This window comes from Arachis ipaensis, chromosome B6 (assembly GCF_059453495.1).
Source record: "Arachis ipaensis isolate K30076 ecotype BB chromosome B6, ASM5945349v1, whole genome shotgun sequence".
Classification (NCBI taxonomy): Eukaryota; Viridiplantae; Streptophyta; class Magnoliopsida; order Fabales; family Fabaceae; genus Arachis; species Arachis ipaensis.
The window spans coordinates 135,910,005-135,970,952 of NC_142441.1; the positions used below are offsets into that span (position 1 = coordinate 135,910,005).

At 35.8% G+C, this 60,948-nt stretch overlaps 2 protein-coding genes and 1 non-coding gene across 3 annotated transcripts; 1 reads left to right on the forward strand and 2 right to left on the reverse strand.

The window, feature by feature from the left end:
• Positions 1-19,455: 19,455 nt before the first annotated feature.
• Positions 19,456-19,563, reverse strand: LOC148562854 (small nucleolar RNA R71). Its single transcript, XR_015886888.1, has one exon. It is a non-coding gene; the product is annotated as a small nucleolar RNA R71 (small nucleolar RNA).
• A 19,283-nt stretch (positions 19,564-38,846) lies between these two features.
• On the reverse strand, positions 38,847-40,008 carry LOC107647433 (uncharacterized). Its single transcript, XM_016351508.1, has 2 exons — positions 39,255-40,008; positions 38,847-39,151 (listed from the first exon to the last, which is right to left on the reverse strand). The coding sequence occupies exons 1-2, from the start codon at positions 40,006-40,008 to the stop codon at positions 38,847-38,849; spliced, it is 1,059 nt and encodes a 352-aa protein (XP_016206994.1).
• A 4,065-nt stretch (positions 40,009-44,073) lies between these two features.
• On the forward strand, positions 44,074-55,928 carry LOC107605029 (DNA replication complex GINS protein PSF2-like). Its single transcript, XM_016306764.3, has 9 exons — positions 44,074-44,510; positions 47,884-47,987; positions 48,079-48,153; positions 48,246-48,360; positions 53,447-53,546; positions 53,654-53,684; positions 53,764-53,856; positions 54,941-55,093; positions 55,290-55,928. Exons 2-9 carry the CDS (start codon positions 47,940-47,942, stop codon positions 55,305-55,307), a joined length of 633 nt encoding a protein of 210 aa, XP_016162250.1. The 5' UTR covers positions 44,074-44,510; positions 47,884-47,939; the 3' UTR covers positions 55,308-55,928.
• The last annotated feature ends 5,020 nt before the right edge of the window (positions 55,929-60,948 follow it).

Consider the following 60,948-nt stretch of genomic DNA (forward strand, 5'->3'; position numbering starts at 1 on the left):
CTTAGGCAAAACCAGCTTCAACCCCCATGACAAATTCTAAAGCGTTTCAACTGTTCAAAATTGTTTGTCTTGCAAAAGTTCAGGATTCAAAGAGTACTTAAAACCTTTCTCAAAACATTTCAAAATGAAACTTGTCAATAGACATTTAGGTTCTTTCAAAGTCATTGAAACTCCTCTAATTGAAACTCTCGAGTCAAATTCAAAGGCATTACCCTTGTCACATTTAAAACAGCTTTAAAACATAAGTTTCATCTAAATAACTTTCTCCTGAAAGAGATACAACCCTTCTTAAGAAGCAAGATTAAATCACAATTTCCTCTTTAATAATTCATTTCAAAAGCATGGATCATCCTTTTCTTGATAATTCAAATAAAATAGTAGAAGTCTTTAACTCATCATTTTTCCAAACAAAATTTCAATAAAGACTCGGATTTTATAGAAATTCCGGCAGCATCTCCCCTAAAACTTGGACTTTGCCACCCGGTTCGGGTTCCAACAAAACCATTCCACAATCCTTTTCCAACAGCCCAAAATCCAAAATCAGTTCAAGGCAAGCCAAATCCAACAGTCATCTCAATTCGATATTTCAAGGAAACCGTTTCAAAAATCAAATCGTTATCAGCCGAATAAACTCATTTCCAAAGCTTTAAATAAACGGTTTAGTAACAATCATTTATCAAAAACCAGATCATTTAAAGCAAGCCAGGCTGAATTCAAGAGTGTATTCTATTTTCCACATCATCAAAATAATTGACTCAATTCAAACCAATTCTCAACGGATTAAACTCAGATTTCAAATCTTTTAAAGAATCAACTTCAAAACATTACATTTCACAAAGCCGCACAACAATTCAACCAAACCAACATCCATAATCACTCGAGTCAATCAAATGACACATAAGGCAGATACAATCACCAAATACACAATATCTCACAACAGTATCCATATGTAATAATTCCAATATATAAGAATATAGTTTTTGGAAAGCGCCCTTACCTCAAAACGCAATTCCATAACCCAAACGCCTCACAGAGTCCTTTTCGCCTCAACCCGAACTGACGGCAACCAAAACCTCAGCTCCCAGCCACTTTTGCAATAACCATAGCAACTCTAGTCGTAACATATAATAATCAGGACTCAACCCCACGTTACCAAAACTCATATTCATTAACCAACACAACCGAATACTAACGCAAGACTTTTCGAAACATAATTACTTACTGAACTAGCGAAACGAAGCAGCTGCGATTTCGAACAGGCCCGGCAACAGCTCCGGCGGCGGCCAGAAGCTCCGGTGGATCAACTATAAAAATCATGCAGCATTAAAACCTTTTCGAAATCCAAAAAGGCAGAAACCTCAATTAAAACCCTTACCGGCAAACTTTTCCGGCGACGGCAGCAGGGTCTCAAGTGGCAGAAGCTCAACCCGGAGCTCCGGCAGCAATCCCGGAAGTCACAGGACCATCCCTGGCGGTCAGAATCACAGAGATGCAGCTCTCTTCTCCGGCAGCGACACCCGCGGCGGCCTAAAACCCTTTTTTGACGGCGGTAGTTCCGATCAAGGCGGCACCGGCAACGCAAGCGCGGCTGGACACGGTGGCTGAACCCCGGCTCAGCCATAGATATCTCTGTCTCACCTGTTCGGTGTGACTGGACGGCCTTCTCCTCAACGGCACGGCGGCAGAGCAAATCAGATTGGCGGCGGCAGAGGTTACGGCGCGCTCGGCGGCGACGCGGGCTGGAGGTGCCGGCGACTGCGGTGGCTTCACCTTCTCCACGCGCGCTCCTCCTTCTCCATCGGTGGCTATGGCTCGCGCTCTCTCCAGGTCACGGTTCTGCCTGTGACGCTGCGCAAGGATGATCGGCGAAGGTGGCAGTAGCAAGGGGTGACGGCAACTGCGACGGCGGTGAGCCCTGGCGGTGGCACCGCCCCTTTCTTTCCTCTGGGCTCCTTGTTTCGCGGCAAAAAGGCAGAGACGGCTGGGCGTTAGTGACGGCAACCCGTGGTGGCAGTGGCACGGCTTGCTCTCTCTCGATCTCCACCTTTGGATGTGCGACGGCGTTCCTCTCTCTCCCCTCCTCCCTCAATTTCATTTTTCTGCCTCTGCTCCTTCCCTTTTCATGGAAAGAGAGGAAGAAAACCGTGTGTGTTGTGGCTGCTGGGGCATGGGGGAGCAACGGGTTACCGGGTAGGGTTTTAGGATTTCATTTCTTTTTCAAAATAATTAGGGTTAGGGGCATTATGGTAATTTCGCATAAAATTGGGAATAATATAGTAATTGAAACTCAATTAAATCCAACCCTAATTATATATAGAAAATACTATTTGTTCCTCACTTTCGCAAATTATTTTCAATAAAATGCCCAAATCTAAAAATTAGAAATAATATAATTAATGTCTTCATTTTTTCCAAAATAGTAATAGTAATATTTAAAATATTACTTATCTAATCCAAATCATATAAAATCTTTATTATTTCATAACTATCAACTTTATAATTCAAATATAGAAAATAATCCAATAATTGTAAAATTGGATAATAACTATAACTTATTTCAAATTCAATAAATCAAAACTTGCTTTAATTATCTTTTATAAGACAATTTCTGAAATTAAAGCTACAGAAATACTGAATTTGAAATTAGCTCATGATAGCTCTCTTTTAAAAGTTTTGGGTCTTACACTATTGGAATCACAAACATTGGTGGAGATTCCTGGATGAGTTCAAGCACAAGCCACCATAACAGGGAGCTCATCAAATGTTCAACTTAAGGACTTTAACTAAAAGTGCTAGGTGGGAGATAACCAACCATGGTATGATTGTTCTTTTTCAGTCTTGGTTTTATTTTATTTTGTTTTATTCTTAGTTTTATTTTATTCTATTTTTCTTAGTGTTCATGCATATAGTCTGCATTTGCATCTGCATTCTGCACAAAAAAAAAGGGGGCACGCGACGCGCCCGCGTCATAGGTACATTAGAAACAAGGAAGAAAAGAAGCAGAGAGTCACGCGAATGCGTGGCTGAAGGCATGCTTTAGGCACAAGCATACCCACGCGACCGCGTCACCCACGCGACCGCGTCATTCTAAAAAAGAGCCCCCCACGCAACCGCGTCACCCACGCGACCGCGTGACCCTGCAAAATCGATGTAAAAAGGTGTATGGCAGAGAGTTATGATGGAGTAGGGCTGGAATGGTGCTGATAGCACAAGCCCTATCACGCGACCGCGTGCCCCACGCAGCCGCATCATTTTTCAAAATATGCCATTCACGCGATCGCGTCATCCACGCGAACGCGTCACCCTAAATTTTGGCAATGAGAGTACGAAATAGAGAGCTGTGCGTACGCGAGGCTGCTCTCGTGCCACTAGCACGAATCAAGTCACACAACCGCGTGACCCACGCATCTGCGTCACTTGAAAAACATCGCACACCACGCGACCGCGTCAACCACACGTCCGCGTCGCATGCAACGCACAGTTTATCCAGATCAGCGCCAGAATTCCTATCTTTTCTTCTCCAATCCTACTTATCTTTCTATTATCATTCTTTCTTCTTTCTTCTATCTTTTCTTATTCTTTCTTCCTCCTTTCTTACTTTCTTTTTCTTCATCACTTTAACTTCTCATCCTTCTTCACTTTCATTCTATTTTATTTAATTTATTTGCATACTTTCATTCATTGTATTTTAATTTTTTGCATATTTTTATTTTCTTTTCTAAATTTATTATTTTTTCGTTGGTGTCAAATTTTCTTATTTAACTGTTGCATCTTCTCTTGAATTATCATGGTGCTTCATGACTTGTTTTATTCTGATTGGATAATATTATTTAAATCAATGCTAATCTTTTATAATACTTGTACTCCTCTTGCATTGACATGAATTTATATTTTCTTTTATTACCCACACTCCTCCCCTTTGTTGCAAATTTTGCACTACTGTTATGCCATGTGCTTCTATTGTTTTCTCACTTGCATGTTGTAGCTACCATGTAATTGAGACCCTTATTATTTGGCATTAACCCAATCATATTTTAAATTGTTTCCTATCTTTATTTTTGGGTTAATTTTCTTCTTTTTCCTCTTCTTTCAGGATGGCCACCGAGGAAGGGAAACAAAAGAACTTCTACATGGGGCGACAGACAAGTCCACCTGCACAATCTTTGGAGAAAAGCGTCAGTTGTAGCAACCAGTCCACTTGCACATCTCAGCATGCACCGAGGACGGTGCAATCTTTAAGTGTGGGGAGGTCGATACCGACTTCCGTGGATTAGTTATATTCTTCTCAACACCAATATTTTATTTTCTTTGTTTGTTCATTGTTGCATTTGCATGTTTGATTCTATATTTGTTTGATTTTGTGCATATTTTACCACTTGGTTAAAGTAATATTTTCTTTTTCAAGAAACTTTTTAGAGTATTTCACTAATTTGAATTAAAATTTTTATTGAACTTGTTTGAAGGAATATTATACTGGAACATGGTTTAGAGCTCAAACACACAAAATTAGTGAGATTTTGAGCCTATTTGATTGGTTGTATTTTATCAACCAATATTCTGTTTTAGTGTGTATTTTTCTCTCTAAATTTGTGATCTTTGTCTTGCTTAATTCTATATTTCCATTGTTTGATGTATGCATGCACTTATGTGATAGAGGCCTTGTTTCACTAAGCTTACATACCCATATGGCCTTAACCTTTCATTATCCTTTGCAAATCAATTTGAGCCTATTTTACCCCTTTTATTCTTTACTTTGGCACATCATTAACTCTAAGCGAAAAACAATAATGTCCTTAATTTGAATCCTTGGTTAGCTTAGACTAGCGACATTGCTCACGAATTAAGTGTGAGGAAATTGGGTTTGGAAATATTTGGTTTGAGAACTGAGTATGTTAGAATTTTCTGAAAATGTGAAAGAATGTTGAGAATATGTTTATGCATTCAATAATTTAATTATATGCATTGAGAAAAAACAGAAAAAAAAAAGAAATAGGCATATTTCAGATTAAAACAAAAGAAAATAAAAAAAATAAAAAAAATAAAAAAATAAAGGAGAAAAAAAAATAAAAAAAAGCAAATAAATAAAAGGGGACAAAATGCCCCAAAGTAAGTGGTGAAAGCAATGCATATGTACTGTACTTGAAATTAGAATGCATGAATATGTGGAAAAAAATGGTTAATAAATAGTTATATGTTGTATTATGATTACATGGATTGTCTAAAGTTAGGTGGAAAGTTTAAGTTAATTAAGGATTCAGATTTTAGTCCACTTGACCAAATACAATCCTACCTTGACCCTAACCCCGTTACAACCCTTAAAAGACCTCTTGATATGTGTATTTATGCATTAAATTTTTGTTGATTGGTAGAAGAAAAGCAAGCCTTAGAAAGCAAGGTTAGTAGAGAATTGAGAGAATCAAACCTTAAACACTTGAGTGATTAGAGTGTATACACTTCCGGTGAGGGTTCGATGCTCGATTCTTTGTTCCCGGCTTTCATGAGCTATTTTCTTCTGCAAGTTCACTTGTACTTTATTTTGTGATTTGAATTAGTGAAATCCAGTTCATATTTGTTCTTAAAATATTTGTTTACTTTTAACCAAGTAGGTAAAAACATTTTTATATGTAGTTGCATTCATATAGATAGGTTGCATTACATACTTTCTACCATTCCTCTTCACTCTTATAGTTTCTCTTGAACTTAGCATGAGGACATGCTAATGTTTAAGTGTGGAGAAATTTGATGTACCACTATTTTGTGGTACATCTTGTGCTTAATTGAGTGGATTATATCCATTATTCTCACACTTATTCATACAATTCGCATGTTTTACGTTTTCCTTCCTGATTTTGTGCTATGATTGAAAACATGCTTCTTTGGCCTTAAATTTCCTAATTTTAAATCCTCTCTTATTACCATTAGATGCCTTGATATGTGTGATAAGTGTTTTCAGAGATTACAGGGCAGGAATGACTTAGAAGATGGAAAGGAAGCATACAAAAGTGGAAGGAATACAAGAAACTGAAGGAACTGCTAAAGCTGTCCAGCCTGACCTCCTGGTACTAACTCGACCATAACTTGAGCTACAGAGGTCCAAATGAGGTAGTTCCAGTTGCGTTGGAAAGCTAACATCCGGGGCTTTACAATGATATATAATTTGTCATAGCTGCCCCGAATCCAAATGATGCGAACACATGGATCATGCGAACGCATGACCTGGCAAAAACGCAATCCACGCTAACGCGTGGACGACGCTTCCGCGTGACTTTGTAGGGACCTGTACATACCAGAAATCGCCGGGGGCAATTTCTGGGCTATTTTTGACCTAGTTTTCGGCCCAGAAAACACAGATTAGAGGCTATAAAGTGGGAGAATCAATCCATTCATTCAGATAACAATAGACAATATTCATACGCAAATTTTAGGATTTAGATGTAGTTTTAGAGAGAGAGAGGCTCTCTCCTCTCTCTTAGGTTTTAGGATTAGGACTCCTTTTATTTTATTTTATGATTACTACTTCAATGACAGGTTCAATGTTCCTTTAATTTATTTTCTACTTTTATTTATTCTATTACTTTAATTGTTATTTATCTTTTCAAATTGGCTTATGAACCTTCCCATGTTAGATTTGAATTTATGTTTAAATGCAATTTGAGGTATTTCATATTTATGATTGCTTTATTCTATTTATGATGCTTTCAATTTAATTTAGATTTATTTTCTCCTTTTTGGCTTTGGTTAAGTAATTGGTAACACTTGAGTTGTCAAACTCAGCAGTAAATTGAGATTTGGGAATTGCTAATTGGTTTGGATCGCTCTAAAGCTAGTCTTTCCACAGGAGTTGACTAGGACTTGAGGATCAAATTAATTAGTCCACTTGACTTTCCTTTATTTAGTAAGGGTTAACTAAGTAGGAGCAAAAATGCAATTCTCATCACACCTGATAAGGATAACTAGGATATGATTTCCAGTTCTCATACCTCGCCAAGAGATTTTCTAATTATTAATTTCTTTTTCTTGTCATTTAAATTACTTGTTCCTTATTTTAAAAAAACAAAAAAAAAACACACATTTTTCCATAATCAATAATAAATCACAACTCCCTGCAATTCCTTGAGAAGACGACCCGATATTTGAATACTTCGGTTATAAATTTTATTGGGTTTGCTTAAGTGACAACCAAAACTTTTGTACGAAAGGATTTTCTGTCAGTTTAGAAACTATACCTACAACGCGATTATTTTTATAAAATTCTTTACCGGCAGGAATCAGTTCGTTCAATGCCCTCCTCCCCACTCTTCAATCAATTTTCTTCCCTCGTTTTTTGTAGGTTGTTGTTCTCCCGCCACTATTATCGCAGGAGATGCCAAAGACATTCATACCTCTCACACACCCATTTTAGCACTCCATATGCACATTTCACTCGTCAATTTTTCATTGTTTGATCAATGTATAGTCACTGGTAGTCACCAAAGACACGACCACTAGAGACATGGCTTTTTAGGCTGTGTTTGGTTTGTGTATGTATTAAGACATAGACATAAAATATTTGTGTTTGTGTAGGGTATTTAGATATAATAGACATAACATTAAGATAGTGTTTAATATTGTGTTTGTTATTAAAGAACAAGACACTACATAATTAATAAAAAACCATTTTCTCCTTATAATTTAAATTAAAAATTAAATAATTAAAAAAAAAACTACTTCAGAAACCCCAAATTGGCTTCGAGGGTTTCTCCTCCCTCACCCCTACCCCCAAAAGTCTCTCTTCTGGCCTCCTCCTTCTTCGTCGTTGGGTGGATCTTCTCTGGGCGCATCTCTCTATGGTTCTCCTCCTCCTCTTCCTCCTCCTCCTCCTTCTTCTTCCTCTTCTTCTTCTTACTCCTCTTAATTGTTGGACGTGTATTTGCAGGTCCATTTAGCCAGCGATACTCACAGAGCATTGCTCATCGATGAAAAGCGCCGTATGTTGATATTTGGTTTTATTCATTTCCATCGAAATGCTCCGGAGGTGCCACTCTCTTTCTCTAAATTCATATCAATATTTTTTTGTTATTTTCTACAGAGCATATGATGAGTTCTTGGTACCATGAAAGTGAATTAGTTACAAAGTTAATAATTTCTCATTGCTTCTCAAAGTGTAATTGATATAAAATTATCCTGACAAGGGTTGAAAACTTAAAATGCTATTGCATCTTGTATGACCTATTTAAGGTGGATACTACAAAATTCAATAAGACTTTTGCTGAAATTCATTACAAATAATATTCAAAATTAATTAACTTTTGTACTCATAGGACTTCTTTAAGCATATAACTCTTATTTTATATATACGTGTGAGTGTGATCCTTGCCACTATCCCATTCTTGAAGATTAATATAGTCCCAGAAGCATTCCAAGGACCATTAACCAAGAATCTGGCAAGGTAACCAATTTAATTTCATAGGAGATTAAAATCTTCGAACTCTACAATTTTATATATATGGCAAAGTGATCCTTACATCAATAGTGAAAATTAAGCTTAAATTCTTACAATCATCTTTGTAACAAGCTAGGTTGATTTTGAATTCAAGGTCCAAGTTCTTGTTTATTGCTGGGAGTATCCACAAAGCTCCACCACTAATGGTGAAGACAATGTTGACATCTGAAGAATCAAAAGGTGACATGAAAAGTGGAAGGGGGAAGAGATTGGATGAAGAGGGAAATTGCAGGCTAGTTGGTGTGGCAAAAGTTGATCTGTTTATAATTTTCTCACGAATTATTTCCTTGCCCTTCCAACTGAGTGCCTTGCTGCCCTCAATGCTGTGGTCTCAATTTCTGCCTCATCTTAAAGAAGAGATCATCGTCACACTTTGGACGTTGTTGAAACCTATTTTAATTCATTTCATAATCCAAGTTGAAAATGTTGAAAATATTGAGTAAAGGCTTCAGTGAATTGATCATACTATTAGTAAAGAAATTGCTTTATCTTTATAAAGTACTAAAGATAATTGAACTTTATCTTTTTCTTTTGTTATTGGATTCTTTAGTTGTGAACTGTTCAATTTGTTGTATTACATTTATCTCATTTCAGATAAACATGACTTCAAGAATGCGTAAGGAGCAAACAAAGGAAAAAAATCTCAAGGAATAAAGTTACAAGAGGAGAAGACAAAGTACTACTATCTTATGATGGCTGTTGGGATATTAATAGACTTTGAAAGTTGTATTTTTCTTTTGTGATATTTGGCTTTGTATCTTTACAATGAATCATGACAAACAATAGCATAAGACTTATATTGGTATAGCTTTAGCAAATACATAATTGATTGTTGGGTCCTTCATTTGTAATGAAATTATATGAATTAAAAATTCAATAGAAAGTTGTTTCTTTGATGTTTATTTTGGTTTGCTCTGTTTCTTTTTTTTAACTGATAGTATTTGGAGTATATCTTGTATGATTTGCATAAATATGTAAGTGTAGAATTTAAGAATTCAGGTTATAAACATCAACATAGAATTAAGAAAACACAAGTTGTAAGCAAGACTTGATTCCAAATCTGCAGAAGTGCATAAATCTTTGAGACAAAATTATACAATACAATTAATATTCACCTGTTAAATAAATTAAGTGCAGAAGATTAATATAGATAATACAGAATTCAATGGAATTTTGTATGTTTGCACAAATATGAGACAAAATTGCACAATACAAAGAATACTCACCTAATAAATAATTTAAGTGCAGAAAATTAATATGCATAATGCAGAATTCAATAGAATTTGGTAGGATTACACAATTTTAAGTGCAAATTGCACAACACAATAAACATTCACATGATGGATAACTTAGTTGCATAATAGCAGAAAATCAACACAGAAAACTGGACAATATGAATAAAATTCTGTTCATGCATAAAAGAGTTGCAAACTAGTTAGTGTACTTCACTTGATTAGCATCTGAAAAAACAACATAACACTAAAAAGTCTAATAAGTTCTAGCAAAATACATATAATAAGTTAACAACTAAGACCACCAACATCACCAACAATAGCTAAAAGTTGTCCATTATATCTCGTGCGAATGCCACCCTTTCCTCGTCCAAACTCCAAAAGGTTGCCTTCAATTCTGGATTTTGCACAAATTTCTTTGCAATTTGTACGATCTCCATTGTGTCGAAACTAAGACTCTTCAACGTTCGGCCAAGATTCACTTGCTCATTAACCCCAGACATTGCATTGGCTAGTACCTGCACATGCTTTCCTTGATTCTCAACCGCAGCCTTAAAAGTTTCAACTAAGTTTGATAGGATTGTAGCATCATTGCTTTTTTTAGTTGCAATTTGACGTACTTAATTTCTCTCACTTGAAGAGGTCGAAAAGGTGTTGGGTAGTTCGCTCTCGGCAGCTGCTCAGTCTTCCATGTCAATATCGTCTCCGCCTAAACCCAAGCCACCAAATGTGGCCACAGCAAATGTAGAGCCCGGTGTGACATCTTCTTCAGCATCTTTTCCACTGTATGCATCAAGATCGGTAGCTCTATCCTTGCCAAAAATGTTCTCAAGACGTTCAAACAACGGAAATGGCTTGCCTGGAGTGTAAAGCGTAACATTGTGACCTTATACAACATAAAACAAAGTATACATTATAAATTAAGATACGTATAATTACATGAAAATTAAAAAGTACTTATAAGAAGAATGATTAAATGTTCAAAAATTCATACCTTTCCCCATGCTTCTAATACTTGTTTACTATCCACTTCAACACACATCTTTTCAGAATTCCACCCAAAACTACTACAACTCAACATCTCAGCCACAAACATATATTTTTCTTTGAGGCATTTGTGTTTATTTCTGATGTGCTTTACAGTGAGACCACATCCAGAAAACTTCTCATTCATTTTGTCCGCCAGCTTTTGAAATGCCTCTGGTTTAAATTGACCAGCATCTGCCTCTTGCCTTCAACAACCAATTCCTCCATGAACACCACAAATTGTTCAATTTCTTCTTCAGTCCATTGGCAGGGTATGAAGGCTATTTGCTGCTAGATAATATTTATGCACAATAACAAATAAAATCATGGCAGCAGAATTACTATCAAAATTAGAGTTCAATGGTAGTAGAATTATCTTGTCTAATTAAAACAAACACTTGTTTAATTATATGTTTAATTAGAATACAAGTTATAAATCCGAATTGGCAAATACATATTGCATAAAGAAAAAAACTCAAATGAATTCAAATACAAATAGTCTAAGATAATTGGATACATAACAAAACTTGCAAAGGTAAAAACTCTACACGCCACGTTCTCCTCTCTATATTTGCCACATCTCGATTGCTTGGTCCTCACGCCATTGAGTCCACTCATGGCTACTTTCTACAACATCAATTGTATTAGGTTCATCAACTATAGTGTCATCTCCTACGGGTATATGTTCTGGTAAAAGAGTTGCATCTTCTTCAAGATCAACATCCATGTTCATACGAATAAAATTTTGTAACAAACAACAAGTAATAATAATGTGGCTTTGAATCCTAATAGGATAGAACGAGGGACTTCGTAGAATTGCCCATCTTTTCTTAAGCAACCCAAAACACCGCTCAATCACATTTCTAGCCGAAGAGTGCTTCTTATTAAATAACTCTAGATGATTTTGTGGTGCCCGATGACCTTGAACCCACTCATTCACATGATAGCGGACATTTCTATAAGGAGATAAAAATCCTCTCCCATTAGTATAGCCAGCATCCACTAAGTAATAACACCCTAAAATGGAAGGATGGAGAAATATAAGAAATAGATTGTAATTCTCATAATAAATAGTTATTATTCTTTTCAAAAGATTGATTTAGACATACCAACAGGTATTTTCAAGCCATTACGTCGAGTAATAGCATCCCTAAGTATTCGTGAATCAGATGCCGATCCTTCCCAACCGCTAAGGACATAGACAAAATTCATGTTCTGATTGCAAACTCCTAAGACATTGGTGGATATTCTAGATTTTCTTGTTCGGTATCTAGATTTGTCACTCTTTAGGACTGTGACATCTATGTAAGTTCCATCTAATGCTCCTAGACAACCCTATCAAATGTAAAAAAAAAAAAGTTATTACACGCAAAGTTAACTTGACCAATAAAAATTGGAGCTACATACACGACCTACCTTGAACCATTTCCATCTGGGATCTACACAATCTTCCGGTACAGAGTCTGCCTTTACAAATAAGATACTTTAGACACGCAAAACTGAATACAATACCTTTTGAAAATACCTACTAATAGTTTCATCAGATCTATAGAACCTAACTTGTAAGCTGCGATTTTTCGTATGGTGAGCTAATATGATTAAGAAAGTAGCTACTTGCTCGCCTATGCCAATATGACCGTCTTCATCTAATCCACCTTGAACTTGTAGCAATTCACATAAAGTTGCAAATGTATTTAAACTCATTCTTAACTCCCATATGTAATTTCTATCTCCACCCTCCCCAATGATATTATCTAATGCATCTCGCCTTAATGGCAGTGTGTTCACTTTTCGACCAATCGAAGAATGACCCTACCTTCTATTCCTAATATACATATATAAAGTAACTAAAAGTAGCAGCATTAAGGTGTCAAATTGCATTTTCATAATCTAGTAATATCCAACACATAGCTTAATTTGTTCAGAACGATCCATCATCACTTCCTAAGAAACAATAACAAGTAAATACATAAATGAAGAACTCCAATAATTTGTACGAATAGGAAAAATGCTCAATTAAACTAAAAATAAAAAAAACACTCATTACATAAGCATATGTAATTTTATTAAGTAGCGATGAACAAAATAGAAAAGACATGATTGAAATCTAATTAAATACATATCAATAAAAATATCAGCTAAAAATAATTAAGAGTTTTAATATGTAATTTTATTAAGTAAAAGAAAGGAAATAATACTTTGAGATAGGTGATTGATAACTTTCTAAGACAAAATTGACTCTGACTACTATCACAATGAAAAAAGATCCAAACTTATAAATTAACATGTCAATTTCTACAAACGATTATCCTTCAACTTATTCAATTTCTACAACATATAATACAAACAATTTGATCAACAACTTAGTAAGCAGACTAATAAGCAATTTTATAGACACAATACAAATAATTTGTCCTCTTTGAATTAGACACATGGCTTTTTCCATTATTTTTTCTCTTCAATTAGGAAAAATAACTTATCAAACTTCAAAATGCTTTGAAACAACCACCGCCGAGATTATCCATTGTCTATTGAAGAATTCAGATGAAAATAAAATGAGTAATTATAAAGAATTCCTGTGTGTACCTACAATTCGATCAGCCATATACCCAAACATTAGAATATCACTCAATCAATAATAACACATGTTATCAATAATCAAAATTAAAAAAATATATATATCACAAGAGAAAAATACCAGAGGCAACAAGGCAAAGCACAGCTAGGAGGAGGCTAATGCAACTGCGGGATAGAGAGGCAAAGGCAGTGGAGTAGCAACACAAGCTCACTGTGACCAGAGCACAGCATGCAATAATCAGAGAGGAGAGTCAGCGGGAAACGGAGACGATGTGCGGCGGTGGTACAGCTTCAATGGTGCAAAACAATTGCAAAAGAAATCATTGGTTAGGATTTGTAACAAAAAAGGGAGATATTTGGAATTTCAGAAAATGAATGAGGATAAAATAGTCTAAAAAAAAGAATACAGATCCGTGTCCATCACCCAAAATCTGTATCTCACCATTTTACTGAGACATGAAATACATGTATTTTGTGTATGTTTGTGTGTAAGCGTGTCCTTCTTATTTTTGTGTCTCACAAACCAAACAATAGACACGGACATCAAACAAACGGGGCCTTAATTTACTTCTAATTTGGTTTTAGATATTTTTTTATAGTAGTTTTAAATATTTTTTGATATGATTTTAGTTGCTTTTTTATTCTTTTGTATGTTTCTTATATATACTTTAATGGCAACTAATAAAATGAAGATGGCAAAAATATCTTCTTATGAAGATGCTTTATTTAAAAGTGTGACTTATTTATTTAGCCACACTTTAAACAAAGACAACACTTTTACAAATATCAAAATGGGTTAATACTCAAAATCGTCCCTGAAAGATCACGCATTCTTCATTTTCGTCCCCTAATGATTTTTTTAATCAAATTAGTCCTTAAAAGATTTAAAATCAATCGCATTTGTCCTTCCGTCAATTAGTTAACCGTTTCCGTTAACGTTTTCTGCATAAATCGTTAAGTGACACAGCACATATCAAAACAACACCGTTTCTCTCATCTCTCCCCATTTGAAGCTTTCCCCAGTCATTATCCAGACGCTCTTTCTTCCTTCTTCACACAAAACACAAAATATCAAACACACAGAGAGAGAGAAAAGACGACAGAGTGATAATCAAAGAGAAGAACACGGTGCTTTAATCAAAAGGTATGATTTTACAATTCTACCTCTCCTTTCTGTTGCGGTTCTACACTTCGAGTTGGAGGAAGCTGCTTTGAGTAGAATTGCCGGAGAAAGTCGCTAAATTGCCGGAATGGCGTCTGTGGCGCGAAGTTGCATTTTAGAAAGAACCCAATTTAAAAGTTATCTTCTTAACCCAGAATGCATTTTGACCTAATCAAAGCCCAATTTGAGTTGAATATATGAAAACCCTAGCAATAAATCCCCAACCTCTCAATCTTTCTCACTTTTACGATTTACAAACCACAACGTTACCTCCATCTCCAAGCTCCATGACTCCATTTTCACTTCTCTTAATCTCACTTTTCTCTACCTCTGAACTCTGAAATTCGACCAAAATTACTGCCGTTTGTTTGTGTGGCATGCTGTTTGTGGGTGTCGCTGATGGATTGGTGATGTGGTTGGGCTGTCGGGTTTCTGTGTCGCATCACTGAGTGAGTCTCTCTGTCTCTCTATCTAATTGGTGTCACTGTTGCTCCATTTTTCCATGTCGTTAATGTCGCTGGTTAGTGGTCACAACTCCAACTATGGCTTAGCATTGGTATCCTAAACTGCGAAGAATGAGCCCAGTCACATTCTGCATAGCATCACCGATTATGGCTTCCTCATCCCTTCCAATGATCCGAGCTCCGTCGCATTCTCTCTAACTATTGTGATGTTTCATGCGTTTCAAGAGAGAGGAAAAGAGAAACGGCGCCGTTTTGACACAATATGCTCTAATACCAAAAGACAACGTCGTTTTATCATTGTTGATTTGTCATTTAACGATACATGTGGAAAACGTTAACGGAAACCGTTAACTAATTGATGGAAGGACAAACGCGATTGATTTTAAATCTTTCAAGGACTAATTTGATTAAAAAAATTATTCGGGGGTGAAAATGAAGAATGCGTGATGTTTCAGGGACAATTTTGAGTATTAACCCATATCAAAATCTAACCATACAATCTATCGTCCAAGGGTAAAAAAAATATGTTTACATGAAGACAATTATAAAATCTTTATTGTAGCATCCACCTACTTTAATTCCATTAAATATGAATAGATTTATTTCCACTTAGTTTTAATTGTTTATTTTTGTTAGATTTTTTATGTTTTTTTTTTGCAAGGGCTAATTCGTCTTAAATTGGAACTCCATTTAAATGTTTATTATTGGTCAATAGGTTGCTGCATGCACAAGGCGAGATTTGAATTCACGATATTTACTTAAACAATTAGTGAGTGATGAACAGATAATTTATACGCTTTTTGGCATTGTTTTTACATAGTTTTTAGTATGATTTAGTTAGTTTTTAGTATATTTTTATTAATTTTTAAATAAAAAACACATTTCTGTAATTTACTATGAGTTTGTGTGTTTTTCTGTGATTTCAGGTAATTTCTGGCTGAAATTGAGGGACTTGAGCAAAAATTAGATTCAGAGGCTGAAGAAAGACTGCAGATGCTGTTGGATTCTGACCTCCCTGCACTCAAAGTGGATTTTCTAGAGCTACAGAAATCCAAATGGCGCGCTCTTAATTGCGTTGGAAAGTAGACATCCAGGGCTTTCCAGCAATATATAATAGTTCATACTTTGTCCGAGTTTAGATGATGCAAACTAGCGTTCAACACCAGCTCTCTGCCCTATTCTGGCGTTAAACGCCAGAAACAAGTTGCAAAGCAGAGTTAAACGCCAAGAACAGGTTACAAACTAGCGTTTAACTCCAAGGAAGACCTCTACATGTGGAAGCTTTAATGCTCAGCCCAAGCACACACCAAGTGGGCCCGGAAGTGGATTTCTGCATCATTTACTTATTTCTGTAAACTCTAGTAACTAGTTTACTATAAATAGGACTTTTTACTATTGTATTCAGAATCTTTGGAACATCTTTGGACCATATTTTGATCATTTTAGATCTCTAGACCTCCATGGGAGGCTGGCCACTCGGCCATGTCTACCCTATTTTCACTTATGTATTTTTAACGGTAGAGTTTCTACACACCATAGATTAAGGTGTGAAGCTCTGCTGTTTCGCATGAATTAATGCAAAGTACTATTATTTTTCTATTCAATTCAAGCTTATTCTTATTCTAAGATATTTATTCGCACTCAAGAACATGATGAATGTGATGATTATGTGACGCTCATCACCATTCTCATTTATGAACGCGTGTCTGACAACCACTTCCGTTCTATATGAAGACAAGCTAGAATGAGTATCTCTTAGATATCTAATACAGGGGACCGAGTCCGAGATATTAGAGTCTTCGTGGTATAAGCTAGAATTATTGGCGGTCATTCTTGAGATCCGAAAAGTCTAAACCTTGTCTGTGGTATTCCGAGTAGGATCTGGGAAGGGATGGCTGTGACGAGCTTCAAACTCGCGAGTGCTGGGCGTAGTGACAGACGCAAAAGGATTACTGAATCCTATTCCAGCAAGATCGAGAACCGACAGATGATTAGCCGTGCAGTGACAGCACATTTTGGACCATTTTCACTGAGAGGACGGCATGTAACCATTGACAACGGTGATGCCCAACATACAGCTTGCCATAGAAAGGAGTATGAAGGATTGGATGAAGACAGTAGGAAAGCAGAGGTTCAGAAGGAATAAAAGCATCTCATTATGCTTATCTGAAATTCTCACTAATGAATTACATAAGTATTTCTATCCCAATTTATATTTTAATTATATTTTAATTATTAAAACTCTATAACCATTTGAATCCGCCTGACTGAGATTTGCAAGATGACCATAGCTTGCTTCAAGCCGACAATCTCCATGGGATCGACCCTTACTCATGTAAGGTTTATTACTTGGACGACCCAGTGCACTTGCTGGTTAGTTGTGCGAAGTTGTGACAAAGAACTAAGATTATGAACGTGCGTATAAAGTTTTCAACGCCGTTACCAAGGAATGAACGATCACGATTTCGTGCACCAAGTTTTTGGCGCCGTTGCCGGGGATTGTTCGAGTTTGGACAACTGACAGTTCATCTTGTTGCTCAGATTAGGTAATTTTATTTTATTTTTAAGCTTTTTATTTCTTATTTTCGAAAATAATACAAAAAAAATTTCTTCTTTTTTGTTTTTCCCAAAATAATTTTCGAAAAAACCAAAAAATTCTTATAAAATCATAAAACCAAAAATAGTTTATGTTTCTTGTTTGAGTATAGTATCAATTCTTAAGTTTGGTGTCAATTGCATACTTTTATAATTTTCTTTAATTTTTGAAAATTCATCATGTGTTCTTCATGATCTTCAAGTTGTTCTTGATGAACTTCTTTGTTTGATCTTGGCATTCTCATGTTTTGTATCTTTTCTTATTTTTCATATGCATTTTCAATATGTTAGTGTCTAAAGTTTGAAAATTTCTAAGTTTGGTGTCTTGCATGTTTTTCTTTTCTTAAAAATTTTCAAAAATAAGTTCTTGGTGTTCATCTTGACATTCATAGTGTTCTTGTATGCATCATTTGTTTTGATCCAAAATTTTCATGCATTGAGTCTTTTTGATATTTTTCTCTCTCATCATTAAAAATTCAAAAATAAAAAAAATATATCTTTCCCATATTCTCTCATAAATTTTCGAAATTTGGTTTGATTTAGTCAAAAAGTTTTTAAATTTAATTGTTTCTTATGCGTCAAGTCAAATTTTCAATTTAAAAATTCTATCTTTTTCAAATCTTTTTCAAAAAAATCAAATCTTTTTCATATTTTTCAAAATTTTTAAAATTTATTTTCAAAATCCTTTTCTTATTTCGATTTCATATTTTCAAAATTAATGCTAACAATTAATGTGATTGATTCAAAAATTTTAAGTTTGTTACTTGCCTATTAAGAAATGTTCAATCTTTAAATTTTAAAATCATATCTTTTAAGTTTCTTGTTAGTCAAGTAATCAACTTTAATTTCAAAAATTAAATCTTTTTAATTTCCTTTTCAAATATTTTTCAAATTAAATTTTCAAAATATCTTTCAATCATATCTTTTTCAATTTTAATTTCAAAATCTTTTTCTAACTTCTTATCTTTTCAAAATTGATTTTCAAATATTTTTCAATTAACTACTTGACTTTTTGTTTGATTTTAAAAGTTTTCTATTTCAATCATATCTTTTTTAAAACCACCTAACTACTTTTCTCTCTCCAATTTTCGAAAATTACTAACCTCTTTTTCAAAATTATTTTTCATTGACTAATTGTTTTAAATTTCATTTTTATTTTATTTTCCTTCTTAATTTTGAATTTTAACTAATATTTAAAATAAAAACAAAAATATTTTCCTTTTATTTTAATTTAAAATTCGAACCTACTCTTCTCCTTTGTGTTCGAATTCTTATCTTTTTCTTCTTCCATTCTTTTCTTCTTAACCTCATATAAGGAATCTCTATACTGTGACATAGAGGATTCCATATTTTCTTTTGTGTTCTCTTCTTTTTCATACGAGCAGGAACAAGGATAAGAACATTCTTGTTGATGCTGATCCTGAACCTGAAAGGACTCTGAAGAGGAAGCTAAGGGAAGCTAAAGCACAACTCTCTGGAGAAAATCTGACAGAAATTTTCGAAAAAGAAGGAGACATGGCCGAAAATAATAATAATAGTGGAGATGCAAGGAAGATGCTTGGTGACTTTACTGCACCAAATTCCAACTTACATGGAAGAAGCATCTCAATCCCTGCCATTGGAGCAAACAATTTTGAGCTAAAGCCTCAATTAGTTTCTCTGATGTAACAGAATTGCAAGTTTCATGGACTTCCATCAGAAGATCCTTTTCAGTTCTTAACTGAATTCTTGCAAGTCTGTGATACCGTTAAGACCAATGGGGTTGATCCCGAGGTCTACAGGCTTATGCTTTTCCCATTTGCTGTAAGAGACAGAGCTAGAATATGGTTGGACTCTCAACCTAAAGATAGCCTAAACTCTTGGGATAAGCTGGTCACGACTTTCTTAGCCAAGTTCTTTCCTCCTCAAAAGCTTAGCAAACTTAGAGTGGATATTCAAACCTTCAAACAGAAAGAAGATGAATCCCTCTATGAAGCTTGGGAGAGGTATAAGCAACTGACCAAAAAGTGTCCTTCTGACATGCTTTCAGAATGGACCATCATGGATATATTCTATGATGGTCTGTCTGAGTTATCTAAGATGTCATTGGACCATTCTGCAGGTGGATCCATTCACCTAAAGAAAACGCCTGCAGAAGCTTAGGAACTCATTGACATGATTGCAAATAACCAGTTCATGTACACTTCTGAAAGGAATCCTGTGAGTAATGGGATGCCTCAGAGGAAGGGAGTTCTTGAAATTGATACTCTGAATGCCATATTGGCTCAGAATAAAATATTGACTCAGCAAGTCAATATGATTTCTCAGAGTCTGAATGGATTGCAAGCTGCATCCAATAGTACTAAAGAGGCATCTTCTGAAGAAGAAGCTTATGATCCTGAGAACCCTGCAATAGCAGAGGTGAATTACATGGGTGAACCCTATGAAAACACCTATAATCCCTCATGGAGAAATCATCCAAATTTCTCATGGAAGGATCAACAAAAGCCTCAACAAGGCTTTAATAATGGTGGAAGAAACAGGTTTAGCAATAGCAAACCTTTCCCATTATCCACTCAGCAACATACAGAGAATTCTGAGCAGAATCCATCTAGCTTAGCAAATATAGTCTCTGATCTATCTAAGGCCACTCTAAGTTTCATGAATGAAACAAGATCCTCCATTAGAAATCTGGAGGCACAAGTGGGCCAGCTGAGTAAAAGGGTCACTGAAACTCCTCCTAGTACTCTCCCAAGCAATACAAAAGAGAATCCAAAAAGAGAGTGCAAGGCCATAACCTTACTTGGTGTGGCCGAACCCAAAGAGGAGGAGGAGGACGTGAATCCTAGTGAGGAAGACCTCCTGGGACGTTCAGTGACCAATAAGGAGTTTTTCTTTGAGGAACCAAAGGAATCTGAGGCTCATCTAGAGACCATAGAGATTCCATTGAACCTCCTTTTACCATTCATGAGCTCTGATGACTATTCATCTTCTGAAGAAGATGAAGACATTGTTCAAGGGCAAGTTGCCCAGTATTTAGGAGCAATCATGAAGCTGAATGCCAAGCTATTTAGTAATGAGACTTGGGAGGATGAGCCTCCATTGCTCATTAATGAACTAAATATCTGGGTTCAGCACACTTTACCTCAAAAGAAACAGGATCCTGGTAAATTCCTAATTCCTTGTAACATAGGCACCATGACCTTTGAGAAGGCTCTGTGTAACCTGGGGTCAGGCATTAACCTTATGCCACTCTCTGTAATGGAGAAACTTGGGATCTTTGAGGTGCAAGTTGCCAGAATCTCATTAGAGATGGCAGACAACTCAAGAAAATAGGCTTATGGACAAGTAGAGGATGTGCTAGTAAAGGTTGAAGGCCTTTACATCCCTGCTGATTTCATAATCCTAGACACTAGGAAGGATGAGGATGAATCCATCATCCTTGGGAGACCCTTCCTAGCCACAGCAAAAGCTGTGATTGATGTGGACAGAGGAGAGTTGTTCCTTTAACTGAATGAGGACTACCTTGTATTTAAAACTCAAGGTTCTCCTTCTGTAACCATGGAGAGGAAGCATGAAAAGCTTCTCTCACTGCAAAGTCAACCAAAACCCCCACAGTCAAACTTTAAGTTTGGTGTTGGGAGGCCACAACCAAACTCTAAGTTTGGTGTTGAACCCCCACATTCAAACTCAAAGTTTGGTGTTGGGAGGTCCCAACAATGCTCTGAACATCTGTGAAGCTCCGTGAGAGCTCATTGTCAAGCTATTGACATTAAAGAAGCGCTTGTTGGGAGGCAACCCAATGTTATTTAACTATATTTAATTATTTTCCATTTCTATTTTATGTTTTCTTTAGGTTGATGATCATGTGGAGTCATAAATACTACTGAAAAATTAAAAACAGAATGAAAAATAGCATTGAAAATAGCACACTCTGGAGGAAGAGCATTCTGGCGTTTAAACGCCAGAAACAAGCATCTGTCTGGCATTTAACGCCAGAAACAAGCACCAAGCTGGCGTTTAACACCAGAAACAAGCATCAACCTGGCGTTAACGCCAAAAACAGGCTACATTTGGGCGTTTAACGCTAAAAACAGGCAGCAAGCTGGCGTTTAACGCCAGACATGCATTCTAAGGGCGTTTTGCACGCCTAAATGGTGCAGGGATGGGAAATCCTTGACACCTCAGGATCTGTGGACCCCACAGGATCCCCACCTATCCCACCTCTTCTTCTCCCCTCTTCACACTTTTTCATAAACCTCTTCCCCAAATACCCTTAACCACTAACATCCATCCACTCTTCCCCATAAACCCCACCTACCTCCAAAATTCAAATTCTTTTCCCTCCCAAACCCAACCCTAATGGCCGAAACCTACCTTTACCCCCACCCCTATATAAACCCCTCAACACTACTCCATTTTCACACATTACAACCACCACTTCTCCCCCTTGGACGAATACACCTTCTCCCTCCATCTCCTCCATTTTCTTCTTCCTCTACCACTTTCTTTCTTCTTTTGCTCGAGGACGAGCAAACCTTTTAAGTTTGGTGTGGTAAAAGTATTGCTTTTTATTTTTCCATAATCATCAATGGCACCTAAGGCCAGAGAAACCTTAAGAAAGAGGAAAGGGAATGCAATTGCTTTCACCTCTGAGTCATGGGAGATGGAGAGATTCATCTCAAAGGTCCATCAAGACCACTTCTATGAAGTTGTGGCCAAGAAAAAGGTGATCCCTGAGGTCCCTTTTAAGCTCAAAAAGAGCGAATATCCAGAGATCCGACAAGAGATTAGAAGAAGAGGATGGAAAGTTCTCTCTAATCCTATTCAACAAGTCAGGATCTTAATGGTTTAAGAGTTCTATGCAAACACATGGATCACTAGGAACCATGATCAAAGTGTGAACCCAAACCCAAAGAACTGGCTTACCATGGTTCGGGGGAAATACTTAGATTTCAGTCCAGAAAATGTAAGGTTGGCGTTCAACTTGCCAATGATGCAAGAAAACGCACGCCCCTACACTAGAAGGGTCAACTTTGATCAAAGGTTGGACCAAGTCCTAATGGACATATGTGTGGAAGGAGCTCAATAGAAAGTTGACTCAAGAGGCAAGCCGGTTCAATTGAGAAGACCGGACCTTAAGCCTGTAGCTAAAGGATGGTTGGAGTTCATTCAACGCTCAATTATTCCTACTAGCAACCGGTCTGAAGTTACTATAGACCGGGCCATCATGATCCATAGTATCATGATTGGGGAGGAAGTGGAAGTTCATGAGATTATACCTCAAGAACTCTACAAGGTGGCTGACAAGTCCTCCACTTTGGCAAGGTTAGCCTTTCCTCACCTCATTTGCCACCTCTGCAATTCGGCTGGAATTGACATAGAGGGAGACATCCTCATTGATGAGGACAAGCCCATCACTAAGAAAAGGATGGAGCAAACAAGAGATCATGGACCTCAACTAGAGCATGAGAAAAATTCTTCACCATGAAATCCTTGAGATACCTCAAGGGATGCACTTCCCTCCACAAAACTATTGGGAACAAATCAACACCTCCCTAGGAGAATTAAGTTCCAACATGGGACAACTAAGGATGGAACACCAAGAGCACTCCATCATTCTCCATGAGATTAGAGAAGATCAAAGAGCTATGAGGGAGGAGCAACATAGACAAGGAAGAGACATAGAGGAGCTCAAGAACACCATTGGTTCTTCCAGAGGAAGAAGACGCCACCCTCACTAAGGTGGACCCGTTCCTTAATCTCCTTGTTTATTTATTTTCTCTGTTTTTTGTCTACTATGCTTTATGTCTATTTATGTTTGTGTCTTATTACATGATCACTAGTGTCTAAGTGTCTATGTCTTAAAGCTATGAATGTCCTATGAATCCATCACCTCTCTTAAATGAAAAATGTTTTAATTACAAAAGAACAAGAAGTACATAATTTCGAATTCATCCTTGAAATTAGTTTAATTATTTTGATGTGGTGACAATGCTTTTTATTTTCTGAATGAATGCTTGAATGGTGCATATATCTTTTGAATTTGTTGTTTATGAATGTTAAAATTGTTGGCTCTTGAAGAATGATGAAAAAGGAGAAATGTTATTTGATAATCTGAAAAATCATAAAATTGATTCTTGAAGCAAGAAAAAGCAGTGAATACAAAAGCTTGTGAAAAAAAAGAGAAAATAAAATTGGCGGAAAAAAAAAGAAAGAAAAAGAAAAAGCAAGCAGAAAAAGCCAAGAGCTCTTTAAACCAAAAGGCAAGAGCAAAAAGCCAGTAACCTTTTAAACCAAAAGGCAAGGGTAATAAAAAAAAGGATCCAAGGCTTTGAGCATCAGTGGATAGGAGGGCCTAAAGGAATAAAATCCTGGCCTAAGCGGCTAAACCAAGCTGTCCCTAACCATGTGCTTGTGGCGTGAAGGTGTCAAGCCAAAAGCTTGAGACTGAGCGGTTAAAGTCAAGGTCCAAAGCAAAAACAGAGTGTGCTTAAGAACCCTGGACACCTCTAATTGGGGACTTTAGCAAAGCTGAGTCACAATCTGAAAAGGTTCACCCAATTATGTGTCTGTGGCATTTATGTATCCGGTGGTAATACTGGAAAACAAAGTGCTTAGGGCCACGGCCAAGACTCATAAAGTAGCTGTGTTCAAGAATCAACATAATGAACTAGGAGAATCAATAACACTATCTAAATTCTAAGTTCCTATAGATGCCAATAATTCTGAACTTCAAAAGATAAAGTGAGATGCCAAAACTGTTCAGAGGCAAAAAGCTACTAGTCCCACTCATCTAATTGGAGCTAAGTTTCATTGATATTTGGAATTTATAGTATATTCTCTTCTTTTTATCCTATTTGATTTTCAGTTGCTTGGGGACAAGCAACAATTTAAGTTTGGTGTTGTGATGAGCGGATAATTTATACGCTTTTTGGCATTGTTTTTACATAGTTTTTAGTATAATTTAGTTAGTTTTTAGTATATTTTTATTAGTTTTTAAATAAAAATCACATTTCTGGACTTTACTATGAGTTTGTATGTTTTTCTGTGATTTCAAGTAATTTCTGGCTGAAATTGAGGGACTTGAGCAAAAATCAGATTCAGAGGCTGAAGAAGGATTGCAGATGCTGTTGGATTCTGACCTCCCTGCACTCAAAGTGTATTTTTTGGAGCTAGAGAAATTCAAATGGCGCACTCTCAATTGCGTTGGAAAGTAGACATCCAGGGCTTTCCAGCAATATATAATAGTCCATACTTTGTCCGAGTTTAGATGACGCAAAATGGTGTTCAACGCCAGCTCTCTGCCCTATTCTGGCGTTAAACGCCAGAAACAAGTTGCAAAGCAGAGTTAAACGGCAAGAACAGGTTACAAACTAGCGTTTAACACCAATGAAGACCTCTACATATGGAAGCTTCAATGCTCAGCCCAAGCACACACCAAGTGGGCCCGGAAGTAGATTTCTGCATTATTTACTTATTTCTGTAAACTCTAGTAACTAGTTTAGTATAAATAGGACTTTTTACTATTGTATTCAGAATCTTTGGAACATCTTTGAACCATCTTTTGATCATTTTAGATCTCTAGACCTCCATGGGAGGCTAGCCACTTGGCCATGTCTACCCTATTTTCACTTATGTATTTTTAACGGTAGAGTTTCTACACACCATAGATTAAGGTGTGGAGCTCTGCTGTTCCTCATGAATTAATGCAAAGTACTATTGTTTTTCTATTCAATTCAAGCTTATTCTTATTCTAAGATATTCATTCGCACCCAAGAACATGATGAATGTGATGATTATGTGACGTTCATCACCATTCTCATTTATGAACGCGTGCCTGACAACCACTTCTGTTCTATATGAAGACATGCTAGAATGAGTATCTCTTAGATATCTAATACAGGGGACCGAGTCTGAGATATTAGAGTCTTCGTGGTATAAGCTAGAATTATTGTCGGCCATTCTTGAGATCCGGAAAGTCTAAACCTTGTTTGTGGTATTCCGAGTAGGATCTGGGAAGGGATGGCTGTGACGAGCTTCAAACTCGCGAGTGCTGGGCGTAGTGACAGACGCAAAAGGATTACTGAATCTTATTCCAGCAGGATCGATAACCGACAGATGATTAGCCGTGCAGTGACAGCGCATTTTGGACCATTTTCACTGAGAGGACGGGATGTAACCATTGACAACGGTGATGCCCAACATACAGCTTGTCATGGAAAGGAGTATGAAGGATTGGATGAAGACAGTAGGAAAGCAAAGGTTTAGAAGGAATAAAAGCATCTCATTATGCTTATCTGAAATTCTCACTAATGAATTACATAAGTATTTCTATCCCAATTTATATTTTAATTATATTTTAATTATTAAAACTCTATAACCATTTGAATCCACGTGACTGAGATTTGCAAGATGACCATAGCTTGCTTCAAGCCAACAATCTCCGTGGGATCAACCCTTACTCACGTAAGGTTTATTACTTGGACGACCCAGTGCACTTGCTGGTTAGTTGTGCGAAGTTGTGACAAAGAACTAAGATTATGAACGTACGTATAAAGTTTTCAGCGCCGTTACCAAGGAATGAACGATCACGATTTCGTGCACCAGTGAGCTAACTACTAGACCAACCCAACTTGATTTTTTACAAGGATTTTAATTGTTTTTTGTAGGGTTAATAGTCAATTTCGTACCTGAAAGATCACCCATTCTTCAAACTAGTCTTCAAATAATTTTTTTAGTCATATTAGTTCTTGAAAGATAAAACGTAAGTCAAATTGGTCATTCCGTTAGTTAGATGATGACGTGGTAGGTTAATGCCACATATCACGAGATGATTGGTTGACGTGTCAGGTCAGTGACTCCTAACACGCCACGTGTTACTTGACTTATAAAAAAGTTATTTACAATCAAAATAATCCCTGAAAGTCCAGATGTAAGTCATTTTCTTCCCTAAAATTTTAAAAATTAATCAAATTAATCCTTATATAATTTTTTATTTTTCTTCATAATATTAAATTTGAAATATTTTTATGGTACTGATTTTCAAATTATTTTTAGAACTTAATAAACAAAATTTTTTTATATAAAATAATAAAAATAATTAAATTATTATAAATTATTTTGTCATTTGAATTTTAAAATTTTATATTTTCAATTGTAATTTTTTATAGTAAAATTTTTTTATTTAAATGAGTTTATCAAATTATTGTTGATTATATATTTAAAAATTTAATATTTTAAATCTCACTAAATAATATAGTTATGTTAAAATTTAAATTTTTTAAATTTTTTAAAATTATATTTTTTATTATTGCTTAATTTATCAGCCCAACTACATATCCAAGTATTTTGTATCCAAGTCTAATCAAGCAGGCCCAAACTCAACAAAAACTGCTTTCATTACGCTAGTGTGTACACACGTGCGTTTCAATAACCCTTCTTCTTCTTCTTCTTCTTCTTCTTCTTCTTCTTCTTCTTCTTCTTCTTCTTCTTCTTCTTCTTCTTCTTCGTGTGCTTTCTCTCAATTGTCATTCTTTTATTGTTGCTGTTGTTGCTGCATTTTTTCTTTTTCTCCTTTTAATTTGATGTGTTTTTATTGATGATTGAGTCTTTTTGACTGCTTGTTCAAAGCTGACCTAATTGAATGGAAGGAGTGGAATCTAATGCCATTGAATAAATTAATAATGAATAATTTCATTTTTATTTGCTAACAAATTTGGTCAATACTTATCAACAGCAGCAAGTGAACCTCAATTAGCATATAAATGAACAAAAATTAGTTCAGATTTGAACAAATAGTAAAAAAGACTCAATCATTAATAAAAACATATTGAATTCATTTTTAGATCCAAATGAACCTCAATTAAACTTAGAAATGAACCAAAATTACTTAAGGAATAAAAAATTTGGTCAATACTTATCAGCAGCTTCAAGTGAATCTTAATTAACACATAAATGGATTGAAATAAACTAAGAAATGAATCGAAATTATTTAATGATGGCATCAAAGAAAATCAGAACCAATAAAAATGTAAGCAAAAAATATTGGTGGTATTAGTGATGACGATAACGAAAAAGAAGAAGAAGAAGAAATGTTGATGTTATTGGTGATAATGATAACGAAAAAGGAAAAGAAAAATAAGAACACGCAACATTGGGGAAGAAGAATCTGCGTGCGTGAATTTGGAAGAAGAATAAGAAGAAGACAGAGGAGGAGGAGGAGAAGGAGAAGGAGAAGAAAACAGAGAAGGAGAAGGAGAAGAAAACGGAGAAGGATAAGGAGAAGGAGAAAGAGACGCGTAATTTGAAAAGTTGTTATAACAACTTGGTTAGTTTTGGTTAAGTATTTTGCTTGGATGTAGAGTTTTATTGTTAATTTATATGGTAGAACTCAATAATTAAAAAAATGATTTGTGGGATTACTTGTTGAATCTTAATATCTTAATATAGTTTTTTAAAATAAATACTATATTTATTTAGTGAGATATAAAAGATTAAAACATTTAAAATAATTACTATATTTATTTAGTGAAATCTAAAATATTAAAACTTTTAGTATATAACTAGTTTTAATATTTTGGATTTTACTAAATGAATATAGTAGTTATTTTAAATGTTTTAATCTTTTAAATCTTAATATCTTAATATAGTTTTTTTTTTTAAATAAATACTATATTTATTTAGTGAGATATAAAAGATTAAAATATTTAAAATAACTACTATATTTATTTAGTGAAATCTAAAATATTAAAACTTTTAGTATATAACTAGTTTTAATATTTTAGATTTTACTAAATGAATATAGTAGTTATTTTAAATGTTTTAATCTTTTAAATCTCACTAAATAAATATATTAATTATTTTAAAAAATTATATTAAAATATTAAGATTCAACAAGTAATCCCACACATTGGTTTTTTAATTATTGAGTTCTACTATATAAATTAAACAATAATAAAAATTATAATTTTAAAAATTTTAAAAGATTTAAATTTTAAAATAACTACTATATTATTTAGTGATATTTAAAATATTAAATTTTTAAATATATAATCAACAATAATATGATAAACTCGTTTAAATAAAAAATTTTCACTATAAAAAATTATAATTTAAAAATGTAAAATTTTAAAATATAAATGACAAAATAATTTTATAATAATTTAATTATTTTTATTATTTTATGTAAAGAGAATTTTGTTTATTAAAGTTTAAAAATAATATGAAAATTAGTACTATAAAAAATATTTTAAATTTAATATTATGAAAAAAATAAAAAAATTTATATAAGGACAAATTTGATTAATTTTTAAAATTTTAGAGATGAAAATGACTTACGGGACTATTTTAATTATAAATAACTTTTTTACATGTCAAGTGACAAGTGGCATGTTAGGAGATATGAGAATAAATCCTATCACTTCTGGTCCTGAGATTTCTGTGAGATTTCTGTGCTTGAAAAAAAAATCTGGGACTTATCGACCAAATAATAGGTCTGGTATTGGATGTAGCTTTCCCTCCAGGAAAGATGCCAAATATTTACAACGCTCCAGTAGTAAAGGGTCGGGACATTGTTGATCAACAAATTAACGTGACTTGTGAAATACAGTAAGTATTAGAAAATAATCGAGTTAGAGCTGTAGCTATGAGCGCTATAGATGGTCTAATGAGAGAAATGGAAGTGATTGATATGGGAGCTCCCCTAAATGTTCCAGTGGGCGGAGCAACTCTAGCACTAACTTGACATGTCAATCAATTATCTTTTGATACGTGGCATTAACCTACTATGTCATCATGCCACGTGGTATTTAACGTGACACGTCATTATCTAACTAACGAAATGACCAATTTGACTTACGTTTTATCTTTTAAGGATTAATATGACTAAAAAAATTATTTGAGAACTAATTTAAAAAATAAGTGATCTTTCAAAAATGAATTTGACTATTAACCTTTTCTTTTCATTTGGTTTTAAATATTTTTTTTTAGATTTTGAATGTTTCTTTTTATTTAGTTTTGGGCTTTTTTTTTTATTTGTTTATAGCTCAATTAATAATTAACTATTGTTGATTGTGATGGTAATCAGTGGCTAAGAGAATGGGGTTGAATCTTAACCCCTTTTTGTTGAATATTAATTTCTGATTTTTCAAAAGAACTTCAGGAGATTTTTCTGCTTTTGTCTTGTGCTGTGTTGAGAGACACTTTTGTTTTGTCTCGTGCCAAGTTGAGAGACATTTTTGTTTTTGTCTCCTGATTAACAGAAACAGAGAAAGGAGTAGAAAAGAAGAATTGACACCAGATATATCTTGGTTCAGCCACTAGGTACAATGTGGCCTACATCTAGTCTCCATCACAACAACGATGGAATTTCATTATCTCTTTTTTAATATTACAAACACCTTTTCCCTAGGATCTACCCAATCCTATCTGGGACAAGTCAAGATTCTAACCCAACCTGAACTTGACTAGGACTCAAACCTAGCTTTCAACTGCAAAGTGCTAACCCAACTTATAAGGGAATCTCCTCAAGATCATGACAACAAAACAGAAATACATACAAAGAATTTCTGAGATAACTATGGCTTTTTCTTTAACTCTCTGCCTTTTTTCACTCATTGGTTTTTTCTTACAAAACCTCACATTTTGTCTTTTACCAATGAAATACAGACAAACTAAATTGAGAAAAAAAAATATTCAATGAAAGTCATGAAGGAGAAGAATAAACAACTCAAAGAGTTATGGGAACCCAAATGTGTGCTCTAACTCCTTGATCTCAACCCTTTAGCCATTCACCCTTATTAAAGAAGGGGAAGCTTTCAAGGTTGAAATCGGTTCAACCAACCTAGCAACTTCTTCTCCAACATAGACTAAGTCACGGTTTGAACAAAAGGAAGAGAGCGAAAAAACTGAAACTACATGCATGTACCTCTTTCAACCTCTTTCATCCATTTTCTTCAATCTTGGCCATTGATCTTGACTTTAGTCCCAAGAATTAATTCTAACCATTGATGAGCGTCTGACCCAGGTTGACTTCAAGCTTCCTATTTTTGCTTCTTCCCTACTTGAGACTTAGAAGCTATCTTCTTCACAAAAATAGAAATGAATCTTTGATGTGCCTTTAAGATAGATTTGCTTCATGACCCGAGGCCTTTCTTTCCTTCCATGGTAACAAAATCTTAAAACCTTTTTTCAAATCTTTTCTTCTGTAGCAACAATCTTTCTTAGCTTCACTTTTCTTCTATCTTCTTCTCTGATAGATAGATGTGATCGAAGGAGAGAGGAGAGAGAAGAGAGAATAGCTTTCGTATGGAGCTTGTGACCTTTGGTCATAACCAACTTCTGTGCATTCTATTTTCTTTCTTTTTTTCTTTCTTGGAAGATGATAGACGTGACCGAAAGAGAGAGATGAGAGAGTAGAGACAAAGCTTTCAATGCACATTAAATTGAATTAAATTGAGAGTTTCGATTACCAAGGATGTAATTAATTGAATTGAAATATGGATTCCAGTAACCAAAAAAGAGAGTCACTAGTGAAACTTTTGGTTACTTGAAAGGTTGTCTTGTGATCACCAAATGACTTCCTTCAAACCTTTGAGCCACTTATTTCTTACTTTATTTTATCATGGGCTTTAAAAGGATTTGGGCCAATTTGATTTTCTTTCTTTTAATGTTCAGCCATTCTTTTTGAATTAAAATGATGCAGGAGTGAATTTGTTTATTGATCAAATTAGACTTGTTATAACTTTGGCCCTTTATTAAAAACTAAGTTACTTCTTGCACACTTGAACAAAAATCATCAAACAACCTATTAAAAATTATTAAATAAAACACTTAATAATAATTTTAATAATTTCTTAATTTACATTTTAATAATGTTTGATCATCATTTCAATTTTCCAAATTCAACAGATTGATATCCTAATTAGTAGTCAATTTTAGTCTCATCTCGTTAGCAACTATTATTTTGATGTGGCAAACAAATCATATGGTACGAGCCAAAATTTAGTTGGTTAAGTAGTTAGTTTAGCTATATTTTTAAATAAATATTAGAAATTTAAATTTTGTATTGTGTATATAATAATTTATTGGTCAATAACAGATTCCTAAATAAAATTTAGATTCATGACAGATTAGTTATTGAAATTTTGGAATATGAAATATTGTAGGCAACAAAAAAATATATAAAACTAAAGATAAATAAAAAGACAATGATTTAAATTAAATAAAAAAAATTTTCTATTTTTTATTTAGTTTTTTAATACAATGAAAAGTGATTTATTTAATTTCCCTTGCACATACCACAATATTTTGAAAACACTAAATTTTTACTTAAAAAATGTCTAAAAAAAGGGAACAAGTTGCCAAGTGTTGGGGTTTAAATATCTCTCAATTAGGTTTCTATTATCTAGTCCTATGATGAAAATTAAAGACTGAACTGCAGTTAGGCTTGAAATATTAAAAGGTTATGAACCAATTTTTTACACATCGAAATAAAATCTAAAATATTGAAGTAAATTTGGTTCTAGAAAACACATGCGAACTTCAATACTAACATACCGCAAATTACATTTTGGACTGCCCATAATTACTAATTGATTTCCTGACCTATTTTTTATGCATATTTTGATTATTTTCAATGAGCGGTTTAGCTAAAGTACCCAAAACTTTCTCTAATCCTCCTAGCTGTTGCTCTCATGATAGGACTCACCAACAAGCTGCAATTCTCATCTTGCATTGCCAAGCTTGTATCATTTTTTCATTTTCAAAAAGATTCGTCTTCAAATTTATATTCATAACAAAAAAGAAATGTCAAAAATCTTACAAAATAGAAGAAACATTATACTCATAAAAAAAATCTATCTTATAAACATTATTGTCAATCTTCTCAGATACTTAGAAGGGGTCATCTTCCTTGGGAATTGGGATCAAGCTTAGATTTGCTTTGGTGAGAAAATATTTCTTTACACAAATGAACCAACACCCAATCAATGGGTTTAAATACAAACTTAATACCGGCCTTTATTATCTTGCTTAGTAGCCAACTAATTTCTCTTTTCAATAAAAACAGCTAAATTATTAAAATCATACACAAATTTAAAAGAAAAAAATTCTATAAAAGAATGCAAAGTCATTTTAGAAACAAATTTAAAAAAAAAAACAAATAACCTTAAATTCTCGCTAACAACATGTAGCAAAGTCCATTCCATGTCAAGTCCATTTTGTGCATGCAGGAAGTGAAATACCTGCTACCTTCTTTTCGTGTGCTCCCTTAAATTTCGTCATCTTTTTTTATCCCTTGCACCTCCTGTTTCGTGCCTGCTTTCAACAACGGTACTCCATTTTATGAGTGATTTAGATTATTTTTTCATTAGGTGTTTATTATTTTAGAAAAAAAAATACACCATTAATTATTTTTAAATTAAGACATTAAGACTCACAAATAATAAATGTTACAAATTTAAAAGTAATTAAAGTATCACTTTATTATTTTATTAGTATTGTTATTTTAGAGAATATTTTTTAATTTTTTTTTTGTTATTTATTAAAAAAAATCTAATTTTCTATATATCTATTTATCATAGTTATTGATTCGTCCTGGCTCTGGGGTGGCCGAGCTTAGCGACTCCGAGCAAACAGCCGTCGGAGAGGAAGAGCTATACGTTGGCCTGGATCGAACACCGCGGCGGAAATACCTGCAAAAGATACTCCGACGCTCAAGTTAGTGATAATCTCGAGTGAGAGTGATTAAGTAAATATAAAGACTGAGAATAGAACCTGACTTAGCCGAGAATATTAGCTCGGCTTTATAGGAGTTGTTCTATCTGTTTTACTAGGGATCAGTCCTAGTTTGTAGGTTAGTTATGATATTCAGTTTTGGTGATTAGGTTTGCTGAACACGTTTCTTATTTTCAAATGGGTGAGGCCGTTTCTGTCTGCTCTCACGCCGAGCTTATCGGGCAGCTGGCGTGAGGCCGATTTTATCTGCTCACGTGCCAAACTTTTTGGGCGGCCGAGGATAAGGGTGACGTATCATAGCCCCCAAGCTTGCCTTGGTTTGGACATGACCAAGGCGAGATTTCAAACCAAGAGTATCGCAATCCTCGGTCGCTGAGTTTGTTGTCGCATATACTCCTTACAGCCCCCAAGCTCGGCTTGGTTCTGTGAAGAAGTCAGAGCGTTTTGAGTGGCTTCGTGTTTCGCGCCATTATGACATGATTGATGTGAAACCGCCCCATTTCTCTAGGCACCCCTGTCCATTGGATTTTGTAGTGGGTTTAATGCTTCTCTTTTTTTAACAATTTGGATTAAATGCTGTGGTAACCATTTGTGTTTGGTGGGGGGTTATCTGTAGTTTTCGTTTCTTCTTTCCCTCATACTTCTCTGTTTCGAAAAAGAAAAAAGTTTGTGTCTTCTACCTGACTGAGAATGAGTAAGAAAGGTCAGTGTTAACTCCTCCTCAATTTTCTTGTTTTTACTTTTCTGTCTTTCTGCTTCGTTCTTCGTGATGAAGAACTGTAATGTGGGTGACTTGTATGGTTGGGTGGATGCTAGGGTGAAAGAGTATGTCTCCCAGTTTGATGATGAGGAATCAGTGAGGTTGCTGGGTTCGGATTCCTGGGTCAGGGAGGGTAGTGGTGTTAGGATAGAGTTATTACCTTGTGAGAGAGGTGATCGAGTGTGCAACCGACTTAACGATTGGTCTTTCTTTTTCATGTATAGTTGTCTGTTTACTGAGTTGGGTGTGAGACTTCCCTTTACCGAATTCGAGTGTGGGGTGTTGTATTGGTTGAATTGTGCCCCCAACCCAACTTCACCCTAACTCCTGGGGTTTTGTCCGGGCCTTCGAAATTTTGATGGAGCTGTTGGAGCATCCGCCATCTTTGAGGCTGTTTTTCTCTTTATTTCAAGCGAAAGGGGTGAATAGGGGTTTGTGGGTAAACCTTAGTAGTTATCCCCGTCGTGCTGTGTTTGATCTATATAAGTCTTTGTTTAAGGATTTTAAGTCCATGTTTGTGAGGGTTAGGAGCGATCCCGAGGATTTCCCATTTTACTTGAACGAGCATTTAGTCGAGAGATTTCCTTTATTTTGGTGTGCCGAGTCGTATCAAGCATTGGACGTAGATGATAGGCTTCCTGACGATGATATCGTGATGGATTTTTTGTTTAAGTCCTTGGGTCCGAAAGGTTTATTGTCGGTTGCCGAGATGTTGAAATGGGATACTAATAGGCAGGCTGTATATGATCACATAGGTAATTTGTTTTACTATGCTTGTTCCCTATTTATGTTTTGTTCTGTTGTTCCTTACTTTGGTTATTTCTGATTTGCAGCCGAGAAAGCTCCTGCCATCACCACGGCGGGTTTGAAGCTTTTCTTCAATCAACGCAAGAAAGGGGAGAAAGAGGTTTCATCTAACGTTGGGAAAGGTCCTGCTGCTTTGGTTCAATATGGCCCTGGGCAGAAGCATAAGAGGAAGAGAGGGCAAGGTCAGGGTAACCTTGCCGAGGTTTTAGAAGGTAAGGGGGAGTCGTCTATGATTCTGCAGATGGTTGAGTCTGCATATGAATCACAAAAGAGGCTCCATGGGTATGACGAGAATGAGCATGCTAGATCTCTGTGGGCAAAGTTGTATCCTTTTAGTACCATGGCTGATGAACTTTGTTGCTTCTCGGATGACATGAAGATGATTGACGAGGTTGGCCGAGCTGGTGTTAGCCGATTTCTTCAGGTACAGGTTTTGTTGTAGTGTTTGTAAATTTTTGTTGTTGTCACCTATTTACTTGTTTTCTTTTTCGTAGGTGATCGGTGCTCGGATTGTTGCCATTGGTCGGGCATAGCAGCTTTCCTTGGATCGGGAAGAGAAAGAGGCCTCTCGTGTAGAGGAGCTGTTTGGAATCATCCAGGAGAAGGACAAAAAAATTGCTGAGCTCTCTGCTTCCATGGAGAAGAAAGAGCTGGAATTGGCTGATGAGAAGAAACTGCAGAAGGCCTCGTCTAAAAAGTTGAAGGTCATGGGGTCCGAGAATGATCAGCTCTCTGCTCGGATCAAAGAATTGGAAGGCGGGATTTATGAGGCTTTTGCTCAAGGTTTTGACCGTGCTGTTTCCCAGGTCAAGGTGCTATACCCGGAAGCTGATCCTTCGAAGCTTGACGTTATGAAGGTGGTCGTGAATGGTGAGCTTGTGGATGACGAGGCTCTTGCTGGAAGTGAGAGCGAGGGATCCAGCATGGGGGATAAGGCAAATTAGGCCTTGTTAGTTTACTCTTCTTATTTTGTAGGTTTTGTACATGGTGTATTGGGTTTTAAACTTGTGACTGTTTTGGCTTTGTTGAACAATCCCGAGTATTATTCTCGGTAGTGATATTTTGGGTTCCGAGTATGTAGCTCAGCTTGACGATGACTTGTTTAGTTTTATAAAATATGATATTTTCATGAAGTTATCATAATGATATATTGTGTTGCGATAACAATTGCGTGTATGTATCGAAGATAGCTGAAGCCATTTCTTGTCTGATCAGATTGTTAATAAGGAGAGCGGTGGCTCTGATATAGGGCTTATGGTGGAGTGAGCCCTTAGGATTCGCTTGGATAACTTGGTGTTTGTTTTATTTGTTTGTATTTCTCTGAGTAATATGCTCGGCATGCGCATGTTGACTTCCGAGTATGTAGCTCGGATTTATTTTGAATGTTTATTGATTGGTATATGGTAACTGTCAAGATAAAAAAATGTTTTGATTTGTAATGTAAGGTACATTGTTGTGATGATTTGTGGCGTCCGGCCTCGTTAAAACCCTCTCCGAGTAAAACCCATTTGTTTTTGGGAAAAAACCTTCGAAGGGGAAAAAGAGTACCATCATTCGCATATTTACAGTATGTGTTATGATTGGTATTCCTTTAGTGAGGAGACATTCCATGTTCCTGGGAGTTGATCTCCTTTAAGGCTTCCTAGCTTGTAATCCCCCTTTCCAAGGTTCTGGAGAACTCGAAAAGGTCTCTCCCAATTTGCCGCCAACTTGCCATGTACTGGAGGTTTCCGAGCTTCTTCTGTCCATCTGAGTACGAGGTCTCTTTCATTGAAGGATCTACGAATTACTCTTTTATTGTGTCTTCGCTCTATGTACTATTTTCTGGCTCGCTGCTTTATGGCCAAGATGTCTCTTTCTTCTTCCACAAGATCGAGCTCGGCTGTTCGAGCTTGCAAGTTATTCGACTGATCATAAAGCTCGGTCCTTAGTGTTGGGACGCTGACCTCTACTGGGATCAATGCCTCAGCACCATATACTAGTTTGAAGGGAGTTTCTCCTGTAGTAGATTGGATGCTGGTATTATAGCTCCATAGGATTTCTGGAATGAGGTCGGCCCATTCCCCTTTAGCTTCGCCGAGCTTTTTCTTCAAGCCCTGTAAGATAATTCTGTTAGCTGATTCAACTTGCCCATTAGTTTGTGGGTGCTCGACTGAGCTGAAGTGATGTTTGATGTTAAAATTTGTTAAAAAGGTAGCGAGCTTATGGTCGGTAAATTGTCTCCCGTTATCCGAGATTATTTCTCTTGGGATACCGTATCTACATATAATGTTTTTCCATAAGAAAGATCGCACTTTCTCTGCCGTTATATGTGCTAGTGGTTGTGCTTCTATCCACTTAGAGAAATAGTCTATTGATACTAAAAGGAATTTTACCTAGCCTGGCGCTTTCGGAAAGGGTCCGAGGATATCCAATCCCCACCTATCGAAAGGCCAGCTTACCTCTATGGTGTGGAGCTCCTCGGCCGGGGTCTCTAAGAGGGTGGCATGCTTTTGACAATTATCGCATGCTTTGACTTTAGAGATGCAGTCCCTTTTTATCGTCGGCCAATAGTATCATGTTCGCAATATTTTTGCAGCCAATGCTCGGCCGCCGATGTGATTTCCACAGACCCCCTCGTGTGTTTCTGCTATAACATCTTCGGCTTCCTCCTTGCTGATGCATTTGAGGAGTGGTTGGGAGTGTCCTCGCTTATACAGGGTATTTCCGAGTACTGTATAGAAACTCGCTCTTCTTTAGAAGAGCGGCAAGTTCGGTTCCTCGTTTGGTATGGCACCTGTGTTGATGTAATTGAGAAAAGGTGTTCTCCAGTCTGGTACCTGCATGATGCTTAAGATTGTGTCCTGCTCAAAGCTCGGTTTGTCGAGTGTTAGTTGTGACAAGGCTGGTGTGTTTTCCGCTTGCCTTGTTGTGGCTAACTTGGATAACACATCGGCCCTAGTGTTTTGTTCTCGGTTTACATGAATAATATTAAATTTATTAAACTTTGAAATGAGATCCTTTGTTATGAGCCAATATTTCTCTAACAAAGGATCTTTACCTGGTATTCGCCCTTGATTTGATGTACTACAAGTGATGAGTCGCAGTAGACTGTTATCTGGGGTATTCGGAGTTGCTGGGCGAGCTTTAGTCCTGCTAGCAAAGCTTCATACTCTGCTTGGTTGTTACTTGCATTGAAGCGGAATTGTAGTGATTGCTCGGCTATCACTTTCTCCCCTTCTTTTATCAGTACCCCGGCTCCACTTCCTTCTCTGTTTGATGCACCATCTACATGTATACTCCAATTGGCCGCTGTATGTGGTGTCTCATTGGACATTTCCGACACGAAGTCGGCGAGCACTTGTGACTTCAGAGCCTTTCTCGATTCGTATTGAATGTCGAACTCGGATAGTTCGATTGACCACTTTATTAGTCGTCCTGCGAGCTCGGGTCTGGTTAATATCTGCCTTAGTGGTTGGTCCGTTCGCACTATGATTGTGTGGCTTTGAAAGTAATGTCGCAGCCTTCTTGCCGTGGTGACTAGTGCTAGCGCTAGCTGTTCTATCTTCGGATACCTTGTTTCTGTTGGTTGTAATACTTTGCTAATGAAGTATACTGGGTTTTGTTGTTTTTCTGTTTCCATCACTAGGACTGAGCTTATGGCATGGTTAGATACTGATAAATACAAATACAACGGCTTACCTGCCTCTGGTCTCTGGAGTATTGGAGGTGATGTTAAGAGCTATTTAAGTTCTGTAAAGGAACTTTCACATTCGTCCGTCCATGCAAATTTCTTGCCCTTAGAGAATGTCTTGAAGAAATGGTAAGATCGGTTTGCCACTGCGGGTAGGAAACATGATAGGGCGGCTATTCTGCCTGCTAATTGTTGGACTTCTTTTACCGTTTTTGGGCTCGTCATGGTCAGCACTGCATCGCATTTCTCTGGGTTGGCCTCTATACCTCGTGAGGTTAGTATGAAGCCAAGAAATTTTCCACCTTGGACTCCGAAAGCACATTTGTCTGGATTGAGCCTCATGTTATATGCTCAGAGTTGGTTGAAGATCTCTATCAAGTCATCACAGTGTGACCCTTGCGCAGGCGTTTTTGCCACCATATCATCTACATAGACTTTCATGTTCCTTCCTATCTGTTGTTGGAATACTTTGTCCATTAATCTTTGGTATGTCGCACCTGCATTCTTTAAGCCAAAAGGCATTACCTTGTAACAAAAATTTCCATGTTCTGTTATGAAAGCTGTTTTGCTTTGGTCTTCTGGGTGTATCAAAATCTGGTTATAACCAGAGTATGCATCCATAAAACTCAAGGCTTTGAAACCAGAAGCGCTATCAACTAATTTGTCAATGCAAGGTAATGGATATGCATCTTTAGGGCAAGCTTTGTTTAGATTTGTAAAATCGACGCACATGCGCCATTTACCTAAACTTTTCCTTACCATTACCACTTAGCCATGTGGTGAAGCGAATTTCTCTGATAAAACCTGCGTTGAGGAGCTTCTTGGTCTCTTCAAGTACTGCTTGTTTTTTCTCTTCTCCGAGGTTTCTCTTCTTTTGTGCCACTGGTCGGACTGTTTTGTCAATTGCTAATTTGTGGCAGATGACTTCCGGGCTTATTCCTGGCATGTCGTCTGGTGTCCATGCGAATAGGTCGGCGTTCTGGCCCAGTATGTGTACAAGTCTTACTCGTTCATTTCCTTCTAGTTCTTCTCCGATGTGTGTGTATTGCTCTTCATCTGCTGTTAGTGTTAATTTGTGAAGGTTGTCCATTGGCCGAGGTCTTTCGCCGAGATCTTCTCTCGGGTCGAGATCGGCTAACATTGTGATGTCAGCCGAGCTATGTATGGATTGGACCTGGGGCCGAGTTGTCTCCTTCGTATGGGCTTGCTTTAGACAAGCATTGTAGCACTGCCGAGCTTCTTGATGGTTGGCGTACATTGTAGCTATCTTGTTTTCCTGCACTATAAACTTAACACACATGTGTAATGTGGACACCACCGCTCTGAATATATTCAAGGCGGGTCTCCCGATTATAATATTATAAGGGCTATAATAATCTACTATTAGGTATTGAATATCAATGGATTTTGACATAGGGATCTCTCCCATTGTATTCCTCAGCCATATATGTCCCATGATGGGGACTCTTTCTCCGGAGAAGCCAATTAGTTCTCCCGAGGAGGGCTGTATCATTTTTTATGATAATTGCATCTTTTTAAAGGTAGAATAAAATAAGACATCAGCGCTACTACTGGGTCCAACAGTGTTTTCCTTACCAATAGCTCTCCGACCTGGATGGAAATCACCACTGGGTCGTCAAGGTTAGGGCTTGCCGAAGTCTAATTGATTGAAGGATATTGTGACACCTGGGTCTTCTTCCTTCTTTGGCTGCAGAGTTCCGTCAATTGCCAGCATCGCCCTATAACTTCGCTTTCTGGCCGAGCTTGTTTCACCTCCGCCTGCGTATCCTCCTGATATGTGGCTGATGATGCCCCTTGGTGGATCAGGGGTTGTCTGCTCTTTTTTGTTCTTGTCTGTCACTGTTTGTTTGTTCTCCTCCTTGTCCGAGCTTGCTCTTCTGGCTTTCTGGCTCTCGACGTATTTGTCGAGAAGTCCTTGTCGCGCCAGTCTTTCTAGGAGGTCTTTTGCGATAATGCAGTCGTCCATCGTGTGGCCGAACTTCTGATGGAAGGCGCAATGCTTGCTCCTATCCACAAACCTTTGGTCTTGGTAGTTTCTTGCCCGGGCTGGCGGCTTCACGATTTTGGCATTCAGAATCTCTTTTATGATGTTCTCTCTCTTGGTATTGAATTTGGTATACGTGTTGTATTTTGGTGTGAGCTTGAAAGGCTTCTTTGTATCCTTGTTGCCTGGTGATCAGAAAGCTTTTTCCTCATCCCTCCTTTGTGGTTGTCTGTCCGGCTTTTGGGCCTGCGGAGTTCTTCGATCTCCATTTGACCTACAGCCCTCTCTCGGAACTCCTCAAGTGTTTTTGGTTTTGTTATCGCAATGGTTTCTCGGAATTTGCCTGGTTGGAGGCCGGCCTTGAGGGCTTGGAGGTGGACAGCCGGATCTAAGTCTTGGATCTCCATGGTAGCCTCGAAAAACCTGGTCATGTAATTCTTTAAGCTCTCATGTTGGCCTTGTTTGATTGTGCCTAGGTAGTCTGATCCATGGACATAAATTCTTGATGCAGCAAAATAGTCAATAAAGGATCTCGCCAGTTCCTCAAAGGAGGAAATCGAACCTGCAGACAGTTTAGAAAACCACAGTAATACAGCACCATCAAGATAAGTAGGAAAAGCCCGGCAAAGCACAGGCTCATTGTTAGCGCCGTTAAAGAACATCATGGATTGAAACTTTTTGATATGAGCTCGGGGGTCATCGAACCCCTTGTACGGTTCCAGCGCTGTAGGTAACACAAAGTTTTTCGGCATCTGGAACTTAGTGATCTCCTCAGAAAAAGGGTTCTCGAGGGTGAACTTCTCCTTTGGTGGAGTGATGTTCAGGGGATCTGTATTGCCCTGCGCCGAGCTCTTAGAGCTTTCTCCCTCGTGCTTTCCAATGGACAGTTCAGCTATCCTCCGTACCTCCGCTTGGAGTTCGGCGATCTGAGCTAGGAGCTCTGCCTGTATGGGTTGGGGGTTCTCATTGTCAGCCATGTCCGAGGATAGGGAATCCTGCAAAATAAGGTAAAATACTAAGAATAGATGGTGAGGTCAGATATATTCCGGCCCCACAGTGGGCGCCAAGTGATTCGTCCTGGCTCTGGGGTGGCCGAGCTTAGCGACTCCGAGCAAACAGCCGTCGGAGAGGAAGAGCTATATGTTGGCCTGGATCGAACACCGCAGCGGGAATACCTGCAAAAGATACTCCGACGCTCAAGTTAGTGATAATCTCGAGTGAGAGTGATTAAGTAAATATGAAGACTGAGAATAGAACCTGACTTAGCCGAGAATATTAGCTCGGCTTTATAGGAGTTGTTCTATCCGTTTTACTAGGGATCAGTCCTAGTTTGTAGGTTAGTTATGATATTCAGTTTTGGTGATTAGGTTTGCTGAGCACGTTTCTTATTTTCAAATGGGTGAGGTTGTTTCTGTCTGCTCTCGCGCCGAGCTTATCGGGCAGCTGGCGTGAGGCCGATTTTATCTGCTCACGTGCCGAGCTTTTCGGGCGGCCGAGGATAAGGGTGACGTATCAGTTATAAAAATCTGTTTAAATCAATCTATTGAACCAAAAATCGATAAACAAGACAGTTCGAACCACAAGGATATATAATTGCCATTTTTAATACCAGTATTGAATAAAAAAAATAACAAAAAAATAAATAGTCGAACTCAGCCAAAATCCGACCTGATATTTTAGTTTTTAATAAATTTTAATCGTCAAATAAGTTATCAAACTTTTATTCTGTTAAGTAAATCAATTCGTACATCGGATTTCTTCTCAATTTTACTATGGGACGGATATATAGATTTTAAAAAATTTTAGGGTTGATATATCTTTATTAAATAACGACAACACTATTGATTTGTCTAATTTTTTAATTGTTTTTCACATTCAAATAATTTTAACATTTAAATTTATTCAAATGATTTAGGGTCAGTTTGGGTAAACACCATAATTAAGTTTATTTTAAAAAAATAGCTTAAACAATAAATGACTATATTAAAAGTAGCTTATAAATAAGTTATTTTATATTTGGAATTTTAGTTCTAAAAGTGCTTATTTTATAAAAATGTAATAAAAAGTAATAATATTATGAGAAAAGTCATTTTTTTTAACTTCTCTATAAGCTCCTAAATAGCTTCTTAAAAAGCTGCAATTTTGTTTTGAAAATTGCATCCGATATTAATACTACTACTTTTCATAAGTCAAAAGTTCAAAAAAGTTACTTTTGAAGCTTCCCAAACGGGCTTTAGAGCCACGCGCTTCTTCTTCGTCTTCTTCTTTTTTTTCGTGCTTGTTTCAAATTCACGTATACATTCTTCTTCTTCTTCTTCCCTCGCACTTGTTTCAAATTCACACATACATTTTTCTTCTTCTTCTTCATCCATGATGCTACATCTTTTCCTTCTTCTTCTTCTCCTCTTTTTTTTTATTATTTTTCACTTTCGTTATCGTTATCACCACCACCACCACCTCCTCTTCCTCCTCTTCTTTCTTTTTATTTTCTCATTTTTTGTTTATGATTCAATTTTTATTTGTACGTTTGTTTTCGAATTGAGTTTGTGTGTCGCAATCAATAAATAATTTCGTTTCATCCTGTATTTAAATAAAGGTGCATTTAGTCTGTACTTGTTTTGAAACAAGTTTATATTTTGAATTTAATTTTTGGTTTATTCTGAATATAATTTCGGTTCATTTCTGAGTGAATTATTTTGTTCTTTGCTTGTTTTGAAATGAGTTTATATTCTGAATTTAATTTTCGGTTCATTCTAAATATAATTTCGATTCATTTCTTTTTTGCACAATTCAAAACTCTTTCTCCCCACCTTCTACTGCTTCTTCACCAGGGAGAGAAAGAGGAACAGAGAAGAAAAATACAGTAGCAACAACAACAAAAGAATGACGATAAGGAGAAAACACGTGAAGAAGAAGGAACACAAAAAAGAAGGAGGAGGAGGAATGCGAAGAAGAAGGCGAAGACACTCCGTGTGTAAACGAGTGTGAGAAGAAGAAGATGAAGAAGAAGAAGCTCTGTGCTTAAACGAGCGTGAAAAGAAGAAGAAGCAACAACAACAAAAGAATGACGATAAAGAGAAAATACGTGAAGAAGAAGGAACGTGAAAAAGAAGGAGAAGGAGGAACGCAAAGAAGAAGGGAAGACACTCCGTGTGTAAACAAGTGTGAGAAGAAAAAGACGCTCTGTACGTAAAACAGCGTGAGAAAAAGAAGAAGCAGCTACGTGAGAAGAATAAGAAAAAGCTACGCGTGTAATCATATTCTTTTAATAAGAGTGGTTTTTATTGGTGTTGAGTCTACTTGAATAGACTTAGATGTGCAATTTTTTACTAAAATTTGACATGTAAATTTATGTATCTAAAAAATTTTACATAAATTTATGTATCTATAAATAAAGAATTAAAGACTGATTTAATAATTAAATTTGTTAAAATTTAAATTGTTTAATTAAAAATTTTTTAGAAATTGATTTTGTATATTACAAAAAAAATATTTATACACTAAAATTAACTGAAAAATCAAACACTAATATTTTTATGTATAAATATATGTTATTAAATTTATTTAGTAGATGCTTTTGCTATTTTGATGTTACGGAACAATGAAAAACACAAAAAACCCAAAATCCCTAATTGAAATGAATTCCCTCTCCCAATTTCCCTCCAGTTTTTTCTTAGAACCAGAATCTCCTCCCGGTGCTCTTACTCCCCGTCACCGTCCACCTCTTCTCCATCCGCCGCCGTCTCCATCTTCTCCCAGCGAGCCACCTCACTTCCCCGGTTCTCCTCCTCTTCCATCCCTCCGTTCCGCCATTCATCCTATCCCTGAGCTTGAAGTCGTGTCGCCGCGACTTCACTTCCATTCCGCCGAGCTCTGCCATCACCGTCACCTTCACGTCGTGCTCAGTGCTCACCTCCAGCTGTGCCTTCCAGTTGCAGCCGTCGCCTCCAGCCGTGCCTTCCAGTTCCGGCCGTCGCGTTCCAGCATCGTCGTTGGTGACTCAGATTCTGGTAGGTGTAGTCCTCTCTTGGATCCTTCCTATGTTTTTTACTTTCTGTTGATGGCTGCTGTGTTGTGGTGGTTGCTTGGTTTCTGTGTTGTGGTTGCTGTGTTTTTATTAGTTTTTTATTATGCTATTGTCTAGTTGTTCTTGCTAGTTCTTGCTGCTGGTTGCTGTGTTGTTGGTTGCTGGGTTGTTCTTGCTATTTGTTAATTTGTAAAGTTGTTAATCACTTAATTGCTGTTGTATTAGGTGTTATTATGATTTTTTTGCTATGGATTGTTGATATTACCTTATTGCTTATTGCTGCTGCCTAGTTGTTCTTGCTGATCGTTGCTTTGTTATTCACTTATTGCTTGCCATGGGCTTAATTTGTTAAGTTGTTCATCATTTAATTGTTGCTGTGTTAATTGATCTTCTTGCTGGGTTTTGTTTTTTATTTTTTTTTACTATATTGCTTTTATTGTGTTAATTTAATTATTCTTGTTATTAGATTTCTTCTTGTTGGTTATTAGAATTAGCTTTAACTTTAAGTTTTTCACTATAATTTTTTTCCCTAAGTATGGACGATAGTATTAATCAAGAAGCACCTGGGATAACAAGGTATCTGCGGATAATAATTTGGCTTATAATCCACCTGATTCCAATACTGAATTACTGATAGGTTTTCACAAAGCCGAAACTTTTTCTTTACAGGTGTTTGAAAATACTTTAATGTGCTAGGGCTCAAATCTAGGTTGATTTAGATAATTGTGGGGATAGTGGTTTGATGCATAGTTATGGGAACGGATACGTGTATAGCACATGTAAAATATGTTTTGGAAAGTACACTACTACACTTATAGCGTGCTGGTATGCAAATGAATTGTGAATCGGTATGTGATACATCACCTAGTTGGTGAATTCTTTGATGTGGATATTTTCACATTAGAACCATTTTGTGGTTCTAATTTGACTTGCATTTTGGTTAATTTCAGTTTTTTTTATTTATTATTTATTTATTTTTATTTTTTTATTCTTCACTTGATATTAATTAACATTGGTTGTTACTGACGGCAGTAGATATTCAGAATGGTAAATGTTTGGGATTGGTATTAATTGAAGAAATTTTTTATTACCAATATTTCATTTTTGAAACATCATTAGTAGAAATTCGTTGCTTGCTGCCTGGTGATGTGAATTTGATTTTCCTTCATTTTTTTGTTGGATTTGATTGGAGCACCTGTGATATTGTAGTTGGTTATGTTTCATATTGGCAGACAGCTACATTGTTAAAATTGGAATTGAATGCTTGGGTTTTGGGATGAAACTTAGGTATTTGTACACAATACTTGAAGCATTTCTTTTGGTTTTGATTGATTGATTTTAGAGGGTTTGGCTAGACTAAGTAGGAAAAAGTGCTATGGCAATGCATTTTTCATGCCAATAGTATTCTTGGTGCCTTGGATTGGTACAGGGTTTCCCATGGGAAGCTCTTACCCTCTTAGAGTTGATTCAGGATAAGTTTGCTTCTAATGAGACAGAATGGCACACTTTTTGGTATTGTTATTGTGTTTGGTTGTGTCCTTTTCTCTGATCAGGCCTTTTCTTTAAATTACACGTACTTCTTGTTTTTCTTCTGTGTATACTGTTGCTTGATTCAAAGGAAAAGTGTAATTAAATTAACTGTTGTCTTTTCCTCATAGTCACCCAATAGGCATACACTTCAGTTTCCAAGTCACTTTCCCATAATTCATGGAACTTATGTGAAAACTATTATCCTTAAATCGTGACTCTTTTCCAAAGACAGTATATGTTGGCCTTCCTGTCTGGCTATTAATTCTTATAGTGGTGTTTTCATTCTATTTGTTCGTATAATAGATGATTGGAAAGAAGGTTGAAATCACATGCAATCTTTGAGGGACTTCTCATATAAGGGGTTGCACTGTTGATTTCTCCCAAATTATGAAATTCAAATCTTCAGAACCAGGTAGATTTGGTCATGAAGGAATATTTGTTAGCAGATAATTCCATGTACATACATTATTGGTGGCAATTTTGGATATGGTGTCAGTTAGTTTACTTAATTAATTAGTTGCTTTAGGATCGTTAGGCTAATTAGCAAGTTGTAGTGATCTTAGACCAATTAATCATTCCCTAATAGGTTAAGTATCCTCCTAGCTTAAATTTAAGTTGATTTTGGTCATTGCCTTACTTTAGTCTATCATCAAAAGTAGTAATCAGGTGGATCAATAGTCACACTTGCTGCTTATATCACTCACCATGAACTTACTAGGCCCTTTACAGTTAATTAGTCTTGCTTTCTTCACCTTTTTTTAAGCTCTCTTAGTGTCATTTGTTAAAAGGATTGCCATAGTATCCATCCTCACACATTGTGTTCTCTATCTATCTAAATCCAAGAAAAAGTAAATCATGCTATTGCATTCTCAGTTCCTTTTACCATTGTGGCAAGTTGATGCCTATATGATCTGTTCTTGTGTTTTACATGATTAAATTTCCGTCAACATCATGTCAAGTTACTTTTCAAGTCTCAGTCTGCTATTTCCCCTCTGTTTCTTAATTTCAATTTTCATTATTTGATGGGAATAACATTGCATCAGGATGTGGGTAGCCTTTCTACCTTCTTAATACAGGTTAAACTGTTTGTTGCTGGTATTTATTCTTCTGGTTCAGGTAATTTGTATTATATGGCATTGATATCCATTGGCAAAATCAAGTTATGGGACCTGGTTGTTGTAGTTCTCAAAAGAATAGCTCCCACACACTTCATTCATCTTGCCTGTCTTATAAGTTCGTTTACTGCTATTTTTCTGCATAAAAAATGAACAAAAAAGGAGGTCTTAAGAAATGATGTTGACCTCATAGAAGGGTCAAAGTCCTTTGAAAAAGAAGGGTTTGACAAAGAAAAGTTTTTTTAAGCATTATTAGTGACTTAAAACTGGATCATTTTGTTTCTTTCTTTTTTTTGTTTATTTTGGTTTTCATTCTCTCCGATGCTATTTTCCAAAATCCCTTGTACCCATGCTTTTTTTTCATCTTTTGGCTCAGCCCACACTTCTCTTCTCCTCTCACAGTCACTCATATCTATTTGACTGTTCCACCACTGGCTAGCAACACAAACAGCAACTTCAGTCAAAGTGACCTCTCCAACCAGCAACTTTGCTTTGCCCTCTTTCTCTCTTTTCTGCCAAGAGCCCAAAACTATTATTTTATTGTTCTGATTTCTGTTGTTTCTAAGTGTTCTGTGTGCTGAAATTTGTGCCATTTGTTTTTGAATTTTTTTACTTGTTCAGAAATTCTTTTTATTTATTCTTTAATTTCAATGAGTAGATAGAACTTTATTTTGTATTACAGAAAGTTTCTGAAATTTCCTTTTGTACTAGTGTCTGTGCATCATAGCATAGTATATCTCATTGCACCTTGAGTACGGAGAGAAGAGATGGCTGGGCAATCAGATCCTGAGCTTTCACTGTTTTCAGCAGAGGAGGTATTTTTAAAATTTTTTGGTCCTTTGCTCCGCTACATTCTTTGACATTGTTCACAGATTATTAATATGTTATGGTTTGGTCATCATGCAGCTTGAGTTCATTGCTGAGGATGAGATTGTGGACATTGTGCCCAATCTCAAGATGGGTCCTCTTAATTTCATCTCTGTAAGCAATAACCAATAAATGGAATGTCTCAACACTAATTCCTTTTACACAGAGTGCATTGTTATTTACTTAGTTTTTAATTACAATGGCAGGGAGATTTTGGCCCGTTTATCCCACAGATTGTTGCCCAAGTACCGCTTTGGCTGGCTGTTGCATTAAAAAAGAGGGGCAAGTGCTCCATTTGCCCTCCTCAATGGATGTGTGTTGGTGAGCTTCTCTTTTCACATCTTTATCCATTTTATTTTCTTTCAATCTTTAGTGGTCGCAATGTTTCAGACCTGACAAGCCCATACGTATTATTTTTTCTTTTATAACCTATAATTGAGAAACCAAAAAGATAGAATAGTTAAAGGAAATTTGAAGGATGTGTTTGAACTAATATTTTTGAACTTCCAGCAATATTCTCTCTTATTTTGCACTGTGGACATTGGGTGCAAGTTTTTCTTAAATACCATTTTGGGGTATAGCAGAATTAAGCTAAAGTTTATGAGCACCATATTACAAAGTGTGGGTGAATCAACTCAAATCTTATACGCACCATTAGATACAGACCATTTTAGGTACTTGATTAAGTTAGAGGCATTGACAGGTACTAATTAGGAACAGAGATCAAATGGCCATTGACACAATCCCTTAATTTGGTATAAGTTTAGTAGTCATAGATAATTTGGTTATCCTATTTCTATGGAATTGAATTAGGAATTTAATAAGTTCTCTTAAAGTTATGTTGAATCTGCCTATGCTACACCTACGGAACATAGCCAATCCCAAAGCCGGATAAAGGAGGAGGGTTGTGTTAGGCTTTTGACAGCCAATATAAAAACTTAGTCGAATCTTCATGACGTGGATCAAATACGTTATTACGCTAAAGTTAGGTTGTTTCCCGGAAGCAACATGTTGTATGGCTCGCTTACAGTGCAAATGAGCAAGAGCCGCTACATCGGTGGGCGGTGTAGTGTTAAATGAGCAAGGGTTACGGCGTTTTCGTGAACGGACAAGGGTAAATAAGTTAGTTCACAAAAAAAAAGATAAATATAAAGATCGGAGCGACAGAAGGTTGAGATTTGGGACATGGAATATAAGCACCCTAACAGGAAAATCCATAGAGGTGGTGGATACCATGATAAGGAGGAAGATTAACATCATGTGTCTACAATAAATAAAATGGGTCGGCGCGAATGCTAGGTATTTGGATACCTCCGGATTCAAACTTTGGTATACAGAAAAAGTGAAGAATAAGAATGGGGTAGATATTATCGTGGATAAACGGTGGAAGGACGTAGTGGATGTTAAGAGGGTGGGTGATCGGATCGACTTTTTCTTGTTGAGGAGAGTCGATCGAAAATTTTGAATTAAGTGTAAAATTATTTCGGGAGAGAGTTTAGCATCACAACATAGGATGCTCGTCATAGATTTTCGCATTGAGCAAAAGTTGAGGAAAAGACATCGTATGAAGAACCCAAAGACGAGATGGTGGCGGATAAAAGGTGAAAAACAAAGAAGGTTCCTAAGACAGGTATGAGAAGAAACAAAGTGGGAAGGGGATGAAAACGTGGAGGAGATGTGGAGGGAGATGCAGAAGTTATTAGAAAAACAGTAAAAGAAAATTTTGGTGAATCTAAAGGGATATGACCGAGAGATAATGAATCCTGGTGGTGGAATGTGAGTGTACAAGAAAAAATAAAAGAAAAAACGGAGTGCTTTAAAGAGTGATTTTTGTGCCGTAATGCAAATAATTGGAAAAAATATACTGCGGCTAAGAAAGATAAAAGTGGCTATAAGTGAAGCAAGAACAAGGGCATATAAGGGTCTCTACCAGGCTTCAAGTACGAAGGAAGGAGAAAAATGTTTATATAAAATCGCAAAGAGCCATGAAAGAAAAATGAGAGACATGGATCAGGTTAAGTGTATAAAGGATAATGACAAAGATATTTTGGCTCAAGATGGGAAGATTGATAAAAGATGGAAGAGCTACTTTTACAAATTATTTAATGAAGGACAGAGGACTTTTTCGAGCCTTGGTCGGTTATGCACGAGGGAAGAAGATCAAAACTTCAACTACTATCGAAAGATTCGAGACTTTGAGGTAAAAAAGGCTCTAAAACGGATGAAAAAATGGTAGGGCAGTAGGATCCAATAATATTCCGATTGAAGTTTGGAAGGGCCTTAGAGAGAGACATCAATTGGTTAACCAAGCTTTTTAATGAGATTTTAAGGTCAAAGAAAATGCTAGATGAGTGGAGAAAAAGCACCTTGATACCTATCTACAAGAATAAGGGAGATATACAACGTTGTAGAAATTATAGAAGGATCAAGCTCATAAACCATACCATGAAGTTATGGGAAAAGGTGATAGAACAGAGGCTGAGACAAGAGACACAAGTAACAGAGAACTAATTTGGTTTTATACTAGACAAATTCACCACTGAAGCTATATACCTGTTAAGAATGATGATGGAGAAATATCGTAGTGATAAAATGAATCTACGTATGGTGTTTATCGATTTGGAAAAAGCACAAGATAGGGTGTCAAGGGAGGTCTTATGGAAGGTTTTGGAAAGGAAGAGAGTAAATATCACATATATTCATGCAATTAAAGACATGCATAATAGGGTTACTAGTGTGAAGACTCAACGTGGTGTGACAGGAATTTTCTATTGGTATAAGATTATATCAGTGATCATTCTTAAGTCTATACGTTTTCACATTAGTTTTAGAAGTACTCACAGAGCATATCCAAGAGCCTGTATCATGGTGCATGCTTTTTGCCGATGATATCGTCCTTATGGGAGAGTCAAAGGAAGACCTAAATAAGAAGTTGAATTTATGGAGAAGCTCTAGAAGTGTTTGGTCTGCGCATAAGCCGTAGCAAAATAGAATATATGAAATGTAAGTTCGTCGTCGAAGGGAAAATCCTAATACAGAAGTGAAGATTGGAGAAAACATCCTACAAAATGTTAAAAGTTTTAAGTATCTTGAGTGCATCATACAAGATAATGGAGAGATTGAACATAATGTAAATTATAGGATCTAAGCATGTTGGTCAAAATGGCGGAGTGCGTCTGGTTTTATTTTTGACAAAAAAGTGCCTTTAAAACTTAAAGGTAAATTCTATCGCACTGCTGTCAGACCGGCTCTATTTTATGCTACAGAGTGTTGGGTGGCCAAAAGAGATCACGAACACGAGTTAAATGTAGCAGAGATGAAGATGTTGAGATGGATGATACGCAATTGGATGGAATAATGAACAAAGATATAAGAGAGAGAATTGGAGTAGCCCCTATTGTGGAAAAGATGATAGAATTACGTCTCAGGTAGTTTGGACATGTGAGAAGAAGACCGATAGAATACCTACTCAAAAAGGTGGATGAGATGGAAGATGGATAAGAGGTGAAAATAGAGGAAGACGTAGGAAGACCATCTATGAGGTGGTCAAACGAGATCTATATGTAAACGGTTTTTCTGTCGACATGATACATGATAGAGTTCAATGTGTCGTTTGATCCATGTAACCGACCGCACTTAATGGGATAAGACTTCGTTGTTTTTTGTTGTTGTCTTCCCTTCACATCAAGTCATTTGTACTATTTGAGCACTATTCATGCCCCTTCTTTTGAGCATTTCTAGAATGTAACTAGAAGGGTTAATGGAAGAGTGAATTTGAAATCAACTTTATTGTGATTAATAGTAGGAAATCTCCTTTTTGGTTTACATTAGGAAAATTTGCTTTTTGCCCTTTTAGAGATATCCACATAACAAAAAGACTACACATGATGTTTATTTATTTTAAAAAAGCATATGATAGGTACCAAGAGAGGTTCTATAGAAGGTCTTCGAAAAGAAGAGGGTAATGATTATATATATTCGTGCATTTAAGGATATGTACGACGGGGCTATTTCTAGTGTAAAGACTCAAAGTGGTGTAACAGAGGAATTTTTTATTGGTGTAGGATTGTACCAAGGATCATCTCTAAGTGCATATCTCTTTACATTGGTTTTGGATGTGCTTTCTGAGCATATCCAGGAACCAGTATCATGGTACATGCTTTTTGTCGATAACATTGTCCTTATGGGAGAAACAATGAAAGATTTAAATTAGAAGTTAGAGTTGTGGAGAGGAGCTTAGAAGGGTATGGTTTGAGCATAAGCCGCAGTAAGATGGTATTTATGGAACGTAAGTTTCGCTGGCCAAGAGGAAATAATAATATAGAAGTGAAAATTGGAGAAACCATTCTACTACAAGTAAAATGGTTTAAGTATTTCAAATGTATGATTCAGGATAATAGAGAAATTGAGGAGGATGTAAAACATTGGATACAAGCGGGCTGGTCAAAGTGGCGGAGTGCATCTGGTTTTATATGCGACAAAATAGTGCCTTTAAAATTTAAATAGAAAATTTTATTGCACTGCCATTAGACTGGTTATGTTATATAGAATAGAGTGTTGGGCGGCAAAAGATGAGTATGAACATAAGTTAAACGCGACAGAGATGAGGATGTTGAGATGGATGTTAGGTTACACACGTATGGACAAAATAAGGAATGAAGATATAAGAGAGAAAGTTGGAGTAGCTTCTATTGTAAAAAAGATGGTAGCATTTCGTCTCAGGTGGTTTGGATATGTGGGAAAAAGATTAACAGAGCACCCGGTTAGAGGTAGATGAGATAGAAGATGAACAGATGACGAATAGAAGATGGACATGTGACGAATAGTAGAGGAAGACTTAAAAGGACCTATACATGAGGTGGTCAAATAAGATCTACATGACAACAGTCTCACTATAGACATGATACATGATAGGGTGCAACGATATCATTTAATCCATATAACCAACCTTATCTAATGGAATAAGACTTTGTTGTTATTGTTGCTGCTGTTGCTTTTTTACAAACTACATTTCGATCTTACGTACTTGTATTTTAAGCGTGGAAAAAAAGTCAAGATTCTGTTCTTAATAAGTTTTGGGGACCAGACCTTGATTAATAGGCCTTGGAAAGGGATTCAATTGAGTTAGTTGGTGAAGAAGAGCGTAAAAGAGAGCATTAGAGAGATAGAAAGGGAAGTTGAAATATCAGTAGTTGACGGTCTAGGAGAGCAAGGGGGTATTTTAAGACCAAAAAATTCAAGTGTGTTAATTAGCATGTGTATATACAAATTTTGTACAATAGTACTGCTTTCGTCTTGATCTATTGCTAGTTTGAAGGTTCTTGGTTTATGGTTTACACCGAAACTAAATTAACAAATATACAAGGCCTAATATTATTCCAATTCCTTTTTCTTTTTCTATAACTAGAGAAGTTGACTCAAGTTTTGGAAGCTGAGCGAAACTCGCAAGAAATGTCAGAGCAACTGCCATTTCACTATGTAGAAATTTCTAGACTTCTGTTTGACCAGTAAGTCCAGAGTTTAAGAGACATTGCTCTTTTCATAAGAAAAAGAGACATTATTCTGTTTACCATTTTTCTCTTATTACATTAACTAACGTCTTTTCAAATTTTAGTGCAAATGATGACATCTCGGATGCATATATGGTGAGTATAAAAATGGTCCTCTTGTGGAAATATGTCCTGGGTGTTTTTCAGATGCTTTACATTATTATTTTCTATACAGGTGAGATCTCTAATTGAGGACATCAGAGATGTACGATTTCATAAGGTTGAAACTGACCTGGAGGCATTCAATGGTCGCACAATTGCTGTTAAGGTAAATATTTTTAATTTTTTCTTTTGCATTAGATAAATTTGATTCACTGATAGTTGTTTACAATACCAGTGTTCCTGCCATATGTAATCAAGTGGTTCCTTCTTGTTGATTACATTAGAATTTTGTACTAACTAAAGTTCTTTTTTTATAATTTCTTTCATGAAAGTAGAGTTTCGTTCATAAGAAAAAAATTTCAAAGAATAATCTTGGCAAATAAATTTTGAGGGCCTCAAATGCATAGGCAAGTTGCCAAAGTAAATAGATATAAAATTTCTAATACCCAAATTAAACTCCTTTTGTCGACATATTTCAATAAACTGAAATCTTGTCCATCTTGGAAAATCCTATGTACATGACCACTATCTATAACAGATCAAGTTTTTGCGTGGTTATTTTGGTCTCATCACATTTTTTCCACTGCTAGATTGGGTTTTGAATAAAGTTGCCTTGCTTGAATTTTAGATAACAAAAGCTGGAAGATAAATAATCTTAAATTTTCTTGTGCTGTGTCTATTCCATAGTATTCATACTAATAGTCTAATATGCTTGTAAACCAACTCCAAGCATACAAGCAAGACAACTTGTTGCCTCCTAGAAGGCCACTTTCTAGTTAAAGGCGTATAATTGACTCTGCAGGTAAAAGATAATGATATAGTAGAATACAGAGAGATTGGGTTCTCACTTTTCTACACTTGAATTACAATTGTTGCACTGAGAATTGCATGCATTCCTACACTTGTTTGTTCTCATAATGAGTTAATCTCCAAAGTGGTCCTTGAGATTCACCGCATGCACTGAAATAGTTTCCGAAATTGCAATTGCACCAATTATGTTCCTAAGATTGATAAAAGTGTACCATGTTAGTCTATAATGGCGTGATGAGTTAGTTGATGGGAAAGGGCTGAAGGACTAACATAGTGCACTTTTGCTAATCTCAGGAATGTAAATTGGTGTGATTGGGGTCTCGAAGACTATTTTAGTGCACGCAACCAATCTGAGAGACTACTTTGGAACTTGACACTCTCATAATAGGTCTTTGTATTTCTTGCTGGCAATGCACAACATAATTCTTCATTTATTGTAGATAAAAAATTTGTCTGCCATGGAAGTGAATATCGTTCGCCCATTCATTGGAAGAGCTTTACAAGCATTCTATAAGCATGATAGTCCAGAGTTGATACCGGATCCGGAGAGAGTTCCTGATAGGCGACCGCAAGTTGTCCAAAATGCCCCAAGGGTATGTTTGTTATCTCTGTACTTACCAATGTCCATTTTCATTACATGACAAGTCCTGTAATGCTGTAGATACCTTTTAATTCCCTAATTCATTTTTTAAATCATTGATGAAAATTCAACATGACAAGCAGAAAAATACGTTTTGGACTATCATATGCATTGATGGGTTTTAATGCTACTGATATTTGCTTTTGCAGAGGCAACTGCGAAGATAAGGTACTTACAGCTGGATCTGTGCTGCTGAATTCTTTGTACTAGGGTAGCTTGCGAGTTGAGACCTGAGTTCTCAATAATCAGGAAGATATGACGTTTCCTTATTTCTCCTAAGTTACACACACGTTGCATGTAGTTTTGTGTAATCACCTTAACCCATGCTATGCATTTATGAATTTCCTATCATTTTGTTGATGGAATTATGGGACATGGTTTGTCTGAGAGATCACCCTGACGTGGATTCTCCAACACTCTCTAGGTGGGGTGATAACCTCCAGGAAATCATATCGACAAACCATTCTTCTATGGCGAACACAAATATAAAACCAAATTGTAAACGTAAAGAAAGAAAAGCAAGCAACACTTTGCCGCATAAAGCAGTAGTATACTAGTATCCACGGACCTCTTGTATCGTCCAGCAATCCTTTCAGGGTAAACAAATCCAAGCATCTAGAAATCACAGAAATTCGATTATTTAAAGAGGAAAAATTAAGTTGTGATATTACGTAAAATTGAGTCAAGATCTAAGTTAACTAACCTTAAATATTTCTCAATTTCAAGATACGAAATAGTTTCACCAAAATCAAATCAATTAAACCATATATGCTTACAGTTTATCAAAACGTAGAGAAGAGCAAGAAAAAAAAAGCATTAGTACATCTCACAAATATCAATGTTCCACCACTCCATTATGCAATTTTACACATTTCTATTTGACTCAAAGGAGATCTCCCTGACTAGAAGAGGAAAGATGTAAAGGAAATAGGCTTGATAATGGGGAAGTGAAGAAGTGCATGAATAGGAAAGTATAATAAGGATTAAGGAAGGAAGAGGTGCTACACGTGACAAAGGGATAACTAAACCCTTTTTAGACTAATTATTTATTAATTACACATTCTCTTATGTTGCTTGTTTTAATTTGTCCTATTATATTAATCAAATTAATTAATTGTTTTGAGACGTACCTGAAAGAGATTGTAAATAATTGAATTTTGTGATATTTGGAGGTTTTGAAATGGTAGTGTACCTACAAGGAATTTCAATGGCCTAAATTAGTAAGAATTCAAATAGGTTTATGAAAACTATGATTAATAAATAATTGAGTTTGATGTGATATTTATAGGAAGAGTGATGATTTAATCATTATTCTTAAAAATCATCTGTAAAGTAAATTTTTCTTATTACATGAAGAGTTATCCACCTTGAGGTGGTTATCAGGCTCATTTTTTTAGATATGCCAGCACTATGTGTGTTATGCATTGATATGAAATATGAGGGTGCTATACATGGATGTGGGATAGCTTTTTTTGAAACATAGTGGAAAAAACCGGTCCATCTAATTTATTTGAAAAAAAAATTATCCATCAAATCAGAGGGTCCAAGTTGTGAGGGAGGGAAAATTTGAATTTTTGGAGTGGCTAATCGGACCGTGCGATTAGCTTTTTTTTTTTTAATCTTAAATCAAATCGGACCGTCCGAATTTGATTAATAAATATTTTTTTAAATACCTTAAAGGTAATCGCTGGGTCCAACTTGAATATAATATATTTTTTTAACACTATATAAGTATGTATAACTCATATTGGAGTGATTAGATCAGTTCAATTCATCGACTTCTTCCCTCAACTCCTCCATCTATCCTTCTTTATTCTTTCGAATCAAGGAAAAAAATTTGAGTGTGAAGTTTATTCATGTGAGTGAGAGAAATGGATGATAGAGTCTTACTCAAAGTATATTATTTTGGTCAAATTTTGTTACAAACAGCTGAAGCAGTAAAATTTGTTTGTGAAAATTTGTTAGATATTGTTATTCCATTCACAATCTCATTCGAAGAATGTGTGATTTGTGAGAAGATAGATTCTGGGTTGTCTAGGAGAATATCATGTATTTTATACAGATATCCCATACTGGTATTTGGTGGATTCGTTCAATTTCAAACCAAATATGTAACTGATGAAGCGAGCATGCAAGAGATGTTTTCAATGTACATTGAAAGTCGCGCTCAGATATCGTTCATTGAGGTGTATATTGAATTCGAATAATCTGAAGCCGACCGAAATATTGAACGGAAAGATTACAACAGTGACAGTGAGGATGAGTTTGAAAGTAATTACGAAGTTATTGGTCCAGACGGAGACGAAGACCAAGGTGACGGCACTATGGCACCAAATGTAACTGACGTGGAAAATGCACTCGCAAACGAACATCCGTTTGAGGAGCCATCTTTCATGCGAGTTTTGGATTTGGAAGCCATGCATGCTCCGGAGTTTCCGGAGTATACGAATATAGGTACGTAATTGCCTATATATATACACGAAGGATTAGAATTTTAAAATAATTTATATTAATCGATGTGACTAAATAGTTACGTGACATGTGATAATATACTTAATTAGCATTTGTTTGTGTGTTTGTTTAGTTAATAATATTATTTTTTAGTTAGTTATTGAATAAGTTAAATATTAATTAGTGTTTATTAATTATATTAAGACTGATGTAGTGAGTATTGATTTACTTTTAATTTCACTTATTAAATATTTATGCGACTGCTGTCATCATGGCAGAAATTCCTATTGTCGCAGATGGTGAATTTGTCGTGGGAATGAAATTTAGTTCCAGAGAAGTTGTTATTATGGCGATGAAAGATTATACTATCCGAAGAGGTGTAGACTACCGGGTATATGAGTCGGAGCCGCTGATATTTTATGCCAAGTGTACGTAGTATGGGTCAAGTTGTGATTGGCTTATCAGGGTTAGCATGATCAGCAAAAAGTACTGTTGGGTTATAAGAAAGTGAAGGATTACCATGTGTTCATAACACGCAGCGGAAGAAAATAAAATAATTGTAAAGATCTATTTTGTGCTTAAACTTTATTCCAATAAACAATATATATTTTAGATCAGATCTAAATACCTGTGTACGCTAGTAAAAATCTTTTTCTCCTTCGATGGTACGAAGGCGCTATGCATATCCACATCGAGACCAACCTTTGGTGTCAACTCTTTGACCAATGGACATCTGATCTAAATTGAGAAACCTCTTGAAACTCTTTGCATGCCGTAAAATTCTTCTCCAAGAATTAGGCTCACATATGTTTATGTGTGTAGAAGTAAAGGAATAAAACTCTTATGTTTTATTCTCATCTCCTCACTTTCCTCTACTCTTGGCATACATATATATAGTATGAGATTTGCTACTGATTTTAAATTTGAATCTCAATTCAAATTTAAATCATATCATAACTCAATTTGAAAATAGAATTAGTTAGGATATCATCCAAATTTAGAAATAGAATAACTAATTATTCTCAAATCTCATTTAATATTCTTAATTATCATACTATTATTATATTCTTGGTGCTAGCAAAGAATATAATAATATTCCATTTAAATTAATATCATTATTTATTTGATCAAATCAAATTAATAATTAAATAATACTATAGCAAAGATTAGAACACTCGTTAGTGTGTGACCCCATAGGTTCAATACTAAGCGAGTAGTAAATTAGTCATACTAAATTTACTAATCAAGGTTGGCGTCTAGCAACACTCCTCAACGACCCGATAGTATGAAGTAATATATTTTTACTAAGAACCTCAGAAGAACAAAGTATAATTCCTTCCATCTTTCCAGCTCTTGGTTAACTCTTAGAGTATGGTTTAATTGTCAAACTCTAACTTGTTACCATTATTATAATGAACTGTGAATGACCTAAGAAACTCATTTCTTCATTTATTCAATCCCCTTGGCCAAGGTTTTATTCATCTCAGTCATTATAATCATAGAGCTCAAACTCTTTACCAAGAGTTGATGGATTCTTTATTGACTAATCATTAATTCTACAAGTATTTAAATCATACCCAATATCCATTCAACTAGCACCCTAGGGTATTAGGTGTCCGAAATCAAAGTATAATAAATACATTGTTAATTACTATGACAGTCGCAGGTCAAAGGAAACTCTATTACCATGTTCATCTTGAAATATCCTATTGACAAATATACGGTAATTATAACCATTAGGAATTCTCAAAGTGAGTCAGTTCAATGGTCATATCTCTATATGCACCATCTATATATATAATTTAATAAATGAGATCTATTAATCTTCATCCAATGAAGACCGTTATATATATATTGATCTTTCCGGATGATTAATGTCCTTTTCTAATAATCCTATGATCAAGAACAATTTAGATTAAATTATAAAAGATTTATCCCTCAATATTATGATCGCTATCACAATGATAAATCTCTAAATTTAATTAAGGACTTTATTATATTAACATTTTAATATAATAATAATAACACATTATTTGACACGTGATTGATTGGATTGTGGTCATACTACTTATTCCCAACAATCTCCCACTTGCACGAGAGCCAATCATGATAGATTGGATCTTGGGCATACTATTATCTCAATAATCTCCCACTTGCACTAGAGCCAATCAATCATGTGTATAATTTTAATGCACATTTGTGTTTATCAAAACTCTTTTGACCTTAAACACCTTAACTTTTGAGCATGTTTGCTTGATCTTTTGTAAAATACACCTAGTGCATAATAAATATCACGTTTTCTCAAAACATGAAATCTCCCACTACAATAGTGCATAATTTTATTTTAAGGACAATCCTTATTGAACATGATTATAAAAAAATCTAAGTAACCATTAGATCTATCTTTATAGAATTGTATCATTATACAAATAGGCTACTTTTCGAAAACTTAGTTTGACGATCAAACTTTTTATACTTTCAGGAGAAAGTATATCCTCTATTGAGTGGTATACAAATTCTAATAAAAGTAATTGTACTCCCACTCTTTCTTTAAGATGGAATTCCTTTTCTAAAAAGAGTTCAACCTTTTATCACAAACACTTTGTCTTAAGAAAGGTGATAGAAATAATACGCATTATTTCTTTAGGGTAACCAATAAATTTCATTTATCAGATCTAATATCAATTCTATTATTGTGCAATCTTTTAACACATATAAGACATCTCCAAACTCTAATGTTCTTGAGTTTCAGCTTATGCCTTTTCCATATCTCATATGGATAAAAAAATTGATTTAGTGAGAAATTTGTTAATTTAGCAACATTTCTAAAATGTAGTCCAAATATTTAACAAACAGTGATTCTCAGCTAAATCAAATTCAAGTTTCTTTAAATATGATGGAGTACATATGTACTAATATTTGTACGTTGAGAGAATCTCATTCTCTATTCAATAGAATATCAATTAGATGTTAGAGATTTTACTCTAAGCTCGTATAATAAAAATACTCAATATCTTTATTATTAGCCAAACCAACCCTTAAGAGCAATTTTGATTCGCATCCTCAATACTCATATTGAACTTTTCTAAAAAGATCACAAATCTTAATCATATTAAGACCAATTATAAATTGTTTGTAACAAAATAAATCTCCAAAAATACTTGCAAGAGCAATTCTCGCAAAAGCCATTTTCCTAATGGCATTTCAATTTCTAAAGTTGTTTAATTTAAAATATATTGCCCAATACTCCCACTAGTTTAAACAAAATCTTTGATAGTCGTACTATCTTGCTTTGGACATCATACATCTTCTCAAGATGTTCAATAATAAATAGTAGGTTATCTTTGAAATTGGAAC

Coding starts and splice junctions, on each gene's coding strand:
- LOC107647433 (XM_016351508.1), bottom strand. CDS start 40,008: ATGATACAGCCCTCCTCGGGAGAACTAATTGGCTTCTCCGGAGAAAGA. Junction 39,152..39,254: donor CACATGGCTAAGTGGTAATG/GTAAGGAAAAGT, acceptor TTGACAAATTAG/TTGATAGCGCTTCTGGTTTC.
- LOC107605029 (XM_016306764.3), top strand. CDS start 47,940: ATGGCTGGGCAATCAGATCCTGAGCTTTCACTGTTTTCAGCAGAGGAG. Junction 53,547..53,653: donor TCTAGACTTCTGTTTGACCA/GTAAGTCCAGAG, acceptor TTCAAATTTTAG/TGCAAATGATGACATCTCGG. Junction 53,685..53,763: donor ACATCTCGGATGCATATATG/GTGAGTATAAAA, acceptor TTTTCTATACAG/GTGAGATCTCTAATTGAGGA.